This window comes from Pinus tabuliformis, chromosome 7, assembly GCF_031772625.1.
Source record: "Pinus tabuliformis cultivar Carrire ecotype Pingquan chromosome 7, CPIR1, whole genome shotgun sequence".
NCBI lineage: Eukaryota > Viridiplantae > Streptophyta > Pinopsida > Pinales > Pinaceae > Pinus > Pinus tabuliformis.
In genome coordinates, this window is record NC_142293.1 from 868196029 (window position 1) to 868268117 (window position 72089).

A 72089-nucleotide genomic window follows, 5' to 3' on the forward strand; every position below is an offset into this window, starting at 1 on the left:
AGGAATGTACTCCAGCAACATGATTCTCCTTTGCACACAATCTCATAAATGGTGATACCAGATGTCGATATGCTTAGACCGATCATGAAAAACTGGATTCTCAGAGAGTTTGATACAACTCTGATTGTCACAACAAATCAATGTAGGATCCATTTGCTGACTAGATAACCCAACAAGGATATTCCTCATCCAGATAGCCTCACAAGTTGCTTGACTAGTAGCCATGTATTATGCTTCTGTTGAAGTGAGTGCAACTGATCTCTGCTTCCTGTTATACCAAGAAACTGTAGTTGACCCAATGCTGAAGATTCCCCCCCCCCCCTGATGTGCTCTTCCTGTCTAATGGACTCCCTGCCTAATCTGCATCTATGAAGCCTTGAAGCTTCACTCCCTCTGTTCGTATGTACCAAAGACAAAAATGAGTGGTGCCTAAGAGGTATCTCAACACATGTTTAGTTTCCTTCCAATACAGTTTGGTTGGCTTAACCATCGCTTGAATAAGTTGGTTAAATGCAAAACACATGTCCAGTCATGTGTTCACCAAGGACATAATTGAACCCACAAGCTGCCTATAAATAGTAGACTCTATCACTTCACCTAAAGTAGCATCTTCCTTCCTCCAATTCCCTGCTAGAGGAGTCTCCATGGGTTTGCTACTCTCCATGTGGAACTTCTTCAGTATCTCGTTGGCATACTTTCCCTAGGAGACAAACAGTCCCCCATCTCCTTGCCATATTTCCATACCAAGGAAATAATGCATGAGTTATAGGTCCTCCATCTTGAATTCTATTGTAATATTTAACCAACTTCTCATCACTTATTAGAATTAAATCATCGACATATAATACTATAATCAATAATTTACCTTCAACCACAATATGGTAAAGGTTTGCATTTGCTTCACTTTTGGTGAAGCCCGCCCTAGTGAAATAGCTGTCGATCTTGGTGTACCAAGCATGTGGTGCTTGTTTCAATCCATAGAATGCTCGTTTGAGTCTGCACATATGTGACTCTCTGTTGAAGGCCTCAAATCCTTTTGACTACTTTATGTACACCTCTTCCTCAATCACTATGTTGAGGAAAGTTGTCTTCACATCCATTTGATGTATATTCCATCCCATCTACGTTGAAAGAGCTAGAATAGATCTGATTGTAGAGTACCTTGATACTAGAGGAAATGTCTTCTCGTAATCAATTCCCTCCACCTAAGAGAACTCCTTGGCCACAAATTTAGCCTTGTGTTTCACAACACTCCCATTTGTTGCTTACTTCACCTTGTAGATCCACCTAGGACCTACCACTGACTTGTACTCTTCCCTTGGGACAACTTCCCAAGCATTGTTCCAGATAATGGATTCATACTCCTCTACCATGACACCAACCCATATTGATTGTTGCACTGCTTCCTCAAATGAGGATGGGTTAGTCTATACACTCCCACTCATCAGATCCATGTAGCCAGTGTATCAATTTGGTGACATCCTATGCATGCACTGCGATGCGGGTTCTCCCACAATCTCTCTAGCATCAATCATCAATATTTCAACTTCTTTGGTGCACTTCCTTCCATCTCTAGATGTATCTACATGATTGGGTGCATCCAATCTCTTCTCCTTTGCATATGGTTTCTCCACATCATCCTAAGTTTCTTCCTTTGGAGCTAATATCTCCTCATCTTCTTGTAATTGAAGCTCCCTCTCAAGGGAACATTTCATGGCCTTCTCTTCATCAAACTTCACATATCTATGAACCACTATCATCCTAGGAGATAGTAGGTAAACCCAATAGTTGTGAGGTCTATCAATGTACCCACAAATATGCCCAACTCAGTTGTCAGCTCTAGCTTTTTCCTTTGATCCTTGGCAACATGACAGTAAACTAATGAACCAAAGATCCTGAAATGTGCCACATCTAGTTTCTTACCTGAAAAATTCTTCTTTTGGTGTACTCGTCCCAAGAATCTGATGAGGAATCATGTTCTGCACATATACAGTTGTGTTGCATGCTTCAGCCCACAAGTGCAACAGTAGGCCCTAATCATGTAATATCGCCCATGCAACTCCCACAATAATTTTGTTCTTCCTCTCATCTACCCTATTCTATTGTGGTTTATGGGGTGCTATTAAATCTTGTCGAATGTCTTCTAATGCATAGAATTTCTTGAATTCATTCAGCGTATATTCTCCATTGTTATCACTCCTGAGAGCCTTCACTTTCTTGCCAGTGTCTTTCTCAACAAGTGCTTTAAATTCACAAAATTTATAGAACATCTAATCTTTCTTTTGCATGAAGAAAATATAGCACTTACATGAGAAATCATCTACAAATATCACATAATACCTATGCTTGGTCGTGGAGACTGTCAAGAACGATCCACATACATCTGAGTGAACTCTTTCAAGGATCGCTTGTTCTTGACTTTCCTTATCATGAAAGGTGGCTTTGGTGTACTTCCCCTATGTACACCCTTTTCATGTATCTCGTTGCTATAATGCACCCTTGGGAAGTCCTGTAGAAATAGTATGCATGATATTTAGCTCCATGGTGCAAATGGCCCAATCTTCTGTGCCATAATTCATCGATGTCTCAACTTTGCACTTTCTCTGCTTTCGTGCTCAATGAAGCACAGTGTTCTACATCCAATTTGTAGAGGGTCTTCATCTGAACCCTAATCTGCTTCACTTGTCTTGTGGCTATGTGCAGAAGGAAGGCCTTTCCTTTTCTAAATATCACATCATAGCCACGATCTTCCAACATAGCAACTGAAACCAAATTCTTCTTCAAACCCAAAACATACATGACATCTTTTAATGTGAGGGGAGAACCAAACTCCCTCTTAAAAGTAATTGTACCAATACCAGTTGCATTATACCTTCCATCATCTCCCATCTTGATGTGCATCTAGAGGTCCTTCTCCTCCAAGCCACTAAAAAATTATTTGTTGCATGTCATATGGAATGAGGCTACACTATCCAGATACCACACACTACCCATCACTGATGTCACCATACATGCAATGAGTGTGAAATCCAAATCGAATTGTGAAGCTATAACTACACTCTCCGCTCCTCCTGAGGGATTCTTTCTTGCCTTCTTGTGTGGACACTTCATGGCATAGTGTCCCAACTCATGACAGTGAAAACATTTAATCTTTGACAAGTCCTTCTTCTTGTTACCCTAATTGGAATCCCCTTTGGATTGTGATTTCTTCGCTTTCCCTTTCTTTGTCTTCCCATCCAAGGCACAATTCTCCTCATCATCATGCTTAGATGAGGTTCCATCTATAGTGTTTTGACTTATCTCTTCTTGTACCAAGTTGGACCACAAACACTCCCACTTTGGTAGATGCCCCCTCCCATTTAGGGATTCCTGGTAGTTGTGCCAGCTCTTGGGAAGGCCTAGAAGTGTTAGACTAACCATATCATCTTCAGCAATTGTAATACCAATGCTCCCAATCTCATCCTGACATTGGGTGAACCTACTCAAGTATTGTGTCACCCTTCTCCATTTTGATCTTCCAAAGCTTTTCCTTCAGTGCCATCTTCCTGTGGTCACTGTTATTCTGAAACAAGTCTATCAAGGCTTGCCACATTGCATATGGTGTAGCTTTCCTGTGGATTTTCAATACAATATGATCTTGAATTCCTTCTAGTATGATCATCGTTGCCTTTGCCACATATTTCTTCCACTCTGCCAGATCTTGAGCATCCTTTGTTGGAGGCTTAGGAATATCATTGTCTATGAATTTCTTCAACCCATTCTCTTCCAACATTTCCTCCATCTTGTCCTTCCAACAAATATAATTTGAGCTACCCTCAAGAGCATACTCGATTCTCAATCCATAGAACGACATCCTGCTGGCTCTAAAGAATGATCCTGCAAATTTGACTTAACCTGCAAAGACAAGCTCATATTCTTCTCTTCTAATGTGATTTCAGCTTTGATACCATGTAGAAATTCCTTGTAGATTCAAACTGCTTATGTAATATGCTAAAACAAAATACTTGAATCTACTCTACTCATCAGTGGAAAAAAATAATCGATCTAGAAATCACGAAGCATACAAGAGAAATAATTCAATCAACACATTACACAATGATTTCCTGGGGAAAGTCATGGCTAAAAACCCCTACTATCTATATATTGAATTTGTCATAATATGAGAAGATTACAATGATTTGCTCAAACCCAAGCAACCTTCACAATATCTCTATTTTTCTCAGAGCTTCCTAGACAAGCCTAGGCCAATACTTAATCAATTTTATGCTTTGCCCAAGTCCCTATTTCCTTCCGTTGTTTCCTTGGGAATTAGCCCCTATTAATTAGGAAAATTCCTCAATTGGAATTGTGCAATCCATCATATACCTTCCTTTGATTGCATGCACCACCTGTACAATTTGGATGATTATACAACTGATAGTACACTGCCCTTGAAATCCAATCTCAATTGGGTAACTCATATCTCTCATGCATGAGTTATTTATGGTTAAATTATCTATTAACTGGTTGAACACATGAAGCAACACCCAACTATTAGAACTCCTACTAGTTCCTCCACCAGTTGGAACTAGTTTAACTGACTTTAACTCAGTTAAGCTGAATCAATTAATTACAACTCAAAATAAACTCAACCAGGGCTCCTATAAAGTAGGAGACACTCTACATGACTAAAGTTAGACCCTTAACTTGAATTAACTGAACCAACTAAGGCAAATTAACTTAGTTAACTTGTACAAGTTGTCTTGTGATTTGGAATTATACCAAGCCAACTAAGGCAAATTAACTTAGTTAACTTGTACAAGTTGTCTTATGATGTGGAATTACAATTCTTCTCCTAATTTGATTCAAGGGAAAGTTAAATCAAGATTTTTCTTGTTGAATTTTCATCATTTTGTTCTCAACCTGATGTTTCTTCAAGGGATCTAAGTCTCCTTGGGCTAGGTCCCAACCCAAGTGATCAAGCCCCTTTGTGCATTTCCTTTGCATGTATTTAGTCTAGTTATGATTTTATACAAATCTTGTTTATGAGAAAAGAATTGTCCTTGCAGGTTTATAAGTGAGCTCCTTATTGAAGCTTTTTTATGCACCTTATGATGATAAACACCAAAAATATTTTTTCTTTATGCAATAATAGTTCCCACTATAAATTCAACTTATCATTTCCAGTATCATTTTGTTTTCTTCAATTAGTAGTTTGATAGTTCCTTAATCATATTTCTTTTATCAGTTGAACATGTACTTTGCTTGCAGATGGAATACATTGTTTCATATATTGAATTAGCACCATATTTCATGCATGAATATCATATCCTTTCCATTCACTGATCTTCATTTCTACAAATTGTCCTCATGCTGAAAATTGCCTCATCAAACTATAGGAAACTTCTAGCCTTGTTTCTTCCTTGCATAAGCCGATATATTTGAGTGTGCCTAAGCTTGGTAAGGTCCCTCACATACTTCCACAACCTTCCACCTCCTTTTACATCCTCCAAACCGCTCTTAAACTCCTTAAAAGTTCTCTCATATGCCTCTTGTGCAAGACAGGGCATCCGGTAGCAATACACAAATTTCTTGAAATCTCCTCCAGAATTGCATCAAAAGTTTGTCCTTCATTTCTCATCACTCAACAACTTCATCTAAACCTTCAAGATGGATTTTTGAACACCAGAGACCCATTAGGAACTTTGATTTCATAACTATAGTTTCATTCTTGTAACGAGGTTATGTTGTTTTTGCTATTTGATAAGTAGAATAGGATTAATTTACCTTCAAAACTCTTTAGCATTTTATTTGTCTTCTTGGAAGTAGGATAGAGTTTAATTCAGTCATTTCCTTTTCTGCAATAGAATAGATTTACTTTCTGCAAATTAGTTTAGGATTTCATTCTGCCATTTCCTTTCTGCAAAATATACTAGGGTTTATTTTTGTCATTTACTTTCATGCAATCAGATTAGGGTTTCCTTTATTTCATTTAATTCTCTACAATAAATAGGTTTAGTTTCAATAATTTCTTTTACTACAAAGTTAAGATAGGTATGTTTTCCATTTACTGAATTTTTCAAGTATTTCCTATAACATAATGATTTATGTGCATATTAATTCACTTCATTGCATTAGATCAGACTAAGTAGAACATTTCTTGTTGTAAGTATAGTATTGATACCTCTTAAGTTTGTATGAACTTTGGATTGATAATTAAAGTTTATTGTATAAAAACCAACTTAAAGTAGAAAAATAGTACCTACTTTGACCCCTCCATCATTTCCAAGTCCCTTTCATTCATTTCAATCAGTGTCCTGAAATGCTACAGGAAAGTTCATGTATTGCTACAGGAGACTACCAAGCAAATAAAGGAGGGAAATACTTGAAGCTTTCCACCTATGGGCAAGAGAGGAAGTTTATGGAAGCCCCTATCACCTATCCCCTTATTTTTCACCTATCACCAGTAGAGAGAGCCTCTCTAATCACCACTAGCGACCTCACCTTGAATTATCAGAATTTTCGAAGGCCACAACTAGAGGAAATTATGAACCTAAGGATCTTATGTCACTACTACAGGAAAAAACACAATCCTAGAGCACCCCGCATAAGCCCTGCAAGCCCAAATTTGTAGCATCAGTCTAAGAAGTTTTGAATACCACCACGCTACAAGACCTCAGAATAAAAACTTGAGCAGTTATAGGATCCCTTGTAGGATGTTATAGGATCCTCAATCATCAAAAATCGACAGTACCAGGTAAATTATAGCAACAATACTTTGACAATTTGAACCAGAGAAGGTAGTAGTAATAATAAAGAACTTTAGAAAACCTCTAAAACTAATACGAGAAATATTGAAGCCTCCAAGAGTCATCACAAGCAGCTTCAGAACCGTCAAAAGAAGCTCTAGAAGTCACATAAGTAGCCTTAGTATCACTTGCAAAAACACATCAAGGGTAAGGCCCAAGTATGCAATCCTCAAAATGTCTCCTACGAACTTATTTTAGCTTGAAAAAATGTTGCAAGTATATGAAGGAAAAGGTTTTTTTTTATAGCCAGGCTTAGTGGTAGAGCAGCCTCGGCCTTATCTATTAGTCAACTTAACTTTTCTTCAAGGGACGCCCACACATGTGGGAGATGAATGGGACAAAAGTGAAAAAATACTCGAGAAAGTTGGTCATTATCATTTAGTCATGATAGAGGCCAAGGAGTGCAAAGGGGTAGGTGGGGGATAACTCACTTAACTCAAAGTGCTCCAAGCTTATTTTGCATGTAATATTGATCACATAAAATAAAATAAAAAGCAATTTAAAAATAAAATAATAATAAAATAATAAAATGAAGACCCGATGTAAACTACTTGCTACACGATCCTACAGGAACTGCTACAAGATCCTACATGCACTGCTATAGGAGATAAATGACTGCTACAGGATCCTATAGATTATTACAGGAAACTGACATAATGCTACATGAAGTCCAATTTCACCCAAAACAACCATTAGAGCCTCAAGAAGTAATGAAATATTAAGAGGAAATGTAAGTAAAAATTCCTCCTCTCTAACATTTGGCATAAGTATTCCAAAAACACCTAATTTTTCAAGAAAAAGCACTCTACATTTTACAGTTTTAACAGTTTTCATTTTACAATTTTGAATTCGAATAGAATCAACAACTGAATGGGCTGAGTATTTTCTTAAGAACGTGGATTTTCAAATAAGGGAGGGAAGCATGAATTATTTATTCTTTTCCCCAACCTTAAAGGAATTTCCAACTTTTCTATGCTACAAAATTTACTATTGTACAAGAAATCGTAGCTCCTATATTAGCAGAGACCCAAACGGAGTTAGAAGAGGCATAGACAGAGGAAGAAAACAAAATAAAAAAGGCATAAATAGAGGAAGAAATAGAAGAAAAGATAGAGGTAGCAGCAGAGTTATCAAAGCTAAAATCAGAGACAAGAAAAACTAAAATAGATTTGGTTGAGCTTTATTTAGCATAATCAAAGGTTCAAGCTGAAATGCCAACACCAAAGACAGAGTCTCAAGATCCTCAAAACGATATCAAAAGAAGAAGGAGGAAGCAAAAGACCCTGTGTTACACAAGGAAATGGAAATAAATTGAGGAAAATGCAAGATTTCATCTAGCAGGGTTAGCTAGATCAGGCACAATATGGGATGTTAGATAAAGCATCATGGAAATGATTGAATAAAAGAAGAGAAAAGAAGATTTATAGGTTTCTTAGAGGATGAGCAATAGTTTCAGTAGGGGGTATGATGGGCCTCTAAATTAGATACAAATAAGGCCCATATAACCTTTTCCAGGCACATTAAACCTTTCATTTTGCACTTAATAATGTATTTTTCAACTTTAATATGTTCTTAGGAATGCTTATATATGATTTTCTTATTATGTGCCTAATATTATTTATTTTACAGAATATTGTGAGGATATTGGGCAGATTATGAAGATCTACAAATGAAAAAATTGAGGGACTTTCTCCCTGCTATAGGATTGACCAATATTGGATAGTAAATGAATAGTATATTATGAAATTATTGAACATATTATAAAGAGCCAATGATTGAGAAAATATGGGGATGTGTTCCTTGCTACAGGAGAAGTCAGAACTTATCATTAATGAAGGTCCTACTGTTGGAAACGAGGTCGACATTTTGAGGGATTTTGGAGGGGGAAGTATCTCTCCTTTCAAGGATGATCCTTCCCCCATTAATTTGTATAAGTATTAATTCAAATTGGCCTCTAGCGGGGAGGATTTTTTGGTGTTTTTGTGAAGAATACTTGTTATTTAGTAGTTCTAATTTCATTTCTAGCAAGGATGTGCTTGACTTGATTCTAATAATAAAGTTTTGTTTCATTTTCAGCTTCTAAGGCTTTGTTTCCTTCATAGGACTCTAAGTATCCTTAGGCTTAGCCATCCCAAGAGCCTCAAAGCCTTGTTATGTATTTTATTTCTCTTCTTTCCAACATTTCTTTGCTTAGTTACATTTATCATTTATGCACTTAGATTTCATGCTTCATTTGTTATAGGTTATATTATTTAAATGATTGAAGTAATATTGTTCTCATTTCATTTATATAGTTACAAGTGTGATGCATCACTATCATAGCTTAGTGAAGTCATTTTCATCATTGGATTAACTTATTAGTTCATTGTTCTGAAATTTCCGCTAAATTTTAGCACTTTTTAATGAAGCTCTTTTAAGTTTATTCCACTTGGATTGAAGTCTATAAATGTTTAGATTAATAACAAAATTTACCCCACAACATTTTCACTTGACTACATTTGGAATTTAGTTACTTAGATTAGCTTACCAGTTTATTGTTCTAAAATTTCTAGTTTTTAGTAGTAAAATTCTGCTAAATTTTAGCACGTGTTAATGAATCTCTTTTGAGTTGATTCCATTTAGATTAAAGTCTACAAACATTAAAATTAATAAGAAAAGTTACCCTACATAATTTGCAATTGATTAACTTAGGAATTTGGCAAGTTAACTCGATAAACATGCTCGTTAAAAGTTTCCTCTAATATAATAAAGTTTCCTGTAACAGTATGTTTTCAAGCTTCTCCCTTTCCGAGATTCACTCAAATTTCATGGTATGAGTAGGTTTATGTATTATAATATCCTAAGAAAATGCTCAAGAATTATGAAGGTAAATTAATCATATTCTACTAATCAAATAACAGAAACAACATAATCTGATTACAGGAATGAAACTATAACTATTAAAGCAAAGTACCTAAGGGGTCTATAGTTTTCTAAAATCCATACTCAAGGCTTACATGACATTTTTGAGTGACGAGAAATGAAAGACAATTTTTTTATGCAATTCTGGAGGGGATTTGGAGAAATTTGTGTATTTCTACAGGATGCCTTCTTTTCCTACAAAAAGCATACAAGAGCACTTTTATGGAGTTTAAGAATGTGTTGGAGGATGGAAAAGGAGGTGGAAGGTTGTGGTATGATGTGAGGGACCTTTTAAATCTTAGGCACACTCAAATTTTGACTTATGTAGGGAAGAAACAAGGCTATAAGTTTCTTGTAGCTCAGTTAGGCAGTGTTCAACATGAGGACAGTTTGCATAAATGAAGAGTAGTGAAGGAAAAGGTGATGAGGGAGATGATGATAATGCATGAAAGATTATGTTAATTCAATTTATGAAACAATGTATTACATGTACATGTAAATTACATGTTCAACTGATAAAAGCAAGATGATTAAGAAACTATCAAACTATCAATTGCATGAAACAAAATGGCAATGGAAAGGATGAGTTGAATTTATAGTGGAAACTACTATTTCATAAAGAAAACTATTTTTGGTGCTTATCATCCCAAGGTGCACAACCAAGATTCAATAAAGAGATCACTTGTAAACCTGCAAAGATAATGGTTTTCTCGTAAACAAGATTTGTAAAAAATCACAACTAGACTAAATGCATGCAAAGGAAATGTACAAAGGAAGGGGCTTTAGCACTTGGGTTAGGCCCTAACCAAAGGAGACTCGAGTCCCTTGAAGCAAATTTAGGTTAAGAACAAAGAAATGTTTTTCATTAACCATAAATATATTTAAACATGTAACATAACAACTGAAATAATAGGTAGAAGTCCCCTTCTCTTATAGTCACCATATTTTCTCTAAATTTTCAACTACAACAATAATCCCTAGCGATGATGCCAAAAAGTGATGAGCCCCGGTATTACAACAAGAATGTTGCAACTCCCAAGGTGATCAAATTTAATTATCAATCTATAGTTTGTAAAAACTTAAGAGGTATCAGTACTATATGTAGAACAAACAGTTTTCTACTTAGGTTGATTTGATGTAGTGAAGTGAATTAAGATGCACAGAGACCACTATGCTATTAGAAATACTTGAAAAAAATAGTAAATGGCAAACAGACCTATCTTAAATTTGCAGGAAAAGAAATGACTGAAATAGAACCTATTCTATTGTAGAGAATTAAATGACATAAAGGAAACCCTAATCTAATTGCATTATTGTAAATGACAAAGAAACCCTATCTATTTTGTAGAAATTAAATGATAGAATGAAATCCTAATCTAATTTGCAGAAAGTAAATGACACGATGAAATCCTAATTTAATTTGCAGAAAGCAAATCTATAATATTTTAGGAAAGGAAATGATTGAAGTAAACTCTATTCTACTTACAAGAAGAAAAATCAAATGGTCAAGAATGTTGAAGGTAAATTAATCCTATTCTACTAATCAAATAACAAAAACAAGATAACCTAATTACAAGAATGAAACTATACTTATGAAAGAAAAGTGCCTAAGGGGTCTCCAGTATTCTAAAATTCATCTTCAAGGCTTAAAAGACGTTTTTTAGTGATTAGAAATGAAGGACAAACTTTTGATGAAATTTTGGAGAAGATTTAGAGAAATATGTGTATTGTTATAGGATGCCCTGTTTTCCTGCAAAAAGCATACAATAGCACTTTTATGGATTTTAAGAGCGATTTGGAGGATGTAAAATGATGTGGAAGGTTGTGAAATGATATGAGGGACCTTTCCAAGCTCAGACACACTCAAATTCTGATTTATGCAGGGAAGAAACAAGGCTAGAAGTTTCATGTAGCTCGGTTAGGCAATTTTCATAATGAGGACAGTTTGCAGAAATGAAGAGTAGTGAAGGAACTTTATGTGATGAGGGATATGATGAGAATGCATGAAAGATGATGCTAATTCAATCTATGAAACAATGTATTCCATATGCAATCAAAGCACATGTTCAACTAATAAAAGTAAGATGATTAAGCAACTATCAAGCTACTAATTGCAGAAAACAAAAATGACAGTGGAAAGGATGGGTTGAATTTATAGTGGGAACTACTATTGCATAAAAGAAAGCTATTTTTGGTGTTTATAATTGCAAAGTGCACAGCCAAGCTTCAATAAGGACCTCACTTATAAACTTGTAAGCACAAAGTTTTTCTCAAAAACAAGATTTGTAGAAAATAACAACTAGACTAAATGCATGCAAAGGAAATGTACAAAGGAAGGGACTTGAGCACTTGGATTGGTCCTTAACCCAAGGATACTCAAGTCCCTTGAAGAAAACTTAGGAGGAGAACAAATAAATTCTTTTCATTAACCCCAAAAGTATTCAAACATGTAACATAACAATTTAAATAATAGGCCAAAGTCTCCTTCTTTGATAGTCACTATCTTTTCTCTAGAATTTGAATCCCTACTAAGTTGTTAGGCTCTCTTATTTATACAAAAATGGATAAGGGGGGGACTTCTTTCCTCCCAAACTCCTAAAAATATGGATATGGTCCCTTAGTGTGCTCATAGCCATAGAGAGGTAGTAACTACTCATGAACCAACCGAGGTGTGATTAGAATGTAGCAAGTAATAAGCCTCCTTGATTCTCCCCTACTGGTATCTAACATGATCTGCACAATAAATTTTCAATATCATGCACAGTTAATGTATTAGGCCACAAGGTATCGAAAATATATCCTAACCTTCCTAAGAACACATTATAGCTTGAAAAAGACATTATCAAATGTAGAAGGAGAGGTTATAAACATGCTAAAGGATGGCTAGGTGGGCCTTAAATTATACCCATTTGGGAGGCCCATCAACTACTACAATAAATTATTCTTGAAACCCAAAGGATCTCATTTAGGTATTGATGCACTTGTGTCTTTCTAATTTTTATTTAGTCATAAAAATGTTTCTTAATTTATTTTATTATTTTGTTGATTCTTTATCTACCTTTAACACAATTTATGTGCATTGCAGGTATTCTTGTTCCAAAGAGTTATCGTCCACAAATTTATGTGCATGGTTGGAAAGCAAGTGGACGAATTGCTAGGTATTTTTTATCATCTTTCAATAACAAGATATGTGATTAAATGTGTGGTATTGAGATCAAATGGTAGATATGTGATTAAAAATATAATACGGGAGTTGTCAGTACAATTGGGGTACTATAGCCATTAACAAAATAAGCTCATTTTTCTAATGCTAGGTCCTCACACCTATCAACCTATTATGTTTCCATCTTAATACACTCTATTAAATGTTAATAACATATCTTTACAAGAAATGCTTACACCATTTTCGCTAGGTGATGTCTTCCCATTGGTTGGGTAACCTCCTAGCCTGCTAAGCTAAGGGATGTTCTCTGTTGTGCAAGGCCTCTTGGCCACATGCATTGCTTGCCAACTCTTTCTCCTATGTTTTCTATAGAAGCTTCACCATGTGTCGATTCTCATTTACACTTCCAAATAAAGTTTCAAGCTTGTATACTTTAAATTTAGGATCATTTTTGGTTAACAAATCATCAAATGATTTTTCTAATCTAATCAAGCTATACCATCTAATTCTAATTCATTCATTTTTTCTATTTAAGCAATAGGGTTGCTTCTCCATTCTTCAAATCCTCTATAAACCTTCCTCAAGGCTACCCTTTTTCACCCTACCTTTTTCTTTTATTAGTAGAAGGTCTAAGTTAGTCCATTGTTGTTGTTAGAAGGGAAAATTATAGGAATTTAATTATGTCTCCCACATCCTTTTTGTGGGTGATCTTTTACTATTTGAACATGGTTTTGAGCAGGAAGAAAAGACCAATAATGACATTCCTTTCCTCTATTGTAGCACCTTAGAGATGGAAATAAAACTAAAAAAATCTTCCTTCAATTTTAGTGGTTTGCAAGAAGAGGTGATTTCTAGAATTCATAGATCGTTAACTAGAGAATAAACATAATCATAGTGTTGAAATACCTTGGCTTTTATCATAAAGCCATTGGGATATGTCATTCAAAACTAAAATTGGATAACTGGCAAGATTGAAAATCAAATGTACTTTTCGTGTCTTTAGTGGATATTCGATGGTGGTCATTTAACATTTTTTCCCCAAAGACATCTCCTGACTGTGGGGGAAACAGTGCCTAGGACATCTAAAGGTTGATGAAAGTTGTTAAAATATGTGGCTAGATGGATAGGCCATGAGAGCTTGCAATGAATCTTCTAATTCAAAACCCTAGTTTTCAAAAATAGAATGGCCAGGAACGTTGAGATTTGCTGGGACTTTGAACTAAAGAAATAGTTTAGAAGAAAACTAAAGAAGCCAAAGTTTAAACCTAGGCAATTAAGAATCTGAATTCAAACTTTTGTAGAAATAATGATGAAAGACTAAGAAAATGTGTATGAGTTCCTAGATGTGGAGCGTTTCATTAAGGGTTTAAAGTTAAAACAACATGATTACCAATAAGTAAATTCATGAAGAATTAAGCTGAAAAGACCAACTACATCTTACATTGTTCCAAGAGAGGAAAAACATAAATGGAGTGATGAATACAAGAGAAAATAATGTCTGCATTTACACCCAAAATTAGAATCAAAACTGCTTTCTATTACTAAATTCTTGAGAGATTTCTTTGTTACATAGTCTCAAGATTTTTCCGACTCTGAACCTTTCTCCCTTTTATTTCCCCATGAGCTAAATGTCAAATCAATTTTTACACTGACTTCCAAAACAATTGTAAAATTGTGTCTTTCACAGTTAATAAAATGCCTTCTCTTTTTAAATATTTCACAACAACATATATATATATATATATATATGTTGGAAAGGCAAAGGAGACAAAGCATGAATTCACACATAAAACACGAGTTGCGGCTCTTCTATTGATCACACAAAACATGATACTTACAATGAACCCGGTGAAGGGTATTTATCCTTTTCGACTAGCGACTCGCCTTGACATGCAACCACACATCTATCACTTAACTTGACTTGACTCAACACTCAAATACTCAATCACTCAGTTAACTGACTCTCTATGTTTATCCAACTCCTCATGCAAGAGTAATTATCTTATTTTAACACTCCCCCTTAATTACAACCGCTAAACTAAAACATGACTCATGACAACTCAATCATGTTTGTTGGTCTATCTCTCAGCTAGGCTTACAACACCCAAGTTTCTTCTTTGAAACTCAAAGACATCTTGTGCTAATGACTTAGTAAACATATCAGCTAATTGATCACTAGATTTACAAGGCTTCAAGTTAACTTCTCCATTGCTCACAAGTTCTCTAATAAAGTAATATCGAGTATCAATGTGCTTGCTCTTTTGATGAAACACACTATTATTGGATAGTGCGATCACTAAGGTGTTGTCACAGTAAATTGTTGTTGATCCTTGTTGTTTCTGCTTGAGTCCATCAAATACTCTTCTTAACCAAACTGCTTGACATGCTGCTGATGTTGCTGCTACATATTCTGCTTCTGTTGATGAAAGTGTCACAATGGGTTGCTTCTTAGATGCCCATGAAATCACACCTGAACCAAGGTGGAACACATAACCAGAACTTCTTTTCCTATCATCCAAACTGCCTACAAAGTCACTATCTGTGTATCCAATCAAATCCTTCTTTTTTGTGCTTGCATACATTATGCCACAATCTCTAGTTCATGTTATATATCTCAGAATTCTTTTTCCTGCGCTCCAATGTGTGTTTCTTGGAGTCTCCATAAATTTGGAAATCAAACTCACTCCTTGCATGATATCCAGTCTTGTAGTCGTGAGAAACATGAGGCTACCAACCAATATTTTGAATAAAGTTGGATTGACATTTGATCCTTCATCATCCTTTCTTACCTTTGTACCTATTGCAACTGGCGTAGGGACAGGTTTGAAATTTTCCATCCTGAATCTTTTCAATAAATCTTTGGCATATTTTTTTTGACAAATAAAAATTCCTTTTTCAGATTGCTCAACTTATATGCCAAGGAAATATTTCGTGAGACCAAGATCTATTATCTCAAATTCTTTCATCATGGCTACTTTAAATTCATCTATCTCAAAATCACCTATAAAAATTATGTCATCAACATATAAGAAAACAATCAAAATCTTTCCATGCTCATTTACCTTTGTGTGTAAGGTAGGTTCAATTTTTCTTCTGCAAAATCCATTCTTAATCATGTAGTTGTTAATTCTGCTATACCAAGCTCTAGGTGTTTGCTTCAGTCCATAGAGCGCTTTCTTCAACCTGTAAACTTTATATTTGTTACCTTCAACTTCATAACCTAGAGGTTGTTGCACATAAATTTATTCTTCTAGACTTCCATTCAAGAAGGTTGATTTCACATCCATCTGATATACTTTCCATTTGTTCTGAGTTGTTGTGGCTAGAACTGCTCTTATAGTATCCAATCTAGCTACCGGAGCAAACATTTCTCCAAAATCTATTCCTAATTGCTGCGAGAATCCTTTTGCTACAAAGTCTTGCTTTAAATCTGTCAATTTAACCTTTCTCATTCAACTTTGTCTTGTACACCCACTTCACACCAATGAGATTTTTGTCCTTTGGCAAATCAACCAAATCCCATATATCATTCTTTTCAATAGCTTCAATTTCTTCATCCATGGCTTGCACCTAATTTTCATCTCTGATTGCTTCTTCAAATGAAGAAGGTTGGAATGACAACAATGCAAAACTTGAACTAACATCCAAATCATCATAAATATCTTTTAAACTTCTCATCTTTCTCTTATCATTGCTTGATTCATCACCTGATTGATTACTGGAAGAATCTTGATCTATTGATCTGCTTGAAGATCCATGTTGCTCTGAAAATCTTGGAGTCCTTATTGGTGTGTCTATGTTTGGTGTCTTCACCTGTGATTCTTGTTGTTCCTTTCTACTACATCATCTTCTTCCATCAGTGGCACTTGTGCATCAATTGTTTTGTTACAGTTCCATTCAGTGACTCTTGTTTTTTGAACACAACATCTCTGCTAATTATGGTCTTCTTTGTGACAGGGTTATACAATTTGTAATCTTTTGATTTCTTACTATAACCAGTAAATATACATTTTTCACTTTTATCATCCAATTTGCCTCTCCGCTCTTTAGGCACGTGTGGATAAGCTACACCTCCAAATACTCTGAAATGAGACATGTTGCAATACATACCCAACCATGCTTGTTCTAGTACTTTGTTCATCACAATCTTTGTAGGAGATCTATTGATCACATAAATAGCACATGCAACTGCTTCTACCCAATAATCATTAGACAAGTTTTTGCCTTTCAACATGCTAAGTCTTACCATGTTCATAATTGTCATGTTCTTTCTCTCTGCTACACCATTCTACTGCGGTGTACCTGGTTGTAAACTGTCTTCTGATTCCATGTTGTTTACAATAATCATGGAATGCCTTTGAATCATATTCTCCACCACGATCTGACCTCAATACCTTGATCTGTCGATCACTTTGGTTCTCTGCTAAGGCTTTGAATTCTTTGAACTTTGCAAAGGTTTCAGACTTTTGCTTCAAGAAGTAAACCCAAGTCTTTCTATTGTAGTCATCAATGAAAGTGAGGAAGTAACAACTTCCACCAATTGACTGTGTCCTCATAGGACCAGACAAGTTTGTATGCACTAGCTCAAGAGGTTGCTTTGCTTGGTATGCAACTCCCTTTGGAAAACTTTCACGGTGTTGCTTTCCCAAGATGCAACACTCACAAGTATTAGCAGGTTCTTTGACGGGAGGTAATCCTCTGACCATATGTTTTTTCTGCAACAATCTTAAACCAAAAAAGTCCAAGTGTCATAACCAATAATCATCAGAACATGCAACTGTAAAAGCACTAACCTAATCATTATAATTCATAATTAGAGGAAAGAGTTTTTCCCTCATCATCTGCACCTTTGCTATCAATTGTTTGCTTGGGGGCTTGTCATATATAACACATTCTTTACCTTGAAAGATAACTCTGTATCCTTTATGTGTAAATTGACCAACACTTAACAAATTATGTTTGAGACTAGGAACATAATATACCTCTGAGATTGTCTTCGACTCACCCTACTGGGTCAGAATGTTGACCACTCCTTTGCCATCTACTTCCATAGACTTATCAGTCCCCAACTTTACCTCTGTTTTAACAAATTGAATTTGCAACCAAATTGTTGTTTCCTGTCATGTGGTTACTGCAACCACTGTCTAACAGCCACACACTAGCATAAGGTTCATGCATGGTATGGAAAGCTAGGAACATGGAGTTACTACTCTCTGTAGTGGAATTAGCTCTTTGGTTCCCCTGATCAACTACTTTCTTCCTACAATCACGAGCATAGTGACCAGATTTATTGCAATAATAACATCTCACCTTTGATTTGTCAACTCTTTGATTATTGTTGAAGCTTTTGTAGTTGCTTCCACTTTCATGTCCATGCTCTTCTCAACCATCTCTCTGACCACCATATCTTCTGCTTCGTCCTCTGCCTCTCGATCTATTTCTGCCTCGACCTCTGTCCCTTGAAATAAAAACCTGACTTTTGAAAGCGGTCTCTAAAGTGGAATCCTTATTTCTGTATATCCTTGCCTCATGCGATAGAAGTGATCCCATCAGCTCATCGACTATCAATGATGCCAAATCCTTGGCTTCTTCTATGGTTGTTACCACAACATCAAATTTGGTAGACAAAGATCTGAGGACCTTCTCTACCACTATTTGATCTTTAATTTGTTCACCATAAATCTTTAACTGATTTACGACAGTTATGACCCGATTCATGAAAGAATCAATGTCCTTTGTCTCCTTCATCTGCAGACTTTCAAAATCTCTCGTGGTATTCTGCAACTTAACAATATTGACTTTGGCCATACTTGTATAGTTTGTCGTCAAAGTATCCCATGCTACTTTTGTTAAAGACGTGATAATAATCTTCTGGAATGCACTCCCTACTGGATAAGTTGCAACGATTGTACATCCTTCTTCTTGTCTGTCTTCCATCGTTCCCTCTTTGTATTACTGAGAACTTGTTCTTCTGTTGCATCCTTAGGTTCTGAAAACCCAAACTGAACATAATCCCAAACATCATGTGCTTGCAACGTGGTTGTCATCTTAATGGCCCACACATCATAATCTTTCCTTGTAAATGGTAGAAAGTAGAGCTAGAAATTTGAGAAAACCATCATTCTCCAAAAATTTCTCTTTAAAAAAAAAAACCTAAAATTTTTACTTTAAAACCTTCTCTTTAATAAATAAAAAAAAACCTTAAATTTTTATTTTGAAACCTTTTTTGAAAATACCTCTTTCAATAAAACCCTAAATTTTTATTTTATAAAAAAAATAAAAAAATACTCGTTTAAAAAAATTTCAGGTAGTCGAGTTCAAACGAGCCACTTTCATATGATTTAAATAATACTACATGACTCTTTCAAAAAACAATTATTTTTCAAGATTATCGTTTACTTTTAACACGCTAAAGCTTTCGGTTGCGTGTTAACGCCTTTCACGAGGATCATCCTCTGCGTTAGTCCGCTAACGTGACACAAACCAAAGGGAACCGCGTGCATGCAAGGAACGACGATTAACGCGGCTCTATGTTTCGCCTTCTAGCGTTCTAACGCGCTGTATATAACTATAGGATGCATTAATGCTCAAACAACGACCCAAAAAAAATAGATTTCTTCTTTCACATGGATGGTTATTAATCGTTTTTTTCTGGCTCTAACACTAATTTATTGAAAAGAGGAAGAGACAAAGCATGAATTCACACATAAAACATGAGTTGCGGTTACGGTTATTCTATTGATCACACAAAACATGATACTTATAATGAACCCAGTGAAAGGTATTTATCGTTTTCGACTAGCCATTAACCTTGATATACAATCACATGCAACCACATATCAATTACTTAAACTTGACTCAACACTCAATCACTCAATTAAATTAACTAACTCTCTATATTTAACCAACTCCACTCAATTAAATTAACTGACTCTCTATATTTAACTAACTCCAATAATTATTTTATTTTAACATAATTTAACTAGGACCCGCTTCTTTATAATTAGAACAAAAATGTGCATCAATTTTTAAAACAACACATTGGAGTATATTGCAATATATATATAGGGGATCCAAGTCTTGGTCATTTCCACGTCAAAGATAAGGTCGGTGTTTGTTGACCCACGTGGCAACTAGATGTTGTGCGGCCCCAGGTTTCATTGTACTCGTCCACATGTTTACAAAACCCATATGTGGTTCTGAAAAACCATAAACCACCCCTCGGGGGCTCTCGCACTAATACGCGGTTTTTCAACGAGAGTGGTTGAGGTGAATGCTGGCCGTAGATCAATTGATAGGCAGTTTAGGCAATCCGCTTCCCGGGGGCTCCTTTTGGCATAAACTCCATGCAGTTTATACCGCCGAGACTTGTTCGATTTGGAGCATGCAATGTTGGGGATGATCAATCATCATTATCTTCCTCAGTTTTCTGTGTACCAGGGCTTTTGTACTCTCCTCTAGGCAATATTCCCTTATAAGTAAATTGTTGACCCCTTGAGTTCACAGATAGTGCACTCGATTTTAGTATCTCTTGCTACTTCTGCTTCTAGATTCATTATACAACCATCTTAGAAATAGGCATCCAGTGCCCATTTAGCACAAAACTTATGTACATTTGATGGCATTTCTTTAGTTTGTTACCGCACTCCCATTGTCGTAATGCATCGTCTACCTGGCAGTCTCTGAGTTGCCAGAAACTTGACAGAAGCACAAAAAGGCCATCCTTTTCATGGGTTCAGTTCTGCAGCAACTTCGAGAAATTTGTGGGTACATCTCAGAGATTCCAGTTTTTGTAATTTGCTCAAAAACTACCGTCATTGTTAATAGTTTGGATATTATGTTCTTCCGAAATCTCTAAGATAGATATTTTACAAAATCCACCAAACGCAAAATTATATCCTCTTCAAATTCAAGTTGAAAATGATGTCATTCTTACAATGGTATTCTCAAAACAAATTGCACTATCACGATCCACCCCGGCTCTACGGCTCCAAACAGAAGATCCTCATCATTTCCTTGGAGATCAGGGGTCAATTCCAGTCGAAAGTTGTGCATGATATAATAGGTGTCTCTGAAAGCCTTCTTCTGCACTTGTTTCTTGAGATCTCCAATAGTGGAATGTGGCGGTACAACTACCAAATATGGAGGAAGAAGTGGCCTCATGATTTTATGCCACTTGGGACCTTGATTACATGATTCTGTAGTTTACAGACCAAACAACGTTGATCTGCAAAACTCAAAGCTGGGTTTTACGAATGCATTACTAGGATTCATATAATATATGGCTTTAAGGTTTGTAACTATTGTTCCTTGCTAAATCATCCATATCGAGCTTTGCCGTGGTCTAGGCATGCTCTCAAGCACGTTAAATCCAATCTGTCATGAGTGTTTTTTATGGTGACGACATTGGATCAATTTCTGATATTGAGGATGTTATATATGCAACCCAAGCCATTGTAAATCGATTTTAGCAAGAGAAGACTCTTGATCAATGCCATTATATAACTCCTAGCCCATTTTCAACTTGTGGACAATCTAATTGCTTTTCTTGAATATCTCTAACATTGGGAAAAATGTCTGAATTTCTAGATATATTTGGAGAAACATCATGTAGGGCCTTGTCATACATTACTCCATGCAATAAGTTAATGTGTATGTCAATTGCTATCTCAGGAACCTGTAGCGAGCGACACGCTCTGATACACAATCCACAAGCTTCTTGTATCATTGGTTTCACCAGTCGCCCATCAACCTCAACACCAGTATTCTTCAGAAAGCGAAGCACCAGCATTATCATCGCAGTCCCAGAAAGGAAATGGAAAAGCAATTACAAATAGTCCACTTGTGTGAAATTGAAATTGATTTAGCCGAACCTTGCGGAAAGAAGATAGGATAATTGTCGCTTGAATTATCCACGAATTGAAATTGATTTAGCCGAACCTTGCGGAAAGAAGATAGGATCATTGTCGTTTGAATTATCCACGTCAAGGCAACCCTAGTATAACTTGAAAGGTCACTATATTCTCTTCATTTTAGCCTCTTCGGTGCATCTCTTCACCAACTCTTCGCTTCACGTGATCTCCACAACTTGTAATGCGTTCATTTTTCCATGTGTTTCATTATCTTCCCTTCTAGCTTGGATATGAATGCCTTTTTACGGTTAAAGATGATATATCATAACAATACCTACGTCCACCCATCTATTCAATTGCTTGTTAGTGCCTTTTAATTTCCATGACTTCTCAACATTTTGCCTTATACTTGTTCATTAGCGCTCAAACTCACCGGGTTTCCAAAAGATCAATTTTAAAAGAAATATGACATCTGTTTGGGCGCACTGAGATAATACAATCATGGTTTCTAATGTGATATACATAAATATAATAGGGAACGAGCATTTTAATAATTAAATTAGACAGGAAATAGGAGTTTTTGTCTTGATACCCAATATCCACATCAATTGGGGATAGCATTAATCCCCATTATATTAGTTATATACAGCGATGCTCCCATATCAACTTGATAGGTTAAGCACTTCTATTGAGTCCTGGGTGGGGGCTCCTACCTTAGTTTGGTATCTCGTGTGTCGACACTTAATTTCTTACAATTGGGTATCTCGTGTGTCGAAACCCAATATCTTACATCAATCATCAAATAGGGATATCTTGTGTGGTTTTTCTCACAATTTGGTATTTCGTGTGTCAACACCCAATAGCCCACATCAATCATCAATTGAGGATATCTTGTGTGGCTTTGGTGGTGTGTCGACACCCAATTTCCCACAATTGGGTATCTCGTGTGTCGACACCCAATATCCCACATCAATCATCAATTGGGGATATCTTGTGTGGCTTTGGTGGAATATGGGTAGCATCGTATGACACCCGATATCCCACATCAATCATCAATTGAGGATATCTTGTGTGGCTTTGGTGGAATATGGGTAGCATCGTATCAAGCAACGATATCTTGTGTGGCTTTGGTGGAATATGGTTGTTATATACAGCTATGCTCTCCTACCTTAGTTTGGTCCTTAGTTGTATACAACATGCTCTCCTACCTTAGTTTGGTATCTTGTGTGGCTTTGGTAGAATATGGTTGTTTGCTCTCCTACCTTAGTTTGGTCCTTAATTGTATACAACATGCTCTCCTTCGTTAGTTTGGTCCTTAGTTGTATACAACATGCTCTCCTACCTTAGTTTGGTATCTTGTGTGGCTTTGGTGGAATATAGTTGTTATATTGGTGAACTATACATGACTTGGTGATTCGGCTTGAATAAACCCAGTAAAAGGTCAAATTTAAGCACAAAAGTGTTCATAAAGATTATAAAGATTAAAAATTGAGTGAGTTGCAACATAACACTATACATGACTTGGTGATTCGGCTTGAATAAACCCAATAAAAGGCCAAATATTAATTTGAGCATAAAAGTGTTCATAAAGACTAAAAATTGTGTGAGCTACAACATAACACTTCTTAAATTTCTATTTATTGACTATTCTTTATTCATTGCTCTAAAATTGTTCTTGACCAGATTCACATACTATACTTTAACATCTCATGAAGAAGTAACCAGGGAAAGAATGGATTTCATTTAACTCAATGGGATATTCTTTCCAATTTAACCAAAGGAAACAAAGGCTAGGGTTTAAAACAACTATGTTTCTTTAACTCATCTATTATGTTTCCATCTTAGTACAAGCTAGGAAATGCTATGAACCTATCTTTACATGAAATGCCCACACCATTTTTTGTAGGTGATGTCTTCCTATTTTTTGTAGGTGATGTCTTCCCATTGGTTGTGTGACCTCCATGCCTATTGAGCTAGGGGATGTTCTTTGCTATCCAAGGCCTCTTGGTTGCTTGCCAAATTTTTCTCCTATCTTTTCTATAAAATCCTCGCCATGTGTCGATGCTCATTTTCACTTCCAACTAAAGTTGCAATCTTGTATCTCTAAAGTTAGGACCATTTTTAGTTAACAAATCATCAACTAAATTTTCTACTCTAATCGAGCTATACCATGTAATTCTAGTTCATTCAAAATGTTTCTCTTATTATATATTTTTCAAGTAATAACACTCCAATAATACTAATGCTAGGAGTCATTATTGTTAGTGTTTAATAAAAAGGTGACCAGAACTAAAGCTAATTTAATGTTTGTAGTTAGCAGTGTTTCCAAGGTTACTCTTGAAATCTAAAAGATAAACTAGATACAAGAGAAAGTAATAGAAAAGAGATTAAGAAAGGGTAGCCCTAGAAAAGAAAGTCACTACATTGCATTAGCTAGAGGTTGATATATAGGAGGGTGCATAAACATCTACATTCACATCAATTATTGTGAAGTTACCAATGCAATCCATAATAAGGTCCTTCATTTCATGTTTGTGGTTGAAAGGCCCTAGTTGGGTGAATCCTAGGAGTAGCCCAAAGGTGGAAAATTGAATCTCTCCCACAATTCAAAACCAAAGAGGAAAATCTCGTGATATGTGTTTAGTTGCTCAATTTGGGTTATATTGCACCAAGTTGAAAGTAACTTCTTGTCCATATCCTTGTGAAAGTAGTACTTTTATGCAGAAGTATATGATGTTTTATCACCTACATTCAAGGGTGGATTGTTTGCATGATGCTTAGATCTTCCAGTGGCTGAGATAGGATAAAAGGAGGAGGTGACAACCTGGCAGGGCAGGATTTGGATGAAGCTTGTGATCCATCCCATTTGTGAGTAGTCGCCTTCGGTAACTCTTTCCTATCCCCTAATCCACACAACATGCATTTTATTCCATGGCATCATTCCTGGTAAGTTGTTGCTATTTTTTAAGAATACTTGCATATGTCAAGTTGTCATTGTATCTTGAACAATTTTGGTTTTATGAGTTATAAGTAGGAATTCAAGAGAGAAAACTACTGTTTTTCATTTCAAGTAGTCAAACTATAGTATGGGTTTTTATAGGCATAGATTTTGTTGTTGTTAGTAGATTTATTGGGTATCCAAGAGAAACAGACATTGTCATTTTTATGTTGATAATATTGGATTATATTCAAGGATTTTGTTTAATTTGTTGATTGCTTAGAAGGATTCTTTGTCAATACTATAGGCACAAAAATATGAGGCTTTATTAAATACGAAGTTGCCTTTGGGTGCAATTATCCAAGTTGATGGGATGTCATTCTCTCTAGCTTCTACATTATTATGGCTTAGAGTTTTTGTGTGCTTTGTAGGTCCTCCTTATTTTTGACGATCTTTGTGATGCATTTTTCATATTGCAAGTTTGCAAAGATCATAGTGGGACAAGGCTTAGAGTTTCCTATGTAGTTTGATGGCTTTCTTGCTTGTAGTTGTTATTTTATGCCATATTAAATGCAAGCTTTCATAAAATCACGCTAGGATATCCCTTGTTGGCCTTTTCTTTCCACCTTAATAGGTATACTACTCACTAACGCAATTAAAATTGGTTACAGGCAGAGCACATGTTAGTAATATGGCATCTGGTATCGAGGACTTTCACTGACTATTAACCTCATCTGCCAAGTAATGGTGTTTTAGTTTGTTCTAATTTTTCCCTTATATCATACATTGTTCTAAGAAAATACTTGTCTCTATCTAAAATTAATGAAGTCCCCAATCACTCCTTTTCTGGAATATCAAGAAAGCATAGTGTTGTTTTAGTTTCTGCTACTGCAAAACCTCCTAGCCAGTTGGAATACGAACAATTAAGGATCTGAACACTCATGTGACTGTAGTTTATATTTTTGATAAGAACAGAAAGATCCAATACATAGGATTCTCTAAGGATTTGAGGAATTCTTTAAGATCCTTGATGGTTCTATGTTCTAAACTTTGTTACTTTTACAAGGTGCGCAATCTTAGTTCTTTCAATGAGGAGCCTTATGTTGTCCATCCATGATCAAGTTAGGAATATTTTTATTTTGTTTATTCCTTCAACTCTCTCGATGCATATGCACTGAATAAATACCCACTCAAGGGTCTTATCATACATGGGTCCTTGCTCGGTTAGATCAAATAGATGAATTTATGTCTAGATCTTTTTCATGTTGAGAGTCACCCAAAAGATGTTAGATTGCAAATGATTTGAGGCACTGAAAAGATACAATGTTCTTGCATTAGTGGATTTCATAACTTGGTTCTATTCCATTAAATAATTCAAATCCTACCTATAGAGAACTCTGGGAGCAACCAAATACAATATATGTTATTTCAGAAAGGGGAAGAGTTGCAGCTACAGCTTCTAAAGCAAAGACCCTCAAATAGATGATGCATGACAGAGGCATTAAAGAAGAGGTTTGAAACTCTTTTTCTACCTCATATGTTTGCTTCTTGATGAGAAAAATTTCAAAAGCATTATACTCTTAGTGGACTTGAGAAGTATATCAGGTAATTTTAATAGCTTTGTAATGGGATGAATGCCACAATGTGGTCTAATAGTAGATGGTCTAGTTCATGTACTTGCTAGAGTAGCATCTAATTTTTGAATTGAAACTTGATGATAAGTAGATTGTGGAAAGACTATAATTGTCCTCAAAAAATTAAATAGTAAAGTTCAAAATTTGTTTCTCAATTGTCACTTTTAGTTATGGGAAGCTAGCTTGAAATAGCTTGTATTTAATGAACAATATCCCCACATGGGATTACTTACAAACAAAGGAATATTTATGCCTAGCATGTATCTTCTATGTGGGAGGGAGCTCAAAACCCTAGTAATGAAGGAGGGTTTTATCAAGGATTGAGACGGTGACAGGTGAAGATCGGAAGCCATACGACCCACACATGGTGTGGCATGGGAGAGACTGTTAGGGAAGGGAGGGCATCTGGAGGAGGATCTGACCACGGACAGTTGCCTTGGGAATGATGCGAAATGGGGCTTTAGGGCGACGGGAGGATGGAGACTGGTTATTGTTGTTTAGTGTTGCATTATCATTGTGCTACCGACATTAACAACCTACATGCACTCGTTGAAGGAGAACAGGCTTCCGAGTTCTAGGGGTGCCTAAAAACTGCAAACAGTGGAAAGGGAAATGGTCAAACAATAGGATGTCATTGATCTAGACCCTAAGCCTGATGATATACTGTCGGTTTGGGGGCTGGAGGTCACAGAACAGAATATCGAGCGGCATATTCGTCTAGCTAGACTGACAAGAGGGAAGAAAGGTGGTTCGGGAGTGGGATGGAAACAGGGGAAATCGTTATGGCTTATATAGTAGAGTTTAGGTCTGTCTAAACTAGAAAATTGGGGAGCAAGGAAGGAGATGGAGGGGAGGCAAGAGGCTTTACCACCTAATCTTGACTGTAATGTTGGGAACGCGGAGGACATCCAAGTAAGTAATTGTTTCTCTAGCCAACTCAAAGAATAATATTCGGGGGGCTTAGAGGATATTGTTATCAGCTGTGGCCTCAAAGACCACGAGGGTCTAAAATCATGCCTTGTGGAAGATCTAGGCTAGGCAGAAACCAGGAGAGGGTTACGGTGGCACAACACAATTGCATGCAAGAGTCCTTTACAAGTCAGAAGAAGAGAAACCCTCAATCGGGATTTAAGCTTGTTAGGGGGCTTCCCAGGCTTTTTCGGACATGGGTTTTTCTAAATGGTGGTCGGAAGGTGCAAGACGTAGGGAGGGGTGAAAATCATGAACAAGGGGTCTATTGCAAACCACCCTTTACTGTTGATCGGAGGGCTTTATAGAGGCAGAGGGGTTTTTGGAAGGAAGAGAACTACCATTATTGGTAGGGGAGGTAGCAAAAGTTGAGGTAGGAGTTCTAGATAACCTCAGGAATAGTTGGAAGGAGCAACGTTCAGAGCCACTCTAGGACTTTTCCATCAATGTGGAGGAGAACACACCGGGAAGTGGGGAAGGGGGGCGACACCGAAAGACAAGGGAAAAACAGAAGAAAAACAAGGTAATTAAGAAGGAAGAGGAAGTTGCAAATCTGGCCTTAGGAGTCGATATCCAGATCGATGAAGCCATGGAGGAAACTGAGCTAACATTTGTGGGTAGGGAAAAAGGAAAAAAGTATACTGCGAACTATATTCAGGAATGGACATCTAATAATTGGCAAGAAGTGCCAGAAAAATCCTTTGAGGTTTCAACCCTCGCCAAGAGTTGGTTCATGATCAAATTTACTAGGAAAGAAGCACTAGAATGGGTTTTGGGAAGGAACTAGAGCTTTTGGAGACATCCTATCCTATTTAAAAAGTGGAATCCACTTTTCGACGCTTAGAGAGAGAAGGTGGATGAAATCTTGGTTTGAGTAAGATTGTCTAGCCTCCCTCCTTTTCTTTCATTTGATTCTATTTTTAGGAAAAGCGGGAACTATTTGGGACGTTATCTGGAAGAGGATACAATTTTTGTGCATGCCAGTGATAAAGGTTTGTCCAGAATTTTGGTCAGTCTAAATCTCAAGGAAGGATTGGCAGAGGAAATCAACCTTAAATATATGGATTTCTCTTACACTCAAATGATCGACTATGAAAAACTCCCATTTCGTTGCCATAGATGTCACAAGTATGGACATCTGGCAAGGGATTGTCCTCTAGGTTTTAGACGAAGAAGGAGGCAGAGGAAGGAGGGGGGAGTGGAAGAGGTAATAGGGGAGAAGGATCTGAATAAGGAAATCTCGGTCATAGGGGGGAAACAGATGGAAGAAGATAAGATACAGGAGGACACAATGGGAAGAGTGGAAATACAGGAGGAGGTGAAAACAAATAGAGAACAAGAATAGCAAGGGGAGTCGGCCCGGTCAGATACAAAGGAGGGAGATGGAAAGGGCTCAACTCTTCAACCATAGGGTACGGCTCTAGATCATATCCCCTCTCTAAATACTTCCTTGATGTCTTTTATCAATTCCTTGTCCAATTCTAGTCCCTCCAGGCTTATGAATTCAAATAACTTATATGTCAACAATGTAAATGAACAATTGGACAGTATCATTACCTCCATTCCTGATATAAATCCGAATCGAAGCCCGGTGTCTAGTGTAGAGGCAGCTGGTATGGTCGTTGCCTATTTTGTGATATCCCACTATAACCTCAGGCCTCATGAAAAAAAATCATTCCCTAGGAGGCGGTGGGGGGTTTGGGGATTCACCCTATTCCTTTCGGTCCTCAAAAATCTAGAGGCAGAAAGAAAAACATTTCAAAGGCTCATATGAGAGCCAAGATTGACATTGCTGACGGGAAATAGCTATCAATATCAAGAGTGCTTAGAGTAGCGCAAACCCCCCCTAGTTTTAAATGATCATTTTTTCTTTTAATTGTAGAGGTTTAGCCAGTACCCCTAGAAAACTAGAACTGAACACCCTCATTAATTCCTACAACCCTGATGTGCTTTTGCTGCAAGAAATATTGGGTACCAGAGAGTAGATCAATAAAGCTATACTCAAAAAATTTCTTGGTTGGACTTTCCAAGCTCTGGATGCCAAAGGCAGATCCGAGGGATTGACCACTAGAGTAAAAGGGGGAAGGTTAAAGGTCCTTTCCTCCTGGAGTGTTGACCATACTCTAGGAGTAGAGGTTTACTCTCTAGATATGTTCACAAAATTTATAATCCTAAGCATCTATGGTCCCTGCCAGGATAGGGCGACATACTAGAAAAATTTGCTTTCAAAGTCTTTTATGGAGAATGGGGGGGATTTGAATTTTTTCCTAGGCCTCTCAAAAATGTGGGGACCATCTGCACATGCCGACCCACTATCAGATTTCTTCTTAAACAAGATAAGTGAGAGGAAACTAATGGACATCAATTTGATCAAGTCCAGACCTACGTGGAGGAATAGGAGAACAGGGGAAGCCAGGGTGGCTAATTGGATGGACTGTTTTCTCTTAAGAGAAGAAGTGGTGGCCAAGATCCTGATTTTTAGACACTAGGTGGGAGAAGGAGGAGACTCAAACCATCTCCCCATCCTGCTTGAAATGAAAGGGAAAAACAAAAATTTGGCTACCCCTTTTAAACTCAACCCATCCTCACTCAAGGAGGAACCATATAACACTTTGGTTAAAAATACTTGGAGGTCAGTAGCAAAAAATGAGGAAAGGGGGAAAGCCTATTGGTTCATGGAAAATCTAAAACGATTAAAGAAGGCAACTATCGAATGGGCTAGAATTAAGAAAGTCAAAGAAGAAGAAGAACTAAAGCAGATAGGAGTGGAACTAGATCAACTAGAAAGCCCGAAAGAAGATGGATATGAGAATGAAGGCAAGAGGGATAGGATTAAACAGTTGGAGTCTAGCCGAAGAAATATTTTAGAAATTAGAGAAGAACAGTGGAGACTAAAAAGTAGGGCAATATGGCTAGCAGCAGGTGATGAAAATTCAAAATTTTTCCAAACTCATGCAAAAGGTTGGAAAAACTCAAATACTATATGGTTATTAAAATCGGAGGACGGAACTCAGGCCAAATATTTTGAGGCATTGTCCCTGCAGGAAAGGAATCACTTCAAAAATATATTCAAAGCGCCGTCGGAAGTGTCAATTGCTGAGGTGATTAGTACCTGGAGGAGGAGGAGAATGGAACTATCACGGGAAGAGTGACTAAAGGGGAAGTTGAAGGAATATTAAGGACAATGCAAAAGAATAAGATTTCAGGTCCGGATGGATGGACAGTGGAGTTCTTTCAACATTTTTTTGAGTCCTTGGGTAATGAACTAACTGAAGTCGTCGAATAATCAAGGGTAAAAGGGTCGATCTATGAACCTTTTAATGCCACGTTCATAGCCCTAATTCCGAAAAAGGAGGACCCATCATCCTTTGAGGATTTCAGGCCAATATCACTATGTAACTGCATCTACAAAATAATTGCAAAAGTAATTGTAGTTAGATTAAAACCAATCCTCTCAAGGAACATATCAAAAGAGCAGTTCGGGTTCCTGGATGGAAGACAAATTCATGAAGCAGTAGGTGTGGCTCAGGAGACCATCCACAACATAAAAAAAAAATCTGAAGGAAAGGTGTTATAGTGAAAATAGACCTATCTAAATCATACGATTGAATCAGCTGGTTGTACATCTGAATTCTCTTGAATCACTTGGGGTTCAACATCAAGTTCATAAATTAGGTTATGGGATGTATGACAAATATTAGTTTTGATATTCTTGTCAATGGGGCAACCACACCTTTCTTTCGGAGTTAGAGAGGACTCCGGCAAGGATGTCATCTCTCTCCCCTCCTCTTCCTCCTAGTAGCAAAGGGACACAGTCAATTGATACTTGAAGCAAGGAGAAGAGGTGATATAAAGGGCGTTGAAGTGGATGTCAATCTACACATAACCCATTTGTTGTTCATAGATGACATCCTTCTCTTCAGTAACAATAGCAGGAGTGAAACCAGGGTTTTAAAATCTATCCTTGAGTTGTTCCTTAAAGCTACAAGAATGTGTATCAACAAAGATAAATCATCACTTATTTTGGAATGTTTCAATAGGATGGATACTAGGAACATAGCAAAGGACCTTCCTTTTTAGGAAAAGAAGATGGCTGACAACTTCAAATACTTAGGGTTCCATTTAAATCTTTATAAATATAGGAACCAGGACTGGTTCTGGCTAGTGAGAAAAATTGAAAACATGATTAAACATTGGAGTTATAAATGGTTATCAAGAGTAGGTAGGCTAGTTTTGATCAAATCTATTATCATGGAAATCCTTGTCTATTGGGAGACATGGGTGCCCAAAGGAATTCTGGAAAGAGTAAGAAAAGTATGCAACATATTTCTATGGGCTAGTTCAAAAGAGGATGTGGTCCTACCATGGGTGGAATGGGAAAAGGTGTCTAGACCGAAGGAGTGGGGAGGGTGGGGCATAAAAGATATTATAGCTTTCAGTTGTCTCTGGCAGCAAAACTGGGATGGAGACTATTAACAATGGAAAATATGTGGACAATGGTGGTAAAAAGAAAGTATATTGATCCAACCCCTTTGGTTGAGTGGATCAGAAATCCAGACAAGAAAAATACACAAGCATCCTTGGTTTGGAAGGCAACTCTGGACTCAATCAAAATAATTGAGCAAAGACTTTCCTGACAGGTGGGGAATGGAGAGCAAGTATGAGTTGGGAAGGATCCGTGGATGGGATGCAACAAAGGTTTTTCCCTATCCCCGAGCATCATAGACCAATTTGAAACAAGAGGAACACTTGATCGAGATTGAGAAAGTTGGAGAATTAACAATATGGTGTCAAGCATGGTTATTTGGAGGAGATCTAAATTTGGAACCCCAATGGGCGGAGGAATGGCATCACTTCATTATGGAACTTCTGAGATCGAATGTCTGCCTCAGAAACAGACCCGACATTTTGCGATGGGTTCATGCTCCAACAAGGAATTACTCTCCAAAATTTGGATATAGTTTCCTCATGTCTAAGAAGGGATGGGAAAATCCAGAGTGGTGGGCAAAGCATATATGGAAACTTAAATGTCCAGCAAAAGAAAGAATGTTTTTCTAGTGCATTCTAAGAAATAAGGTTCCAACATGGGATAATCTCCAGAAGAGATCTAAGATGGGCCCAGGTTGGTGCTCCCTATGTAGAAAAGATGAAGAATCAGTTCAACATCTATTCCTAAAGTGTCCTTTTAACAGAGCAGTCTGGTTGGAAATGGGGAGGTTGATAAAGAAAGATCAGAGATGGGATGGAGAAAACATTAGGGAGGTATGGAAAAATTGGTGGAAGGACATACCGGAGGAAACTCTGCAAAATCTACCTTTAATTATAGCATGGGGTACTTGGTTGGCCTGGAACAGGAGCATTTTCAAGGATCAGATCCCATATTTTGATCACATTGCTATTGAATGCGCAGCCATTTATGAGAGTATCCCTGTACCAGTCCAGAAACCAATCATTAGGGGGATTAGGGAGGAACAGATTAGGGGAAATATTCCCTGGGCTTACTTCGACGGGGCTTCAGATCAAAGGAATATGTGTGGGGCAGGAATGGTGATCCATATGAATGCACATAGATGCCTAAAAGCCTCGGTGGGGCTAGGTGTGGGAACAAATAATTATGCCGAACTTCAAACATTAAAACTCATTATTTGTTGGCTTACACACCTGGGAATAAGATCGGTTTAGATTTTTGGTGACTCTTTGAATGTCATCAAATGGTTTAATGGAGAGAGTAGATGTCAAAACTATATTTTATCTCCTCTGTTAGAAGAAGCTTTAAATATCAAACAGTTGTTTAACTCTATTATTGTGTGCCATATTTACAGGGAATGGAACACTACAGCAGACCTCCTATCTAAGGAGGGTGTGCAACAGGTTTTGGACAGCTGGAACATAAAAGATGTAGAAAATGAAGTGATTCGTGTGTCGGATCAACCTCCTTTTGTGCCCTAAAATCTCGTTTCATAGCTTATGCTACTATTAGTTTGTGTTTTGTTTCTGATTAAAACTTTTGGTTTCTATTACTATGATGGATACCCAGACTTATATATGTGGTTTTTGTTGTTATTGACTATAGACTAAAAAACAATGGGAATTTCTATTGAATGTTGTTGATCTCTTTCCTGTTTGGGTTGTTTTCCTCATCTGAGGAGGCCCCGGAATTGGAGTCAGTGATCATTTTTTTCTCATTTTGAGATGGGAAAGTATTTTTTTTTGCTTACCAGGCTCAGAATAAAACTCTATGTTTAGATGATAAACATACAGTCCTCAAAATGCTTAAGTGGATATATTATGTATCTTTTTATTTCCTTAATAGAAAGTTCGATTTTTTCTTTGGAAAAAAAAATGTATCTTCTATGTAAAGTAGGTTAGGAAATAACCTCTCATCCTTTCACTATCTATGTTTACACACTTCAAGTTTGAAAATATATTATCAAGTGGGTTGGCCTTGATTCAACATGGTATTGTGACAAAGTCAAAGATGGACTCTAGAATTGGTTCAGTAATAGGGCTCTCAAATGCTATCATTTTGTCCCTTTCCTTATAGTGTGGGGCATTTGGCTTGTGCAAAACTCCATTATCTTGAAGATCAACTACTACAAACTTTCTAGGTTTCCATGAATACAATTTTTCTTGCTTAGTTCTATAAACCCAATGGATTGGTTTCCAAGACTAGGATGGTTGGAGAATTGATGGTGGACAATACTTTTCTATGGGGACTCTTTTTATAAGGCTTATCAAGTTTCTAATTCTTTATGTGGAAATAATATAGTCATTTTTCTTAGCAACTCTCATTACTTTCATCTTTGAGCTAATATGGGCTTAGGCTCCAATAACAGGACTAAATTACTAGCTCTCCTTACTCTTCTTAAACTAGCCTCATTCAAAAACATCTCCAAACTTCATGTGTTAGGAGATTCATCATTGGTCATCAAACATATGCAAGATAAGCAAATCATTTATAATACCATATTGCAATCTCTTACTTTACAATTCAAGGATATACCCCCTTATTTTCTCACATCCTCTACTTGCATGTCTATTGGGAACTCAATGTAACATCAAACACACTTTAGAAAGATGGGAATGGATTTGCCTAAGGTCCAATTTTAGTCAAATAATTTTGAGATGGGGTTATTAGAGAAACTTCACTCAATATCTGACTCTTTTGACTATGAACTTCATATGATAATCATTCCTCATATTTGTTTGTTATTCTTGTGATATTCCTTACTTCATTTGGGATTGATCATGCCTTCAAACACCATTTGGAAACTATTTCAAAACACCCTTGGGAGTTCACCTTCCTGTTTTCAACATTTCGTTGGATTTCGACTTTCTAGTGTTGATTTTAGATGGAAAAGGAGCCTTAGTGGGCGTCGTTACTTTCATAACACCTTTGCTGTCAACTTTTGTAATAGTTAGATTCTTTCTGGATAAGGAGGGTAGACAACATCAATCACAGCTTGAATTTTAAAGGGTTCAACTTGTAACAAAAAATTCTTTTGATTTTTATGAGGATACCAAACTCTAAGCCTTTCTTCTACTCCTAACCATGGAGGACAATTTTCTAGATCTTTTGCATCTCCATAAGGTTTTTCATCGTATTATTATGATAATTCTCCAATGAATGATAATGCAACTTCCTATGAAAATATAATGATCCTTAAATGTAACGAGACACTTAGGGGGGCAAAACCCACCTATCATTCTATCAAAGAGCTCAACCATAAGATTGACAAAATTCAACGTTTATCCTCCAAGTTGTTGTTTTGGAGTTAGGTGGAATGTTTGTTGGTCCATGTCAGGGAGGTGTGTCATAAGATTATACCTATCCTCCTCCATCAAAAATTAATTCCATGTTTCCAAAGACAAAATATATTTTAGGTCTGTTTGGAAGGAATTATTGTTCCCACTCTCCTTTGCATGAAAAAATAGAAACAAAAATATTAATTTTTGAGAACAAATTTTGGTTTCCAATTTTTTTTTTTTTTTTTTTTTTTAATTTGTGGTGGTGTTGGTCTTCTGACACTATTTTTGACGGCATAGTGCGTCATCACTATGGAAAAGTTTTCAGAAGAAAAACTCATCGTCAGTACACTGAATTGAATTGTGACCAGTCATCTGATGATACTGCGTTAGTCTTGCGACGTTTTTCCTGGTCTTCCCGGATGAAGATTACAATGATAGATAACACAGATATTATGGAAAGATTATCGGATGAAGACACCTTGCATCAATAGACTAACCCCACTTTCCACCTGTCATTCGATGCCCTAAACATGAATAATATGACAACTTTGTCGAAAGAAAAGGGCCCTTTTCTGTAGACTGACTCACCAAGCTGTCAGTAACCAGACGAAGATGTGTAGGTTTTTGCGATGATGGCCTTCATCTCAGTGTTTCTATACTAATGCAAGGCTTGTCAAATTTATGACAACTATGTGTATGGATTTCAGCGAAGAGCTTTGGCTTCAATTATGAAGGTTTTTATGACTATTTGTGTTAGAATTCCAATGAAAATTTTAGATGTCTAAATTCTGACTATACAGAATTCGACGTTTACTGGAATTCATGTATTTTGTGAGAGCAATGACAAGGGGTCCAAAGAATAACCAAAGGTCAATGATATTGAGTGAATTTTTAGTAATGGAATATCCTATGATTCCTACAAGTCCTATGATTTTTTTCAAGGTCTTAAGGATTGGTCATTCTCTCATAGCTTTGATTTGTTAGGATTTGTTGACAGTGTTGGATCCCAGCAACATACAAGGGGTCTCCCCAATATGAAGTCCCAATTAGACGTCACACCATTTGGTGTAGCAACCCCATCCATAAATGTGGCTAGACTGTCATGTACTTAAATATTTTCCTTGGCCAGAGTAGTTAGAATAAGAGAAAAACACACATGTACTTTTGAATGAGAAAGTAAGTATGCCTTGTGAAGTGTTCAATTGCAAAATTTATCAAGCTTCTTTCACCGGAAGGAAAAAAAAAAAGTGATTCTTTAGAAGAAAATTAATAGTATTATTCTAATAAAGACATATGCACATGTATATGAAAGAATCATTAACCATCAATCGAAATAGTTCACATAGACTTAACGATCATTAAAGTGGGTACAACACATGTTTAATAATATGAGCACCAAAATCAATGAAATAGTTCAATTTATTTAGTACATATGAACTCCCTATATACTACAAACATCCAAAGATTAGTCTTCAAAAATATATGATATATGCATGAAAATGTGTTGGTTTAATGAGCTTCAAATACTACGCAAAATTTCCAAGATACATTGATATAATGAAACACCACTAGCTCCAATAGTGGAGCATTAAGCCACTACTCGCTCTCCAAAAGAACTATCTACCTCTCTAATGCCTAGCTGGAGAAGCCAAGGTCAAAAGTAATTTTTCTTTTATAATAAGAAGAATGAAATTTCATATCCCCATGACCCTTGAACTCCCCTCATGGCTCTTGGAATTCTAATGTGACCTCAGGACTTCTATGTGACTTTTGGACTTCTCCATGTCTCTTTTGTCCATATGTAACACTTGGACTTCTACATATTTACATTTACAATAATTTCCAAAATCACATCATCGTTGTCCACATCATCACGTGACGACAACACGACAAGTCATAGACATTAATGATTTGGACCCATGGTGACTTGTACATATATTTCTTTGAGAAGTGACAACATTGCCACTATGTCTTCTATACTTGTAACAGACCTTGCACTGTGATTGACTTCTACCCTCCAAAGGGTTTGTTGAGATTATGGAGTATTCATGAGTCATTTTGATCATTGTAATCCATTGTTATTTCAACTATCACAACATGGTAAAAATGCTTCCTTGGGTAGCCTTTCTTGATATATCTCTCTCACACACCTTTTCCATGCTATATTGAGCACCTGCAAGTATAGATCACTCATGGAAAGTAAACATTAGCTCAGAAATCTCCTATTTTATTTTGCTTCATGCAAATCTTATGTATGTGGATCAATAATGAGACAAGGTAAGAGAGAGAGGTCTTCTAGGCACAAGGAACACTTACAAGAGGCAGAAGGGGCTTCATTGATCACTGAGTCTGTGTAGTTCGTAGGTATGAAGGAGAAGGAGGCTTGATGGAGGACACAGGGTGTAGTTCCAAGGGACAAGGTATCACAATTGTTCATTGAGGATGTGTTGTGCATTGGGAGGAAGAGACAAGGCCATAAGGAGGGTGTAGGGCATAGGAACAAGGCACAAGGGAAGGCATCACTACCCACTTAGAGTACATAGTGTGCTCAACTGGGAGACAGAGGCAATGTTAGCACAAGGCACATAGACAAGAAACAAGCAAGAGGGTCTAATGACTGGGAATGAATTGTGCACTGGAGAGAAGGCTTCTAGGTCCATGGAATAGTTACAATTGATAAGGAGGGCCTCCATTAGGCCTTAGGAGTGAGCAGTGCACTCTTCCTAGCCTAGAGGGTGAGTTTTCAAAGTCATAAATCTGTTTAAGTTTGTAAGGGTAAAACCTTGAGAAGCACATTGAATTAAGAGAAAAATCAAGTGCGAAACATCTCAACTCATCACTAAAACTTAGGTAGGACCTAAGACTAAGAAGTATACATCAAAAAGCCAATTCATAAATATTATCCAAGTACAAGAAACAAAGTATGTGTCTTTGTGACACATAAGTGTCATTTTGTGGCTAGAAAGTGTACTATGACCCCAAAGTGTGCAATAGGAATTCCTAATGATCCAATGACACTTAGGAAGGAACATGGACACTTGTAACATGTGTAGAAACATAAAATTACACTTGACGAACAAAAGCAACACTTCTCATGATAAGAGGTAGGCTCCAAAATTCATGTATATAAAAAATTTGGAGGGTGTTGTAGCAGCGATAACACTTGGCGACGCACTGGGTGAACTTCAGTTTCTTTGTTGGGTAGTAGATTTCTCTAAATATTTAGCCCTTCATGAAGTATTGATTCATCAAGGGGATTACATAGGTTTTCCCACTTAACCCGGTTATAGATGTAGTACCCCATTTTCTTCATTGGTTTAACACACCAACAAATCTTGCAATTTCACAATTGTTTCAACCTAGGAGAAGGGTAGTATGTAATTGTGAGTTAAAGATAATAATAGCATTATATTTCATCTCTAGTGTTCCTCTACTACTAGCAGGCCTAGACAGTACCCCGGAGAAGTCACTACAGGAACACAAGAATTGCTTCACTGCCTGTGAGCTTGGTCAGTACCCAAGCAAAGTTACTTGCTTCACCTCCCTGTATAAGAATCCTTTCTCTTTTTCACCCTTTATTTATTTTACTTATAGAACTGTGCTTAAGCACTTATGATTTTCACAAGGGTAGAAAAGGGATCCCGACTTATTGAGAGAAGAAGAGGTTGTTCCTTTAGAGAAGGTTATATGTACCTTTGACATTGGTTTTCTCACTATTGTTTTCCCCCTTTCCCTTCTCTACTCGATTGGATTAGCATGTAGAACACCAAGTAGAATCAATACCAAGTTAAGAGATAAGGATGCTAGAATAGATACAGGTATCATGGTTCCACTCGAAGGTTTTCTTCTTCAATTCATCGTATTTTCCATCTAGACATTACTTGACTTAAGGCATTTTCCCAAACAAAGAAGGATAACTAACTGATAGCCAAGCATTGTAGTTGTCACAATCCCTATTTGTTTCACTACGTATCCTTTTGAGCCATACATACACTCTCACACATGGTCTTATTTATGTACACTTACCAAGACAAAGGGAAAGAAACAAGACTTGACAAGAACAAACAACACAAAATAGGAAAGAAAACTACATAAAGAGATAAACGCAACCCAGGGCTGCTACTGGAAATAGTGCTTAAGATCTCAGCAATTGATGGGAAGAAGACCAGTCCCCCCATTTAAAGATTTCAACCTATAATAATTTTGGCCAAGTTCTTCAGTGATAGTGTACGGTCCAATCCACAAAGATTGAAAATTAGTGTGCTTTCCTTTCTATTCATAGGCTTTGTCCCACTGCAATACTAGGTCACCCACACCAAATATTTTGTTCACTATTGCACACTTTGGGGTCATAGTAGGAATTATGATGCTTTCATTAAATCACACCATGTAAAAGTTGGTAAGATAAATATTTAAGTTGTATTTCCCTATTTTGTTTATTCAATAAATATGAAGGTGAGGTGCCAAGCTCTAAATATTGTCATATGTTTGAATACCAAGAAATGGTTGCACTGGTAGGAGGAACTTTCTCAACATTTTACATATATATTTCCTATTCCCACCACGAAGGGTCTTCTTCTGGTGAATCCATTTATTCGGTTGCGAACTAACAGAGACCATGGCCTTTGACGGTGTGAATTAATTTGAACTCAAGATCATATTCTTGTAATAATTTCATCCAGTTCTCCCTCCTTTCACCCAGTTCTTGTTGTACAAAAAGGGTTCTAACTGTTGGATGAGGCATATAAATAATCGTATTAGATTTTAGGATGTATGGCCTAAAATGCTTAACCACCTTGTAAACCACATACACTTGTTTACCAATGATGGAATAATTCAGTTCCAATCCTTGTAAGACAACACTTATGAAAGGTATAGGTTTTATATTCCCTTGATTGTATTTTTGTATTAATATAGTCGCAATAAATGAGTCATAAGAGAAAGTATACAACAAGAAATATTTTCCAAAATCTAGATTGTATAAGGCTAGAGCATCAACAATAGCTTGCTTGATCCAGGAAAAGTCATCCTTTTCATTCTTATCTCATTTATATGTAGCATCTATCTTTATCATCTCTTGTAATGGTTTAACAATTTCAGCATAGTCGTAGATGAAATTACGTAGGAAATTGATCTTCCCTAAGAAAGATTGCATTGCCTTCTTGTTTAAAAGAAAAGGGACTTGAGTAATATCTTTGACCCTTTCCGAGTCAACTTTGATTCCACTCTTCGCAATGATATGCTAAATTGTGGCAAGAAAAGGCTTCATTTGACTTGTGCCTTAGCCAATTGGAGAAATTTAAATTTCCACTTCAGTAGATGATTTGAGTTGCAGTTAGCAGGAGTAACATGGCCAAATCACTCAGTTAAGTCAGTCAATTTGAGTTTGTGGGCAAAAAATAGAGTTGTGCATGAGTTGATTGCTAAGATCTAGCTATGTAATGGAGTTATATTTAGTAAGATTTAGTTATCTGACCTCTAGTCTAGAATAGAGTCAGTACGAGTTCATTTGAGTAATTGTAACTATTGTTAACTCACTCATGTCTCAATTAACTAGTCAATTTACTAAAAATAGCCATAATCATGCATGTAGTTCGAATTGCCTAGTGAAGTTTGAGGAAAAGGCATAATTGTAATCATTATTGTATATTAGTGAATGTACAAAGTTTGCATTGAATAGGTGATCTAATTATCTTGGTATTTGCACAAGGAAATAGGAGCTTCCCTATTTTTTAGGAGTAGGAATTACGCAAGGAAATAGGAGGGAGCAGAAGGCCTATTTTTCATAAGTATTGGGTAGAGCAGACTCGGGAGTTGGAGATCAGCATTGCAGTACAAAGGGAGTTTCAAGCATTGAAGTTGTCATGGTAATAGATCATTGTTCTCATATTATATAATACAAACAAAGGAGGGGTTTTTCCTAGTTGGGTTCCCCTGTAAAAATTGTGTTCATTTTGATTGAATGATTGCATGTGTTTCTATTGTATGATTTCCTTCCGTGGAATTGAGTATAATAAATTTGTTTATAGATTTCAGTTTGATTTCATTAGCAGCTGCCAATTTCGATTTATTTCTGCATGGTATCAAATCTATTGAAAACTACATAGAAACCAGGTTCCTGAACATCTCTTAAAGAAATTTTGAACAACATATTTATGGTGCAGGTATTTATTCAATCCAGGAACAATGTATTTCAATGGATTGAGGCTTGGGTATGCATTGGAGGGAAATTCGAAAAAAATTTCTTGGAAATCCATAATTGAAGTTTTTTTGGATGACAATGGAGTATTAGAGTATACAAAAACTAATATTCCAAAACTAGCAGCATTAGATGCATAGTAGTTGGCTCAATGGAAGAAAGGTACTGCAAATTCTAGGAGGATTATCTTGGAGGGTGTCAGAGACCATGTGGTTTTGAATTTTCATGGAAAGGAGACTACTTTTGCAATGTTGAAAACCCTCACAAACCTACTCCAAAGTAGAAATGATGTCAAGAAGCTAACATTGAGAGATAAACTCGGGAAGATTTGAATGGGTAAAAATGAAATTTGTGTTCAATACCTATCCAGATTCACTCTAGTGAGAGATGAACTTGGAGGAGTAGGAGAGAGTGTGCCATCATCTGAACTTGTGAGCTTAACACTCCTTGATCTTCCAAAGTCCTGGAAAAGCTATCAGGATTCAGTTAATGGAAGAGGAAAGCTCCTAGATTGGGAGAGACTTTGGTCTGACTTAGTGCGGGAGGAGGTTAGAAGAAACACTAGATATGGAGTCACATACAAAATTGATGAGGAAGAAAACTTTTCTTTAGCAGGAAAAGGAAAGAAATCCAAAGGCAAGAAGGCCAAAGGCAAGGTTGAATCTAGCCAGAACCATGGCAAGAAGAAAGAATTTAGTAAAATGAAATGATTTCACTTCCATGAGTATGGACATTATGCAACCAAGTGTCCACACAAGAAATCAAATTAGAAGCCTACAGCAGGAGCAGGAGGAGATGCTCTCACATCACAGTTCGAGTTTTATTTCACCCTCATTTATTGCATGGCAAGTATTTTACGAGGTACTGTATGGTACTTAGACTCTGGTGCTTCATTTCATATGGAAATAAATAAGGAGTTTTTCAGTACCTTAGAGGAGAAGGACCTACAATTACACATAGATCTTGGAGATGATGGAAGGTATAGTACCAAAGGGACTAGAATTTTCACCTTTAAGAGGGAATCAGTATCCCATTTTCACCTACATAATGTAATGTATGTTCCTGGTCTGAAGAAAAACATAGTTTCTGTAAATGTACTTGAATACAAAGGATATGATATGGTTTTTAGTAGAGGGAAGGCTTATCTAAAGCATGTTGCTACTATAAAAGTAAAAAAAATTGGTGTTCAAGTAAAAAATCTCTACAAGCTAGAGGTGGATGCATGCACTGTATTGATTAGAAAGGAAGAACATGTTCAGGGTTGAGATGTTGGAGATCTCTAGCAGCATAGGCGCATGGGACACCTACACCATGGAGCTTTGAAAATAATGCAACATATCACCACTAGACTTCCAAAATGCACCCTTGATCAGCATGACGTTTGCAAAGGGATGCACTCTTGGATAATATGTTAAATCATCCTTCCAAGGCTGAGATAGCAGAGATGAATCCATCTTGGAGTGATTTAAATTAGATGTGTGTGGACCATTTTCCATAGTCTCAACTGCAAAGAAAATGTATTATGTGATCCTCGTAGATGATTTTTCCCGCAAATGTTGGATCTATTTCATGAAGAAGAAAGATGAGGTCTATTCAAATTTTGTTGAATTTAAAGCCTTTGTTGAAAATTGGATTGGAAAGAAAATTAAATCGCTGAGAAGTGTTAATGGAAGAGAGTATGGGTCTAATGGCTTCAAATAATTATGTGCCAAGGAGGGTATTAGAAGGGAGTTGATTTCACCCCACAACCCACAACAAAATGGGGTTATAGAGAGGAAAAATAGAAGTATTGTAGGAGTTGCTAGAGCAATGTTGCATGATGATGAATTGTCACTATCCTTGTGGCCAGAAGCTTGCAATACAGTTGTCTACTTGCAAAACAGGATCCCTCACAAAATTATTGGAATGATTACACCTGAAGAGGATTTCACTGAGAGGAAGCCAGATATCTCCCACTTTCACATTTTTGGATCCATAATATATTTTCATGTCTCCAAAGATATAAGGAAATATTCGGAGTTCATTGTAGAGAGATGGATATTTGTAGGATACATAGAGACACCTCATATTTACCAGGTGTGCATGCCCTCACTTAGGAGTTCTCTAGAGCAGGAGCTAAGCATACCACCATAGGAGGATATTCTAGTTTCAAGGAGGAGCCTTAGTCAGATCCACAGATTAATATCTTTCTCAAAGGAAAGAGGACATTCCTAGTGTGGAGCAGCCACATGTGGAGGAGTAGAGAGATTATCGAGTGTAGGCACCCACTCACACACATTCTTCCAGAGAAGGGAGGAAGAGGACCATGATGGTTGACATGTTGGTGCAAGAAGCTCAGGAGCAGGTTGGAGCTCCTAGTTCCTCACGTAGAGAGAGGAGATCACAATATAGATATAAAAGATATATGGCACTCATGACAGAATTGATAGATTCTAAGCCATCTTCTTTTGAAGAGGTTCTTTCCCAGTAGGTGTGGGTAGATTTCATGGTGGAGGACTATAACCCCATCTTGAAGAACAATTTTTGGGAGGTTGTGCCTAGACCTTAGGGAAAATATATTATTGGCTCTAGATGGGTATATAAGGTTAAACATGCAGTTTATGGCCTTATTGAGAAGTACAATGCTAGATTTGTGGCAAAAGGCTTCTCACAAGTGGAGGGGATTGATTATGAGGAGACATTTTCCCCTATGATAATATACTCATCTATTAGGACCATACTTGCATTGGAAACATAGTTTGGGTGGAGGATACACCAAATGCATATCAAAATTTCCTTCTTCAATGGAGCGGTTGAGGAAGAGACCTACATTGATCAACCTGAGTGGTTTGATAACTTTAGCAGGGAGACACATGTGTGTAGGCTCAAGAGAGTCCTCTATGGTCTCAAGCAGGCACCATAGTACACTCACATATATTCTTGTCCCAATGGATTGGGCTTCAATAAGAGTGAAGCTTATGCCAATCTCTACTACATTATGGTAGATGGAAGTTTTCTCATCTTAGTTCTCTATGTGGATGATTTGATTCTAATAGGAAATGACACTTTGATCGAGTATTGCAAGGAGGACCTTGCAAGAGAGTTCAGGATGAAGGATATGGGTTTGATGCATTACTTCCTTGACTTGGAGGTGTAGCAAGGAGATGGAGATATATTTTTTGGACAGGGGAAGTACACCTCTATAATCCTTTGGAGATTCCATATGCAAGATTGCAAACCCATTGATACTTCTCTAGGCCCTAAATGGAGGAAAGAGGATGCATCTACAGGAGAGGCAGTAGATGGAACTATCTACAAATAGTTGGTGGGGTCCTTGATGTACTTGGTGAACATTAGGCCCAATAATTTTTTTTTGTTGAACCAGCTTAGACAGTTCATGGTGGAGCCTTCCAATCTTCACTAGAAAGAAGGAAAACATGTTCTAAGATACCTCAGAGGCACAACATATTTTGGTTTATGGTACATACATACTGATTGAATGAAGCTTCACGGCTTCACAAATTCAGATTGGGCAGGGAGTCCCTCGGATAGGAAGAGAACATTGAGAGAAGTCCTCATTGTTGGGTCAGCAATAGTTTCTTGGTACAATAGGAAACAAATATTTGTCGCACTCAGCTCAACATATGTTGAATATATGACTTCTAGTCAAGCAGCATGAGAGGTTATTTAGATGAGGAAGATCATGGTTGGTCTCTTCAGTCATGGGATGGATCCTACATTGATCCACTGTGATAATCAGAGTTGTATAAAACTCTTTGAAAATCTAGTATTTCATGATAGGTTGAAGCATATAGACATCAGGTACTATCACCTGAAAGACTATGTGCATAGGAGGATTGTTATGTTAGATTACATTCCTATAGAGGAGCATGATGAAAACATCTTAACAAACTCTTTATCAAGAGGCAAGTTTGAGTCCCACAAGAGGATGATTGGGCTTTTGTTCAAAACCCTTTTCTTGCTTAGAGGGAGTGTTAAATTGTAGCAAGAAATGGCTTCATTTGACTTGTGCCTTAGTCAAATGGATAAATTCGAATTTCCACCTCAGTAGGATGGCTTGAGTTGCAATTAGCAGGAGTGACATGGCCAAATCACTTAGTTAAATTAGTAAATTTAATTTTGTGGGCAAGAATTAGAGTTGTGCATGTGTTGATTGCTATGATCTAGCTATCTAGTGGAGCTATATTTAGTGAAACATAGCTATCTAAGCTCTAGTCTAGAATAGAGGTACTATGACTTCAGTTGAGTAGTTTTAATTGTTTTTAACTCACTGATCTCTCATTTAACTAGTCAATTTACTAAAAATAACCCTATTCATGCATGCAATTCGAATTACCTACTGAAGTTGGAGGAAAAGGCATAATTGTAATCATTATTGTATACAAGAGAGTGTACAGAGTTTTCATTAAACAAGTGAGCTAATTACCTTTCAATTTGTGGAAGAAAATAGGAACTTTCCTATCTTTTAGGAGCAAGAATTGTGCAAGGAAATAGGAGGAAACACAAGGCCTATTTTTCCTAAGTATTGAGCAGAAAAGACTTAGGAGGTGGAGATTACTATTGTAGTGCGGAGGAGTTTCAAGCATTGAAGTTGTCATTGTAATAGATCATTGTTCTTATCTAATATGATACAAACAAAGGATGGTTTTTCCTAGTTGGGTTCCCTAGTAAAATTTATGTTCATTGTGATTGAATGATTGCATGTGTTTCTACTATATGTTTTCCTTCCGCGGAATTCAGCAGAAGAAATATGTGTCTATTTATTTCAGTCCTATTTCATTAGCAACTACAAATTTTGAATTATTTCTACACTTATGTAGGAAATTGATCTTCCCTAAGAAAGATTGCATTGCCTTCTTGTTTATGGGAAAAGGGATTTGAGAAATATATTTGACCCTTTTCGATTCAACTTTGATTCCACTCTTCGCAATGATATGTCCTAAGAGATTTCCTTCATACACACCAAATATGCTCTTTTCAGATTCAATGAATTCCCATACTTGCAACATCTCTCGAAAATTTTCTTAAGATGATGAATATGATCTGGTCTCTTCTTTTAAAACACGGTTATGTCATCCAAATATACTACTATGCTCTATCCAATCAATCCATGGAATGCGATGTCCATGGCCCATTGAAAAGTAGCGCCATCTTTAATAAGCCCAAATGTCATGCGCTTAAAAGAAAAAGTTCCCTACTTTGTTCTAAATGTGGTCTTTAAACGATCTGGTTCTGCTACTAGCTATTGGGTTGATACCCAAAGTACATAATCTTCAATATTTTCCAAAGAATAACGCAACACCCCCACCAGGATAGTGGTTTCAATAGTTAAAGATTTTGTTCTCGACACCCTTGAAGAGTTAGCAGAATCTGAAGAGAATGCAGAAAAAACCAGAGCAGCCTCCATCCTTCAACAGTGGTGACGGTGATAATGTGGTACTCTCGGATGATACTTTTTGTGGGTTAGCTGGTGAAGAAGAAGAATAAGGCCAATCATATTCTGACGAAGAAGGGGAAAACAGTGACAAAGACATGGCAGACCATCATCTGGACTGGATGAATCAAGGCCCACTTGCACTTTCGGGCGTGTTACAAAAAATGTTGAGGCACCTAGAGAAGTTGTTAACAAAGTATGACCCTGACAAAACAATAAAGGCAGACGATCACCTAGACAACTTTACCTGCATCTGCAAATGCTTGAGGTACGTTACAATGATGTTGCATGTATATTTTTTCCGTGTACCTTATATGGTAGAGAAGTTGTATCGTATCACAGCCTTCCTCTGAACTCGATCTAGAATTGGAGGGGTTTTAAGAAACTATTTCTGGAGAAATTTGTTGATGATGAAACCCCCACCATGATTTTAAGAGAGTTGGGTAGTCTTAAGATGGAGCAGAAAGAGAAAGTGAAATATTTTATTCAGAGGTTTAACCATAACTTGAATAGATTTATGGTAGACATGAAACCTCATGACTCCATCGCTATCAATTATTTCACATCTACCTTACCAACAAGAATTATGCAGTTCGCGAAAAGAATTGTGAAGCCAAATTTTGTTGAAAATTTTGAAGAGACAATCGTAGTTTTAAAATACTTGCATGCGATTGGAGTCATCGCAGATGAATAATCAACAAAGGACTCCAAAGACACAAGGAAAAGATCTCAGGCCTCCATAAGCAAGGCCAAGGAGAAAGAAGCAATTGACCTTGAGAGCTTGACCCACACTATCAAGTATATGTCCAGTGAGTTGGAAGAATTGAAACAAAGGTCAAGTGAGACCACCATGAGCATCAAGCCTCCTAGATTCAAAATTATGATAATGGTTGCTAACTCTGGCAGTAGCAACAACCAGTTGTCCAAGTCTGCGCAAAGCTCGAGCGTTGTGTTGAATGTCGAGAGTATGGGCATGGATCAGTGTTGTGGAAGAGAAGAAAGATAATGTTGCATTCGAAGAAACTACAAGTGTCAGACACACAGTGAACACACTCATTTTTGTTTTCACAGTTGTGAGTCCCTGACTCAATAGCAGAACACTTCATACAACTTGAGAAGCCAAGGGTCAACCTTCACACAAGATTTGACAAACTAGAAGTTGAAAGAGAATTTGCTAAGAAAGATCACATCGCCCGTCAACTCGTCTCAGAACACTCAGAGCAAGCCTGGAAATGCGGATACAACAATAGGTACTTCCACAAACAGTAAAAGTATGCCCATCACTCCAGAAGCAGCAGATAAGCCAACTATGCCAGACACTTTGGCAATTCCTCCTACACTAGATTATAACTTAGTTGAAGATATGAATAAATATCGCGTGAATATCTCACTTTTTGAACTGACTAAGATCGTGAGCCAACGGGAACTATTTGCCCGTGCACTCAAACATTCCACCCCAAGTTATGATTCTTCTTCACAGAAGGGATCTGGTACGTCCTTTAGTTCTCTCAAATTTGTACTTAATTCCTTAACATTAGATGCAAACACATTATGCCCTCTATTTCTATTAACATCTGATATTTTCAATTATAATGTCCATGATTGCTTAGTTGATTCAGGTACGTCTATAAACATAATGACTTCATCAATAGCAAAGAAAATAAATGCAAAATAGGATAAAATAGATGAACATGTCATTCATTTAGATGGGACTCTTGTCTATGCGATTGGTGAACTGAAAAATGTGTTAATACGCTTATCATCTGACCAACGAGTTCACCAATGTATAAACATATTAATTGTGGACATTCCGAAAGCATACGGTGTATTGTTAAGCAGATACTAGTCTAGAAAGTTACATGGGTATTTTTCGATGGACTAGTCACATTTGTGCCTTCTGTACAAGGGAAGAAACAATTAGATCCAGGTGAACTCATAGTGATACATGAAACACATCTTTACTCCCTTAGAAGGAAAAAAAAGAACCAATGGCCTTCATAGATCTTATCTTTGGGAATTTCTTTCTTGAAACCAATCTCAGGTGTTATCTTGCTCATCCATCCCTAGTACCACATGACACACACTTGGAGCTCCTTCCTAGTCCAACTAGTGAAAATGACATTTGTACAGTTAGTAGTAGTACTAATAATAGTACTAGTGCAGCACATAGTCCCTGTACATATGATGTTTGGACATTATACTTTGATAGTTCCAAAACACAGGAGGGCTCTAGAGCTAGTTGTGTTTTAGTATACCTGCAATAGAGGAAACATCTAATCTCCAGCCGCTTGGAATTTGAGTGCATAAACAACGCCACAAAATATGAATCACTCATCTTGGGTTTGCAAAGAGCCATTGACCTCAATGTTACAGTTCTCAAAGAAATAGGTAACTCATAAATTGTCATACGAAAGGTACGTGATACTATACACTATGTTTCACCTCATCTCAAGAGTTACCAACAAGAGGTATGGTGTTTAATTTCGCATTTCGAAGATTTCAATATTATTTTTGTCCCTAGATTACGCAACGCATCTACGGATGCATTGGAAAATGCTATTGTTAGGTTGTTACTGCTTAGGGATGGTTTTCATGTAGAGAATATTTATAAACCATATGTCCCTGATAACATCACTAACTTACATGTTTTCAATTATGACCAACAGATACTGCACTTCATGGAAAACGTTAATGTATTCAAGGACGCAACTATTGACGAAGACGGGCAAGAGAAAGTGTTGTAGGATGCAGCTTGCGCAAGCAAAGAGAACCACATGTTGAAAGGCATGGTATCAGTGGAAAAGTTATATGACTTGCAAAACCGCTTCCGAGGGTCAGCCAATGTGAAAACCCACAATTCAATGCCATCACATGAGAAAATAAATCATGGAACTGAAAAATATCTAAAGTTTGTAAACCTTGGTACTTGTTTCACACCATAAGAGTGGAAATTTTTCATTTGTCTATTCAAGCAGTATCGAGATGTATTCGCGTGGAAATACAATGAGCTCAAAACTTACGACACGCAAATAATCCAACATGTGATTCCAAATCAAAGAACGGGCCAAGTCGTTTCAACAAAAGTTACGGAAGGTACATCTAACGCTTGAACCTCTAATTCAAAAGGAGTTGAAGAAACTATTGGATGCTCAGATCATATACAAAGTGTGACATTCTACCTGGGTATTGGACTTGGTCCCAGTGAGAAAAAAGTTCAGGGAAATCCACTTGTACGTTGATTTCCGTAACTTCAACCGCACCTCAAACAAGGATAATTACCCTGTGTCGTCTATGGAATAGATACTGCAAATAGTATTGGGGTCAGAGATGTTTTCGTTGTTGGATGGATATTTTGGTTACAATTAGGTTCTAGTCTTAGAGCCTGACAGACTGAAGACAAAATTCCACATGAAGTGATGTACGTTCGCATTTTAAAGAATGCCATTTGGGTTTATCAATCTCGGTGCAACATTTCAACGTGCCATGGACTAATTGGGCAGAGTGTAATGGTATATCTCGATAATTTCACAGTATTTTCCAAGAAGAGATCCGACCAAATATGCCACTTGAAGAAAATTTTCGAGCAATGTCGCAAATACGGGATATCCCTTAATCCCAAAAAGAGTATTTTCGCAGTGCCTGAGGGTAACCTCTTGGGCCACATAATTGCCAAAATTATAATTATTTAGACCTGGAAAGGGTCAAATCCATCATGTAGATCTCCTTCCAAGTGAACAATAAATCTATGCAATCCTTCCTAGGGAAGATCAATTTCCTCCGAAAGTTTATCTCTAATTATGCTCAGATTGTTAAATCCATACAGGAGATGGTTAATAAGGACATGACATACAAATGGGATAAAAGGGAAAAGGATGCTTTCTCCCGTCTTAAGCAAGCCATTGCAGAAGCACCCGCTTTGTATAGCCCAGATTTAAACAAATATTTTCTACTCTACACCTTTTCTTTTGATACTTCTCTTTCCGCAGTGCTTACTCAGAAGGATGACTAGAATAATGAGCAGCCAAGACCTTTCATGAGTGCAAGCCTTTAGTGACCCGAACTCAACTGTCCCGCCATTGATAAGTAGGCATACACATTTTATAAGGCAGTGAAGCATTTCTGGCCCTACCTCTTGAAAAATCATTTCATCATCTTTGTTTTACACCCAGCAGTCAGATCATTGTTCGTTTAGAAAGAGCTGGGTGAGATAAGAGCGAACTGGATAACCAATTTACAGGAGTACGATCTGGAGTTCAAACTAGTTCACACAATCAAGGGTCACGGTCTTTGTCAGCAAGAAGTAGAAGCAGTAGATATAAAAGAAGAATATATGTCTCATTGGGAGCATGAAATTGAAATGTACAATATGCTTCCCCCACTACCATTGTGAACTCTTTGTACACAGATGTGTGCTAATACCTTGGGCACGGAACTGTTCCCTCCCTTATATCCACATGGCAGAAGAGGGAAATTAGACTTAAAAAATTGTCTTATCCTTTGGCGCATGGGATGCTTTTCAGGAAGCACCATAATGAAGTGTTTCTCAAGTGCCTAGAAGTGCATGATTCAGAGAAAGTATTGCATGATCTCCACAACGGACCAGCCAGGGGACACTTCACAGGTAACACAACTACATATAAAGTCATGTGGGATGGTTTTTATTGGCCCACATCATTTAAATATTCTCACGCCTACTCCTGCAAGTGTTCTACCTGTCAAAGGTGTTTCAACCGACACAGGAAGTCAGCCACCCCATTATAGCCTATTACAATGGAAGAACTATTTCAATATTGGGGCTTAGCTTTCATCGGAAAAATATTTCCGCATTCGTCAAAGTAACACCACTACATCCTCACTGCTACAACTATTTCATGCAGTGGATAAAATCAGTGCCGCTTAAACAAGTGAATGATCAGGAAGTCATTAACTTCCTTAAACATAATATTATTTCCAGGTTTGGCATTTTGACTTCACTTGTTTTCGATAATGCAACATATTTTTCATCGTTAAAACTATATGACTTTGCATTAGAAAATGGAATTGTATTGAAACATTCAACTAACTACTATCTGTAGGGAAATGGTCTTGTTGAGTCCACAAATAAGAACCTTATTTGTATCATCAAGAAGACCATCTTCTCTTAACAAAGGAACCAGCACTCTGCTTTGGTAATTCCTTATGGGTTGACCAAGTCACACTAAAACCCTCTCTAAACATGTCCCCTTACTTCCTGGTGTATGGAAAATAAGTCGTCCTTCCCCCTAACATTTACTTTCATGCTCCCCAACTTTCACAAGAATCCCAAGGCAAGCCTTTTTTATTGGTTCAACATAGGATGGACACTCTTCACAAGCTACAAGAAGAAAAGATGAAAGAAAAAGAAAAATTATCCCTTCATCATAGTTGTATTAATAAGTGGTTTGTCAAGAAGTCTACATGGAAGAATAACTTTAGTGTGGGTGACTTAGTCTTGAAGTGGGACAAAGCCCAAGAGGACAAAGGAAAATACACCAAGTTTCAATCCATGTGGATTAGACTGTTCACTCTTCACGAAAAGCTTGGCCAACACACATATCATCTACAATCACAATGGGAAGATTGACTCTCTCCCTCTCAATAGCCAAGATTTAAAACATTATTTTCAATGATGATCTAGGGTTGTGCCCTACACTATGTATATAGTCTTTTCTTGATTACTTTATTTTGCTTTATGTTTTCGTCATGTAAATAAATTTTGTGTGTCAATGTGTTTTCTCGCTTCTTTGTGTGTGGCTGAATCAAAAGATATTATTGTGACACTCCAACATTTGGCTAACCTTTGTTCCATCTTCCTTGTGTTGGTTATATCTTTGGTCGATGAAGTTCTGAGGGAAAATATGATCCGTCCGTGAGGAGATTTTTGGTTAAACTATGAACTTGTGTCTATTTGGGAAACCTTATGTGACACTCAATTCTTATGCCTAGTGTTTTCATGCTTATCCAATTAGTGGAAGAGGAGAAGGGGAAAAATCTAAACGAGCAAACATAAATCAGAGGTATCCGTATGCTTCTCTAAAGGAACAACCTCTCTTGCTCTCAATAAGTCAAGATCCCTCTTCCACCCATAAAATGAATAAGTGTCGATGCACAGTCCTATAAAACAAATAAATAAAGGCAAAAGAAGAGAAAGGCTTCTTGCATAGAGAGGTGAAGCAATCAACTCCATCGAGGCACTGACCAGGCTCGCTGACAATAAAGCAATTCTTGTGTTCCTATAGTGACTCTGTCAGGGTATTTTCCAGGCTTGCTAGCAGTGGAGTAACACCAGAGATGAAAAATCATACTCTAAAATTCTTAAGCTCGCGAACTTCACTACCCTTCCTAACTCGAAACATTATGATATTGTTGAATCTTATGTTGTGTTCAACCAAGAAGGTATAAAGGGGACCATTTTTTTTCATGGGGTAAGTGGGGAGACCAAATTTATCTACATGATGAATCAATAGTCCCCGAAGAACCAAGACCTTGCACGAAAGAGTTAAGCAAGGCAGAGAAGCTAGGATTCTACCAATGTGTCACCAATTGTTGTTGTTGCCACAACACCCTCCAAAAGTTTGGCCTATGCTCAATTTTGGATCCTTCCTTGGTCTTGTATATCGTCATCGCAAACATTGAAACTCATTCTATGTTTCTTCCTGAATTATTTCGGCCCCTTTTGCAAGATAGGAAAAATGTCATATTTTCGCATGTTCGTTGTCACACAATGTGTATAAGCCTATTTTAGTGGATTTAAAGGGTCATTTTTGTGTAAATGAGTTGGTCCAACCTTTTAAACATTTGTCACACTCATTTCTAAAGTTTTAATCATTGTCGCACAAGTGTTGTCACAGTCATCGCAAAGTGAATCTTTAGTGTTGCACTTGTCATAAATGGTCGTAAAGTCATCATACTGAGGGAAGTTTTTTGTTCACATGTCTTGGATGATATATGTTGATGTGTCATCAATTATTATAAATGTGTGATCACAGTTGAATTCCTATCGTTTTTCACATCAACTTCACTGATCCCGCACTTAGTTAATTTCTGAAAACTTTCCGACCAAGAAACCTGTTATGCTCCTATACCAATATGTTAGGGTCCCACCCTAACCCCCTTATTTACGTCATGGGATCACGTCATAGTCAAGAGTCAATAAAGCCCATATTAATATTTGTAAGTGGTTAACCACAATTAATGATGGGACCACAGTTAGTTGCAAATGGGCCGTAGTATTAGATAGATGGTATTAATAAAACCCACGGTATTGGCCCATGGTATTGCATGTATGAGTCATATATAAAGGATAGAGACTCCCTGCGAGGAGCATTGTGTCTTATTTTGTATTCGAGATCTGCTCTATTGGAGGTTGCCCCCTCGAAGAGGCAATTGAACATTACTCTCTGAATAATAAAATCATTGCTATTATGTGTTCTGGGTATCTTTTCTTCGCATATACTGTATTTGGGTATCATTTTGCAGGTTAAGAGCATAACAAGTGGTATCAGAGCACTTTCCAGGGCCGGTGGGATCTCTAATTCCCAGCAAAAAAAAAAAATCGGCTAGAGACGTGTTCCGGCGTCTTTAAACCACGGGATCTATCGTTGAGCGCATAAACCTGTGGATTTGCGGAGGCATGCACGCAGGAAATACAAGAGGTGGTCACATCTGTTGGACTCCCTTGTAACCCCTGTGGGTACCCCTTCGAGTAGTAGCGCATTAGATAGAACCGCGCACGGACTGTCTTCCTCGTACCCTCTGGGTATATCGGAAGCCCCCTAGGCTCCCTTGAAACCTCGCCATAGATAAACCGTCGGCCGTCTTGTGGCTACAGTACACCGAGAACAGCACTCGGAGAGATTACTCGCCCGTACGATAGGGAAGTCGGGTTGTACGGCTAAGGGTACGGTCGATCCTCCTTAGTTAGAGCCCTGAAACATTGGGCCGAGTACTACTGCCAGACCCTTATGTATATTGCGATCTGTAGCACCTGACACTCCTCACGACCATAGTTTCCTTTTCTATCGGGGGATCACACATCATCTATTCCCGATCCACGGGTGCAAAGAGGTGCAGCAGCAGCAGACATCAGATCCATCAGATCCGCCGTAGCAGTTGTTCCACCATTCAGATCTCTCAGACCCACTAGATCGGAGTTATTGTGAAGGGTTCCTATACCGGGGTATACTTTTCGCAGGACTTTTGGCAGCATTGACATTTTGAGGATTTGGCGATTGCAGTATTGATCAAGGAGTAAAACTCCGTTAGGAGTTTTCAAAAAAAAAAAAGTCTGAGATCTTCCGGGGCGCTTATTGGTGATCTAGCCCATCAGAATCAGGACGACGAGCTGAGCAAGGTGGTACCATTCAATTTATTAGTCAAATTTTTTCGGCGGTCCCAATTTTTCATCAGGTTGGTGTATGGTAGAGACTAAAGCTCAAGTGATGGAAAATGAAAGGATGGACAAACTAGAAGACTCCGTGCAATCCCTCCAACGTGAGTTTCAAGGACTAAGTCTCCAGATACAGCAATTCCTCCCGAAGGGCAAGGAGCAAGCCCACGAGGAGGCGTATAATGGCCATGAATACAATGAGGGTGAGTCTAGCCACTCTCCTCACGTCTGGCACACCCATCCACCACCCAGTCAGCGACCTCCCAAGTTGGATGTGCATAAATTTGACGGTTCTCACCCGTCCGCATGGCTAGCACAAATGGAGTAGTATTTCAAATTGAATCATATCCCAGATGATGCGAATAAGCTTATGATTGGGAGCATGTACTTGGACAATGAACGGTGGCAATGGTGGGAATGGCATCAGCATTGCAATGGACCTTTTAGGACTTGGACCCAATTTACCAAAGCTCTTCGAGATCGCTTTGAACAGGAAGACTCTTTTTTGGGTCGTCTCACTAAGCTCCGACAGACTGGTACAGTATGAATATATTACCGCTTTTGAAGCCTTAGCCTTCCGCACTAGGGGTCTCACAGATGAGTTCTACACGGAATGTTTTATCAGCGGTCTTAAAGAAGCCATCAAAGCTCAAGTTCTACTTCACCACCCTCCCACGTGGACGGAGGCTTGCTAGGTAGCTCGTAAGGTGGAACGTGCATTAGCAGCCCAATACAGTCGCCCAAATTTCCCCGCTAAAGGTCGTCCCCCACAGGGTCACAACACGACTCAAACACTTAAGGTCCAAAAGGTGTCACCTGCGGAAATGGCCGAAAGAAGGAAGTAAGGACTATGTTACTACTGTGATGAAAAATACTCCCGAGGTCATAAATGCAAGGAGCCCAAATTTTTTCAAATAGATGCCACTGACTACAGCTCAACAGAGGAAGATCCACCACTTGAGGAACATGAGGCGATAGAAGAAGACAACCCAAATGAGAATGTCTCTGACGAACCAGTTATTTCGCTGCATGCGTTGGCAGGGATTTCTTCCCCTCAAACTCTCAAAATTCGGGGTTTTCTTAAACATCGCCCAGTAGTAGTCTTGATTGATAGTGGAAGTACCCATAATTTCATCCATCAAAAAATCGCAGAAGCAACGCATTGTTTTGTACGAGCAGTTTCTAACTTCCAAGTCCAAATTGCGGATGGGGGCACAATGAAATGTGAAGGCTGCTGTGAAAATGTCAAACTTCAAATGGGGGATTATCAGTTGAAAACCCACATGTTTTCCATACACATGGGGGGTTGCGACATTGTCCTCGGCGCTGAATGGCTCCGCACTCTTGGGCCAATCACAATGGATTTCCAGGAGTTATATATGAGTTTTAAGCAGAACAACTCCACACATACCCTCCGTGGACTCCAGGCGGGAGCCCCCTCTATCATCAGCTCGCATAGGATGGAAAAATTGTTAAAAAAGGGCCATCATGGAGTAGTAGCTCAATTTAATGCCATCCAGGTAGTCGAAACCAGGTCTCTACCAATTCATCATGAGATGCAACAGATTTTAAATAACCATCGGACGGTCTTTGACAAGCCTAATGAGCTTCCACCCTCGCGAGGGGAACATGATCATAGCATCACCTTGGTTCCAGGGGCCCAACCCCCAAATGTGCGGCCATTCAGATATCCGTTCACCCAAAAGAATGAAATAGAAAAAATCATCAAGGAACTATTGGAAGCAGGTGTCATTCGTCCCAGCATTAGTCCTTATTCATCCCCAGTGGTCATGGTGCTCAAGAAAGATGGGGAGTGGCGGATGTGTCCAGACTTCAGGGCCCTTAATAAGTTGACAGTCAAAGATAAATTTCCCATCCCGGTGGTTGACGATTTGCTGGACGAACTCAATGGGGCTCAATTCTTCACTAAGTTGGATCTTCGCTCAGGCTACCACCAAATTCGCATGAAGGAAGTCGACATTCCCAATACGGCTTTCAGAACTCATGAAGGCCATTATGAGTTCCTGGTCATGCCATTTGGTCTTTGTAATGCCCCCTCTACTTTTCAGAGCCTTATGAATCACATTCTCAAACCATATCTCAGAAAATTTGTCCTTGTCTTCTTCGATGACATCCTCATCTATAGTGGCACTTGGGCTGCACATCTTCAGCATGTAGATCTACTCTTGCAGCTACTCCACAAGCATAAATTATTTTTCAAGATGTCCAAGTGTTCGTTTGGCATGGAAGAAGTTGAGTATTTGGGCCACATTGTGGGGCGTGAAGGTGTCAAGGTGGACCCCAAAAAGATCCAGGCAATGCAAGAATGGCCTCAACCTAAGACCTTGAAGAGCTTGAGAGGATTTTTGGGTCTCACAGGCTATTATCGTAAATTTGTCCGCAACTATGGCTGCATAGCGAAACCCCTCACTCAACTCCTAAAGAAAAATTCCTTCTTCTGGAACGAGGAAGCACAACAGGCATTTACCGCTCTCAAAAATGCCATGTGTTCCACTCCAGTCTTAGCACTACCTGACTTCACCAAATCCTTTGTCATTGAATGTGATGCTTCGGGTACAGGTATTGGGGCGGTCTTAATGCAGGAAGGGCGACCGTTGGCCTTCACAAGCCAACAAATCAGTGGGAGGAATCTGGGCCAATCTACCTACGAGAAGGAAATGATGGCCATCTTACATGCAGTCAAGACCTGGCGACCTTACTTATTGGGGCGACGTTTCCAAATCCACACAGATCATCACAGTCTTAAATATTTTTTGGAGCAACGCCTATCCTCCCCACAACAAAATAAATGGTTAGCCAAAATGCTGGGATATGATTATGAGATCATTTACAAGAAAGGGAAAGACAATAGTGTAGCAGATGCATTATCTCGCCAATTTGAGGAGGAAAGTACTCTGCTCGCAATTTCCCTCCCCATTCCAGACTGGATTGAAGAGGCTCGTAGGGAATGGTTTTCACACCCCGGGCTCTCCCAACTCATTTCTCAATTGCAGGTAGATCCTAATTCCACCAAGGGCTACTCGTGGCAGAATGATATTCTTCGCTACAAGGACAGAGTCGTAATCTCACCAACATCCACCCTCAAAAGTCGCATTTTGGCAGAATTTCACTCATCTCCCATTGCAGGACATTCGGGCTTTCAGAAGACGTATGCTCGCACCAGAAGATCATTTTTTTGGACAAGCATGAAAAAGGACATCCTTACCTTCGTAGCAGAATGTGAGGTCTGTCAACGCCACAAAGGGGAAACCGTCAACACACCAGGCACATTACAACCATTGCCCATTCCGGCATCAATTTGGACGAAGGTTTCTATGGATTTCATTACAGGTCTTCCAAAGTCAGGGAACAAATCAGTCATCATGGTGGTTGTGGACCGACTGTCGAAGTATGCTCATTTCTGCGCCCTACCCCACCCGTTTACACCAACTTTGTTTGCTCAATCTTTCATGGATCAGATCTTCAAATTGCATGGCATGCCCACTTCTATTGTGTCCGACCGCGACCCGATCTTCACCAGTAATTTTTGGCAGGAATTCTTCATAATACAAGGCACTAAACTCAAACTCAGTACTTCATATCATCCGCAAACAAATGGTCAAACCGAAGCCGTCAACAAATGTCTAGAAACCTACCTTAGGTGTTTCACTTCAGAAAAGCAACACCTTTGGGTACAGTGGTTACCTCTGGCTGAATGGTGGTATAACACCAACTATCATGCCACCACCAAAATGACTCCCTATGAAGCAGTATATGGTCAACTTCCGCCTTCCCCTACTTCTTATCTCAAGGGGTGCTCCAAAGTACAAGCAGTGGATCAACTCCTACAACACCGCGCAACCATGCTCGCCCATCTTAGAGAGAATCTTCATCAAGCTCAGAACCGCATGAAGCAACAGGTCGACCAGCATCGCTCAGAGCGCCAATTTCAAGAAGGGGATCAAGTCTTTTTGAGGCTGCAACCATATAAGAAAACATCACTCAAAGACAAGGGTTGTCAAAAGCTCTCTCCAAAATTCTACGGACCATACCAAGTACTTCAGCGCATTGGAGAAGTGGCTTACAAGTTGGCTTTGCCACCTACGGAAAAAATCCATCCAGTTTTCCATGTATCGTGCCTCAAGAAAGTGATTGGGAACAATTGCCGAGTTCAAACCAGTCTACCTGAATTGGACGAAGAAGGGTCAATCTGGCTTCAACCCGAACAGGTTCTAGACACACGAGACAAGCACCTGCGCGGCCGCATGATTAAGGAAGTCCTCGTCAAATGGAAAGACACCTCTCCGGAAGATGCAACTTGGGAACCAGCCACTATTCTTCAGCAGTTTCTGCAGCTTCAGCCTTGAGGACAAGGCTAGTCTTAAAGGGGAGGGCATGTTAGGGTCCCACCCTAACCCCCTTATTTATGTCATGGGATCACGTCATAGTCAAGAGTCAATAAAGCCCATATTAATATTTGTAAGTGGTTAACCACAATTAATGACGGGACCATAGTTAGTTGCAAATGGGCCATAGTATTAGATAGATGGTATTAATAAAACCCACGGTATTGGCCCGTGGTATTGCATGTATGAGTCATATATAAAGGATAGAGACTCCCTGCGAGGAGCATTGTGTCTTATTTTGTATTCGAGCTCTGCTCTATTGGAGGTTTCCCCCTCGAAGAGGCAAGTGAACATTACTCTCTGAATAATAAAATCATTGCTATTCTGTGTTTTGGGTATCTTTTCTTCGCATATTATGTATTTGGGTATCATTTTGCAGGTTAAGAGCATAACACAATAGGTGTCATATTTCATGATTGACTGGTTTAAATCCCAAATATGTTCATCCTTTCCCTGCTGCAAAGGTTCCATATTTTGAAAAGATCAAAAAATTAAAAAATGTAAAGAGGGTATGCCCTAAAAGAAAGATCAAAGGGCAAAAAGAATGAAATGGTCAAAAAAGAAAAGAAATGAACCCCAAAGAAAAAGACCAATGAAAGTGTGCTAGTCTAAAATGCCACTACTATTCTATTTTGCAAAAGAATATCATTATGTTCAGTTAGTTGACTACTGCCACAATTGATGGATGGCCAAACAGCTTAATCTTGGCCAGTTCCTATTTGAATTCCTTATTTAGAGATAGAGAATAAAATCTGTCCAAACAGTTCAATCTTGCCAGATAAGTAGTTATGTAGAGAAGCAAAGGGGCTCAATAGTTGAATCTGAGCCCTTGGAAGAAATAAGGGCAGACTTTGATAGGATTTCCATGAAAAGAAAAGAAAATTTGTAAGGGTTTGCTAGTCCAAGTGCACCCATGGAAGAAGAAGAAAAAATGTTAGGTATAATAGGTTGGGTAGGCAGTTTGGTGTTGCAGAAGCAGGCTTATGATCAATTTTGTCTCTCAAAGATGTTGATATTATTATTATCATAAGTACAATGGCAATTGTTTGGCTACAAATCAGGTGGGGCATGACTAACTTCCCCTCACACTTCTCCCAAAATCACTTAATAACCTCCCCCCAAGGATATTGAGATCTGCTCAATACTCCTAAATCACTCCATTTCATGAAAAAGCCTGAGTAAAATAACATTCTTGCTTTAGACAAGAAGCCACATTTCTTGTGTAAAACCTCTGTTTTCTCCTAAACCTAAGTTATTGAACTTTATAACTTGGCGCCCACTCTTCATAGATCCATTTGACCATTAACATTATTATATAAATCCCTATGTTCCTCCCCCTACTTGTATTATGTAAATATAAGAAAAACCCCAAATTTTTATTATCACCACCAATGGCTAAATTACGGCCATATTTCTGTTTACAAAGGGATTATGGGTTCATCTAGAACCATATAATAACCCTCCCCGCACTAAAATATTCAAGGTTAACTAATATCTGGTTAATTAACGGTTTAATCCCCCCGACAACCAATAGAAATCACCCTGATATATTTAAAACATTGTTTATTATATGGGTCCCGCGCCATAGCCCTGACCCATCTCCGACATACCGCCAACTGTTGGATCCGGGCCCGTTGATCATATGACTCACGATCATATCGCGAGGCCTTTCCCCGCCGATCTTTACCACTTGGGGAGCCAACGGTATTGCCGTCGTACCTGGGACACGCGGCGCCCTCCCGCCATGCTCGCGGCCCCTCCACCCGAAACCACCTTAGCACGTAAGCGGTGTGGGCCAATACCGCTTACCGCCCTCCTGCTGACCCCGCCCGCTGACATCATCACCACATCACCTCCACATCAGCATCTGTACCCCACATCATGACAAAACGTCACGTCCTGATGACGCCAGCTGACTGAAAAGCGCCAAAAAGCCCCGCGAAGCCAATTTTTGTTAAAAACTCGTAAAAACTGTCATTTTCGCCCATTTTACTCGTTGTTTTCGCGAGGCTGTTGCATGAAAATTACGTCCAAGCGACTACAGAAGCTCCAGTCCACCACCTGACCAAGCAAGGATCAGCATTTTGCTTCTCAACTCGTCATTCAACCTACAAATTACACTGGTTCACCTCCATAATACAAGTATTTACCCCGTTCCACCTCCCGAACCTGTATTTTCAATTTCCTCTGCAAATTATACCTTTAAGAGCCAAATTCAAAGTCAATCAGTCCATAATTGCCATGCCAGCCCATTTAGAACTGCTCTTCTATCCTTTTTTCCACAGAAATTCAACCTCTAGTTTAAAAAACACTGAGAATTGAACAATGGAAGCCCCTGTGGCCCTCAACGTAGCGCCCCTCAATGCACCTCATACAAACCAACATCATTTACCCTTGGCCGGCAGAGATTTCCATATAAAAGACCCAATTGGTTTCCAAAATCATCTTCATACTTTCTGCCTAATCAGAAACAGTCATTTGAACAACTCTGATATCTATGGAATATGGGAATCCAATCTCCCCAGGTATTACCTTCCCTCAGTCAATGTGTTCCCAGATATTGTTTGCCACTGCGGTGCCAATTATGACCCTGTCAATAAAGTAGTTATGACTCCATCACAAACTGTTCTCTTTTACATAATTGCATAATCTATCAATGAAATGTTGCATTTACTTCCAGCTCAGCCTCTTGTTCCTCTTTCCATGGGATTTTTTCTTGAGCAAGGCTCTCAACTGTCCAGTGCAGAAATAGCCCGGATTGCTAAGATATTCATGAGACCAGATTGCCAGCCCCAAGGCCCACCTCCTTATTTATATGTCTCGTTCAATGAGACTGGAAGAATTATTCTTGACATGATATCAGTGATCTTGGGATTTAGGTCCAGTGAATATGTGGATGAGATGGTCCTGGTTCTGTTATCCACCTTTACTCCAGGACAGCCCCCTGCTATTAAGTATGACTATTCCTCTTTCATTGCTGACAAAATCCATGCTCAATTTACGAATTTGGAAAGAGAAGGAGTGTTTAAATACACAACTTTCATATACCATCTGCTGTTGTTTTATCACCCAAACAGTTTTATATTTCCCATTAGGAAATTGGATTCCAAAGGAGAGAGGAGGTCTGTGATCTTTTGGACCTCTGTCTTTCACAGAATTGGTGAATCCCCTTATACCTACTATGAATTCATTGACTTGTTTATACATCCAGCCTCCACTCTATTGATAGGAGCTCCTCCTCCTAGGCTCTCTAGTGACATAAAGAAGATTTTAAAGCTCTCCAAGAACTACAGGATAGGTGACTGGTACTTCTACCAGGATCACACTGAAATCAGGGTATATGGCTGTGAGTTGTGCCCTTATAAGCTGCCCAAATATGTGCCCATGAGACTATTTGCACTGGAGTATTTCAGGAAACTTATTAATGCAGATTTAACTCACTTTTGCAATGTGAAGAAAAAAGCTCAGCTGAGGATAAGAAACCAATTAGGCCTCTTTATCATTAACAAGAGGGAAGCATGGGAAGATGCTGATAAAATATTAGGGGAAGACCTTAAACTGAAGAAAAGCTTTTGGTGGGTGCCATATGACCCAAATAGCTTTATATGACAGAAAAGTAAAAAATTGGCTGTCAAATTACCTACATCATAGGATCCCTCAAGTAGAACAATATGCTAATCAGGATGAGTGGATAGAGGGTATATTAATAGAAGAACTTACTCGGCAAGAAAAGATGGAACAAGCTATGAAAGATTTAGAAAATACCCTTGACCTGGACTCTTTTGGACAGGTATCTTTCAAGCTGCCTCAGCAAACCGGAGTGGGTACATCTTCTGCTGGGACTTCACAACAACCTATACAAGAGGCCAGCACACCAGTTTCAGGCTCTTCAAAGGGCAAGGAAGTGGCAAGTACAGAGCAACAAGAAATGACTGATCAGCAGGGGCAAATTCCTCTAGTACAGACCAAAGCAGCAGAGATACCAGCATTACAGACTCCTCTAAATGAGGAAAAGGGCAAGAAAAGAGACAGAGAAGAGGCCACACCCATCAGTGGACCTGCAGAACAGCCAGGTGCTAAAAGGAAAAGACTCAATCCTCTGTCTGAAGAGGAAATCATTGAAGAGACAATAGAAAGCCTAAGAGGTGAGAGGGCAACCAGCCCACAGACCTCCCCAGTGATAGACACGTCAACTAGCTCAAACAGGCAAGAGCTAGAAAGGCAGCATAGTGTGGAAGTTTCATCCATTAGGCCACCAAGTAAGCAGATCTCTGATGTCAAAAGAACATTTACAGAGATAAAGGCTAGAAATGATCCATTGAGGCTGCAAATTTATGACCAATATCTCAAGATGGCCCCCACAAAATAGCAAAGATCGAGGTCTGCCTATGACATAAAGGAGGGCAAAATGATCATGAGCTATTTCAAGCCTAAGGTGCAGCAACCACAATCGGCAGCTGATTATATCAGGACAAATCTGTAAGTCTTGGCCAAGGACATTCATCCAATAGACCAGATTGAGCTGCACAAACAAACTGGAGAGATGGTGTATTCCACACTGACTGATAAAGTAATGTTGGCTAACAAATTAAAAAAATCATTGGAGAACACCTCTGCTCAGCTAGACTTAGAGAAAGCCTCTTCTCTAGCAAAGGACAACAGGATTAAATCCTTGGAGGATATTATCATTGAACTGGGACATGATCCCAAAGATTCCAAAGGTATAAAAGCACTAATGAGGAAAAAGGAAGAGGACATTGCTACCCTCAGAAAACAGCTCAAAATGCCTCCTTCTATGCATCCACAGATAGCAGATGTGGTACAGCAGAAGTCCGAAGAGGACATGATGGACCTGCTCATGAGGCTGAATGAGAGATTGAGTGAGACAGAGCAGGAGTTGGAGAAATCACTACAAGAAAAGCAGGGAGAGTCGACCTCCCAGCCACCTGAAGTAACTCCAATAGTCACAACTACCCCTCCCACAGTTACAACAACAGTGCCTTCCACTGTCCCGGCAACAACAGCAAAAATCACCACAGGTACCTCAGCAATAACACCAGGCAGCAACACTACTATGACCACAGAGAAATTGATAAAAGCCATGGAGGAGTTGAAACTCCAAGTATCTGAATTGAATCAAGTCAAAGAAAAACTGGCAAAGGTTGAGCAAAGCTATGATAAATCCAAGATGAATGTAGCAGAAAAAACAAGGGAAGTCTAAGCATTGGAAAACAGGGTAAGAGCCTTAGGAAAGGATCTCTCCCTGCATCAGCCTCTGGCAAAAATCAGAGGAATTTTGTGGACCAACATCATTCAATCACTTAGTGTTGTATGGAGGTCTATTCAGACCATTTCTGAACAGATTGATTTGATAAAAGTAGCCCAAGTGGAGATTCAGAAAACCAAAGCCTTATTGGGACAGATGCCTGAGCAAGCTAACAGGCTAATACATTTTTTGAATACCAAGACCAGTGAAGAACTGGAAGCGCTGGATATTAGAGACAAAACAGGTACCATTTTGGATATTAAGAGAGTTCTATCCATGAGAACTCTAATGCAAAACTTGGACAGAAGATGTCAGGACATGCAGGTAGAAATTGATTCTTTCACAGACAAATTTACAGTCCTGCATCAAAAAGGTTTGCCAAGTCCTCTAGGAGATAATGATCGTCTGATGAAGCACAAGGACTATGTACATAAATTAAATATATTTTCTATCAATCAAGCTAATGCATCTTCAAGTACTTCAGCAGAAAAAGCACTTCCATCTGGCCAGTCCCTTTATGACAGCCTAGAAAATCTTTTTTACATAGAGCATGAAGTAAAGCATTTGTTCACTGTTCCACCTAATTTCTTCAGGTACACAAAGACTGACGATACTTTAAGGAAGTTGCAGAGACATAAAATACCAGGACCAGAGTGGTGGCAAAACATGTTAGAAATCTTGTAAATTTATCTTTGGTCAAATGCAAAACTGTGCACCATCTGTTATAATGCGTAGAACAGAAATGAATCACGGTCCTGTGGGTCAAAGAACATCACATCAGCATTAAAGAAAGTCCGGCCAAAATAGGAAAACCAGCACAGAGGATCAGTACAAGACAGCTGGGAACCGTCTTACAGCAAATACCTCCAGTACTTCTCATAAAGACGGATCAACCAGCACAGCACGAATTTATTGCATCTATTTATTATCTCCCTGTTTTTGAGACTCTCTGTCTCTATCTGTGTAAAAGAAGCATTAATTGTCAACAGATATTATTTCTATCAAATATTTTGTATAATATCTTGACATTTTGTATAAATACCCCCGGAGTCGAAGTATTTGGGGTTGGTTGGTGGTGGATGTTCATAGCTGTGACTGTAATACTGAACAATTTTTGAAAATAAAAAGGTTGTTGGAACCATATTCTCTTGCTCGTTGGATGAGGATTTGATGCTAAGGACCATGTTGCAAAATTATTGAATCGTTTTATGGATCAATAAGTCTCTTCTAACTTGTGTTTTATAGTTTCTGTGTTTATTATATCATCTATGTTTCATGATCTAAATAATAGAGAAATAGAATAACCCAGAATTTGCTTGTTTGCACTCTGTGTTTAGTCTCTGTTATTATTAAAGTTTTCTTCAGAATTAGCATAAACATTGAATTCTTAATTGCTCATGTTTCCCCTGGTTCTTTCATCTTGAGTATTAGCTAAGGAATTCTTAATTGCTCCTTAGCAGTAATCATCCATTTTCCCTCTGTCAACATGATGAAGGATTCTTAATTGCCCTTCATCCATTGACTCCATTCCATCTGATTCCAACCTATAAATTGTTCCATATTCGAGTACCTTGCTCTGTGATAAATTCTCTGATAAGAAACCTAACCCAGGAAGCCATCTTTCTTTGACTCCATCATGCCCAATGGACTGAAATGTTTTAGCTTTACCTCTCTGTTCTATTGAGTCCCCATCCTTCCAACCAAACTCTAAACAAAACCCTTGCACTTCATAACTAGCCTAATACACCTTAAAACAAAGCTAAATCATAAAGAGAGAGCCCTCTCTGGACGGAGATTGGCTAGAATCTGCATCTAAAATATTGGTCTGTGGTTACCTCAGCCGTATTCCCTTTCTTACAACTTTTGGGAACAACCTGAGTGATAACACAACCCAACCTCATCCGACCTTCCTAAACTATGCATTGTGAAATCTCGGCCCTCTATATGTGACCTTTCCCCTTAACACTCCGCAATGTGAAATTCCTACCTCTCAAGACTTCTGCACTGCGTAGTTCCAGTGCTCAAGCTGGAACCTTGGCTCCCAAGAATTGTGCAATCCATCTTCCCAGCCTGGCCTCAACTATGCATTGCGCAATCCCTAGCCTCAAGATCAACCCTTGATCCCCTGATTAGCGCAATTGTGTAATGTCCCAGCCTCCTCTGTCTCCCGAAACAGCGGAATGGGCTATTTCAGTGCCCATCCCCTCAACCTGTCACACTAACCTTCAAAATTGTACAGTTTCTTCCCTCAGCCCAACCTAGATTGTGCATTGTGCAATCTCAAGGCTCAAGGCTCAAACCTAACTGCTTGAACTGTGTAATTGTGTAGACATTGAGCCCCTCTCCCCTCAATGGATCAACATGCACTATCTTAGACTAGGGATTTTGTTCGGACTAATGTCGTCTCGTCGTGAGTGAATTGCATATGCACCTACCTTATAATGCCTTGGAAAGATGATGAAGAAGGGGATGAAAAAGGGAAACATGTTGAAAGACCTCTTTGTAGCTGAGTATGCAAGCTAATCAACCAAGAGAAAGCAAAGGGGCACCATTTTGTGACCACAACTCAAGACTTGAGATCATTGAAGACTCCTTACTATTATGTCATACAAAGGTGGATAAAAGAACTCTCTAAAGCATACACATAGCAAGAAGCAGCAAGAGTGGCTTGACATTGCCATATCATCAAAAAGTCTGTGTCAGTATTGTCATGCCATGTCATTTCATGAGTTGTCACATGCCACACCATATTGTGGATGGTGTAAATTATCTATTCAAAATGTATTGTAAAGTGGAAGTCCAAAGGCCACATTTAGAATACGAAGAGCCATATAAAGTCAAAAATTCATAGGAATTAAAATAGTCAAAAGGAAGGTGAAGCATCACCTCATTGGTTATATATACGCCCTCATTGTATGAGCCAAGGACTTTTTCACTTGGGCTCCTCCCGCATAGCATTAGAGAGAGAAACTAGTTCTTTTGAGGAGCAAGGAGTGGCTCCATTATTTGAGCTAGTGGTTTTAATTGTATACATGTGTCTTGGAACTTTTACTTAATATAAGAAGCCTCATGGCCAGCACGTTCTTCATGAATGTGTTATGAATATTTGTAATACTATTTTTTGGATGTTTGTAATTCATGTTTTCTTTCATTTGTGCTAGAGTACTCAAACTATGTCAGTTATTTTAGTACTTGTCATATTGATAATTTGTTGTAATGGTTATTATTGTTGTCGCATCCTTTTGGACTATTCCACTGGATATTAGATAGATCTCTCTTATTTATTGATTGTATTCGTATCTTTGTGGACTATTCCGCTGGATGTTAGACAGGTACTTCTTGGTTAAGTGTGTCTCTAATAGGGTGGTACTATTAACTCTATCTTAGAGGCTCACTTTCTTTTCCACCTCCACAGTATAAGAACCTTGACACACTTACAACCAAACATCCACCAGGCACACTCACTTTCTTTTTGAAGGCACCTTTTCATTCATCTTTCTTGCTGATAGTTAGAGCCAAGGAAAATCTTTAAGAAACCAACAATTGGGCCATATTCTAGATGGGGTTTCTATCCCAAACAGTGTGAGGTTTAATGGGGACCACATATCGGGGAGACCCCTTGAATGTTGGTGGGTCAAGCACCATCAACACACTATTATCTACCGAGTGAACGATCCACTTTTATAAATTCTCTAATATCTAGTCAAATAACATCTTTCATGGGTCTTGAGAATCTACATGGATTAAGGTACTTTGTGGATCATTGTTGTGTGACACCAACATCTTTCCAACCAATGGTGAGACTAACTCAGTCGTAGTTTACTTGGACTACACCTATCAAAACTTCTTACTTAGTATTTTTAGTATTTTTATTGTTAAGTATTTTAATAAAATCTATATTAAACTTAACCACTTCACAATGTCCACAAAACAATACCATATATCATGCAACAATATCAATCCAATAAGTTCGACAAAAGTGCACAAGAATATATGATAAGTGGCCCTTGGCCTAACACCCAAAGAATGATACCAATACGTAGAATGATATATTACAATACTTTAATAACACTGACTAAATTATTACAACAACCTGTCACAACAACTCAGTATACAACTTAGTATACAACTTGACTCATTAATTATACGGTACTACCGACCGAAATACCCAATAAGAAGGCCATGACACGTTGTTCTAATCCAATACATATAACACCCACCAGTTTCTGGGTTACAAGACCTCAAGATAAGAGCATGGCAACCTATTAGGCTTGATTCCTGACTTGGGTTGTAGGAGTCCCTATTACATATATAGAAACCCCAAGTATAATATTAAACTTGTTCCTTGATCTTTCAACATGCAATGCATCTAAATCTCGACCTGATTCATGTATACATACATACATATTGTGTGTATATATATATATATATATATATAAGGATCGTGTCCATTGGAGTTACCCTAGACCAACATTTTGTATGCCTTGCACATTCAGTTTGGAAAGTTAAATCTCACTCGAGCTAACATGCAAGTGTGTTCTCAATCCATGCCATGTCACTCTCCCATATTCTTGTTGGATCCTCATTCTACTTGACTAACATTTTGCTCAACCACTAGTCACCAAGTTGACTATGCATCCACTTGCATGTGTCCATTTTTATCACACTATATGTGCCAACTTTCCCAACCAATTTTTCTCCTCAATTTGTTTGGTCCACCAAGCGCACCTAACTCATGTTTCTCACTCAAACAATTTATCTCCTTAGTTCATTCGATCCATCTACTGTACCCATCTATGGTGCTTTCCCGAACAATTTATTTTTTTCTTTTTTTTTCTATTTTTTTTCCTTTTTGCTTTTTTCTTTTTTCTTTTTTCTTTTTTCTTTTTTCTTTTTTCTTTTTTCTTTTTTCTTTTTTCTTTTTTCTTTTTTCTTTTTTCTTTTTTCTTTTTTCTTTTTTCTTTTTTCTTTTTTCTTTTTTCTTTTTTCCTTTTTCTTTTTTTTTTTCTTTTTCTTTATTCTTTTTCTTTTTCCAGTCAACTAAGTGCACCCAACTCAACTCATGCTACTTGCTTGAACAATCCATCTTGTGTCGCACCGAATGCTTGGTCCAAGGAAATTTTGGGTGATCTCCCAACTGATGCTCACTTGATACCTACACTAAGTCTCATTTGTCTAAAGGAACTCATCTAACCAATGTCACATTAACCCATCCATGCAATGGAACACCCCATGCCATGTGGCTTGTCCCCGCAATGGTGTTGTCGTGCTCTCAAACTTAGTAACAATGAACACTCAAATGATGCATGTGCGCCCACCAGCTTGAGGGTCTAACAAATTCCAATTAAACATTTGTCGATCTTGTCATGTTTTTTATTAATGATTAAGAAGTAAAATGCAAGTACTCAATTATAGATTGTGCTTTAACAATAAACTGATGATATTTTTTTTCCAACAATAATGATTGGTCTGTATATTAATAAAGGTGTTGTGGTCATACTCATCCAAGATTCATACATTTCAAAATTAGGGAATCATGCACCATTTTCCATAAAGGAGTATCCATTAAAACTAAAAGTCAAACCATCCTCAATACCTTTCTCAAAGGTTTGCAAGTATAAATCCTTATAAAGCAATGTAACAAAAATAGAGTTTGGAAAACAAATAATTGAATAAAAACATACATTAAGGCCCAAAAGAGGCATTAATAACATTTTCCACTTAGGTTGTTAGGTTGCCTTCAACTCCCCTAAGAGGTTGAATTGAGTACATACTCTTGGTAGCAATGTAAGAGACTTCCAAGGAAGTTTCTAGGCTAAAAGTAAGCAGTATGTGGAGAAGGGTAGAAATACAATTTACGGGGTCCAAGAATCCATCCAATAGAAAGTAATATTCTAGTTATGATATTACTAACATGATTGATATTGCTTATGTTTCCTTTTCCCTGTCTTGACGGCCCTGAATATGCCTCCCTACCTACATGGCATCTAGTATTTTACTTGAATCTCCTATGTTATTCTATAATCCATGGGTTTTTTCTTACGCAGGTGAATGACATGAAGAGGTCAAAGAGGTGGTGAGGCACATGATATTTTCAACATTATGCTTAGTGCAGTCCAAGGATTACCTTATACCTTTCATTTTACCTTGCATGTAGCAATAGTTGGCCATGTGTTGAGGGCCCCGAAATCAGGTCAACAACAAAGGGGATACCCACCCTGTCCAGAACCTGGTTGGCGGCTCCTTACCCGTTTGGAGTAGCGGGTCCAACTGGGGATAACGGGACCAGCTTCCCGATGCATGGGATGTGTGTGTATGAGTAAAGTTTGATTATGTTAGTTCTGAAGGCATTCTACAAATAATGTAAATCTAACTTGCAAAGTGACTCTAAGCTACTGTAACTTAATGGAAATAACACACACAAGATCTACACTAACCCGGGATATATATTTCTTCTATTATGCAATCTAGAAAGATTTCATACAATAACTGGTAATAAATATTATTCAGCCATTATAAGAATATAAACCGTGTAAGATGAACTGTTCTGCCTAAGAAGTTAAACAAAACAGTTGTGAAAAAGCACATCGCATAATCAAATCATTAGCATGTTAAGCATAAATCAATAAGTCCACCGTACAGAAGTGCCAAATGATAACCCGTGTGTTCATACATTAACATGCAAACAATATCAGCTGTATATCGCTCTAGGAATACAAACAGGAATTAATCAAGAGATAAAAGTACCATTTATGACTAATTCTTACTCACAGACTTCAAGCAATAACGATCTATCTCTACTTGCTTCTAACATCTACCAAGAGTACAGAAGTGCAACATCAGTAGCAGATGTAAAAATGAAAACATAAATAAATCTCGATCCATCCATTCATCAAAAACCTCCTCTGAGGGTGCAGAAGTGCATGTTTTGAGGACAAGTTTTTTGACAGATTTCCGGACCCTTCTCCAATGCAATGAGAAGGGTTGAAATACTACTATCTAATCCTAATAATAGTATTATTACAAAATTTATGACACGGTTCTCAAATGACCGCCCTTTTTCTAATTCAGTAAAACAAAAAAAACAAGAAAAAACAACTTTCTAAATGAAATTACTTCTTAATTTGGTCTCTGAAATTGCAGTTTTCAAGCATGGGCTTGAGAAGAGTCCGTTGGCCGACTTCTGTGTTTAACTGGGCTGTGAAAATGGCATCCATAAGAGCTGGCGCTACTTTCTCGGCCGCGTTCATGATGTACCTTATTGTCATGCATTGGCTATGGGGCTTAACTAAGTAAGTCCAGTAACTTTCCCAGTTTAGTCTAGCCAATGTCTGAACTGTCTTCCCGTTTGCCTGTGCCTTCTGCTTCCATTCTGCCTCCAGC